Source organism: Tenrec ecaudatus, chromosome 9 (assembly GCF_050624435.1).
Source record: "Tenrec ecaudatus isolate mTenEca1 chromosome 9, mTenEca1.hap1, whole genome shotgun sequence".
In the NCBI taxonomy this organism is placed as follows: Eukaryota; Metazoa; Chordata; class Mammalia; order Afrosoricida; family Tenrecidae; genus Tenrec; species Tenrec ecaudatus.
The window spans coordinates 110,526,476-110,598,564 of NC_134538.1; the positions used below are offsets into that span (position 1 = coordinate 110,526,476).

The 72,089-nt window shown below is 40.6% G+C and overlaps 1 pseudogene; it reads left to right on the plus strand.

Annotated features, from left to right (window-relative positions):
* Positions 1 to 27,156: 27,156 nt before the first annotated feature.
* On the plus strand, positions 27,157 to 54,680 carry LOC142456085 (uncharacterized; annotated as a pseudogene).
* Positions 54,681 to 72,089: the final 17,409 nt, after the last annotated feature.

Genomic DNA, 72,089 nt, shown 5'->3' on the forward strand with positions numbered 1-72,089 from the left:
ATTTAGTGTTAAGGCAGCAGATGGACATTGGCCCTCCACTCAAGCACTTACTCAATGCAAGAACACATTGTTCTATTAAATTGGCATTCCAGGATGCACACCTTCCCAACACGATTGCTGAAGAAAAATGTGTGCATAAGCAAATGTGGTGAAGAAAGCTGACAGTGCCTGGCTATCAAAAGATATAGCGTCTAGAGTCTTAAAGGCTTGAAGATAAACAAGAGGCCATCTAGCTGAGAAGCATCAAAGCCCACATGGAAGAAGTACACCAGCCTGTCTGACCACAAGGTGTAGAAGGGACTAGTTATAAGACATCAGAGAACTAAAAATCATATCAGTGGGTGCCCATCTTCCTGATACAATCAATGAAGATAAACGTGTATATAAGCAAATGTGGTGAAGAAAGCTGATGGTGCCCAGCTATCAAAAGATATAGCGTCTGGGGTCTTAAAGGCTCAAAGATAAACAAGTGGCCATCTAGTTCAGAAGCAACAAAGCTCACATGGAAGAAACACACCAGCCTGTGTGACCACGAGCTGTTGAAGGGATCAGGTATCAAGCATCAAGGAACAAAAAAATCATATCATTGTAAATGTGGGTGAGTGCATACTCAAAGCCTATTGGTAGCCAACCAGACACCCCTTACTAAAGGGTTATGGGGAGGAGATGAGCCAGTCAGGGTGCAGGGTAGCAATGATGAAACATATAACTTTCCTCTGGTTCTTAAATGCTTCCTCCCCCCCTCCCACTATCATAACCCCAATTCTACCTTACAAATATGACTAGATCAGAGGATATACATAGGTACAGATAGCAACTGGAAACACAGGGAATCCAGGACGGATTACTCCGTCAAGACCAGTGGTGAGAGTGGAGATGCCTGGAGAGTGGAGAGAATGTGGGGTAGAAAGGGGGAACTCATTATAAGAATCTTTGTATAGCCTCCTCCCTTGGGGATGTACAGGAGGATGGACAGCAGAGAAGAGATCAGGGGGAGACGTCGAACAGTATAACATATGACAAAATAATAATAATTTATGAATGAGGTGGGGAAGTGGGGAGGGAGGGGGGAAATGAGCCTCAGATATCAAGGGCTCAAGTAGAAAACAAATGTTTTGAGAATGATGATGGCAACAAATGTACATATGTTCTTGACACAGTGGATGGATGTATGGATTGTGAGAAGAATTGTATGAACCCCCAATAAAATGATTTTTTTAAGTGTGAACATATTAAAAAAAACAGAACATTGTCAGAAAGTGACAAAAGATGAGCCCTCAGGTTAGAAGGCACGCAAAACATGACTGAGGAAGAGCTGTCTTCTCAAAGTACGGACACCATAAAGACGTGGACGGAGGAAAACCTGTGGAAGCCAACCTTCGGGACCTTTATCAGCCTGTGGGCTGATGGTGCGTGACTCGCAATGCAAAGAGACAGCTACAATTATTAATTAATAATAGCAATGGGAATATATGGTGTATGACTATAGAAAAATTGGAAATCATTAAAAATTAAAAGGAATGCATAAAGACATTCTAGTCATTAGTGAGCTGAAAGGAGCTCATATTGGCCATTTGGGATGAGAAATTATATGATTTACTATGTCAGGAATAAGAGCGTCATGAAGGCTGGTGTTGTATTCATCTTCAAAAAAGGCATTTCAAACTCTGCCGTGATGTACCACGCTGTGAGAGGATTACATTTATCAGTATTCAAGGAAATACAATCATTACAACTATCATTCACATTTATGAACAAATCACCAGAACTAGTGATGGGGAAGTTTAAGAATTATGCCAATATCTTCAGTCTGAAGTAGATTAAACAAGCAGTCGAGATGCATTGATGTTTATTGGCAATTGGAATGCCAAAGTTGGAAACAAAACGGAAGAAACACTAGTTTGAAATCATGGTCTCAATGGAGAAAATAAGCAGGAACTATATGATGAATTTTGCAAGACCGATAATTTGTTCATTACAAATATCTTTCTGCCTACAGCACAAAGGGCAACTATACAAGTAGACTTCTCCAGAGAGCACAGACAGAAATCAAACTGACTATCTCTGTCCAAAGAGACGATAGAGAAGCTCAGTGTTAGCAGATAAAACCAGGCCAGGGCCTGACTGGAACACACTGCCAATTGCTCATACATCAGCTCAGGTTGATGCTGAAGAAAATTAAAACAAGCCCACTAGAGTTAAAATATAACCTTAAATCTATCCCACCTGAATTTCAGGTACAACTCAAGAACATGTTTGCCGCATTGAACACTAATGACAGAAAACCTGATGGGCAGTGGAAGACATCAAGACCAGCTTTCATGAAGAAAGCCAGGGGTCATTAAAAGACAGGAAAGAAAGCAAAGAGCTAAATGGATGTTAGAAAAGACTCTGAAAGTAGCTCTTAATTACAGCATAGCCATGGCACATACAAGAGATGAAGAAGTCAAAGAGCCAAACGGAAAATTTCAAAGGACAGGTTGAGAAGACAGAAAATAATTAAGCCTTGAGTTGCAATATTGAAAGATGCTGTGGGGAAAATATTGACTGATGGAGGAGGTATCCAAAGAAGGTGGAAAGGATACACAGAGTCCCTGTACCCAAAAAAGCAAGTCCACAGTCCACCATTTCAGGAGGTCACAGACAAGCAAGAACCAATGGTGCTGAAGAAGTCAAAGCCTTTGCCCTCAAAACCAGACCCCAAGAATTGATGGAATGCCAACTAACATGCTTCCCCGAGCTCATGAGCACTAGAAGCACTCACTCTGTGCCAGGAGACTTGAAAGGACACACACTGTACTCAGCCCCTGACTGGAAGAGAGCAACATTTGTATTCCAAAGAAAAGTGGCCCGACAAAGTGCTCACATTATCGAACAATCTCATTGATGTCGCCTGCAAATAAAACTTGGCTTACAATCACTCAACAACAGTTGCACGTGTCCATCGACAGGGAGATGCAGAGGTTTGGTCACGTTCCCAAGAGGACCTGGGCCAGGAATGCGGGCGCTGTCTCGTTCTGCTGTGACGCTGAGCCAATGGGACTCGACAGCGCCATCAAATGGAGTTACTGTTTGGGGGCTATTAGCTCACCTTATACTTAGCAGTCTCCGGTTTGGGTTTCCATGCTGTTTGTTCATCATAAGTCCATTGCCGTGGAGGCAGTTCTGCTAGGACCACCCCACAGGGTGTCCACCTCTACACAGTTTTATAAAAGCAGATGGTTAGATGTTTTCTCTCTTCTGGGGAACACTGAGACATATACATGCATAGCATCCATCTATAAGAGTAAGTAAAAAACATTGCTACAAAATCATAGGAACATTTATTAAATAAAATATCCTGCTGCTTCTCAGCATGCCTTCCATCTAGGTCTATGTACTCCCAAAGGTGGTGTTTCCATCTCGCTCACCTTTCCTGGAATAGTTGTGTGATCTTTCATTTGCACTACATCAAAATGGCAGTTTCTGCATCCTGAGGGACTTATTGTGCCCCTTTTAAATTTACTTTGTGTTTTGGGAACAAAAACAAATGTGAAGGGGCAAGTTCAGGGCGAAAGGGTCAATGAAGTAGTTTCCCAATGGAATTCCCAGAGGACAGGCTTTGCTACCCTCAAAGAATGTGCAGGTACATTGACATGAGGGAAAAGAATTCCTTGGCACAACCTTCCTGATCTGTTTCTCACCAATGCAGTTTTCAATTTTCCATTTCCTTTAAAGTTCCCCATGATGAACACCCATAATTGTCCTGCTCCTTTGAATAAACTCTATCATGATCATTCCTTTGGAATCCCTTCGAAAAACAGCCATCATAACCTGAAGAACTGGCTTCTCTGCTCTGAATTTAACTGGCCAAGCAGATCCTCTTGGTAGGCACTGCTTTTGGGGGATCTTTTTGGAAGACACTCTAATAAGAAAGACGGAGGCAAGTGCATTACTGAGAGAACTTATCTGCAGCCATCTGCGGCTCACAAAGATGTTTTGTTTACAATAAGTCATACATATATGAACTGGAAACCTAGTAGCCATACTTTTTGACTTGCCCCTGTTTCATTACTCCTTTAGGGCTAGAATGATCCATATTTACTTTTATAAAACCAGGTGTCTCAGATGGACATAAGGTCTCTACACAAGTCCTCCCTCAATGCAAGGACACATTGTTCTAATAACTTCGCGTTCTGATACCTTCCCAACACAATTGCTGAAGACAAAATGGATGCATAAGCAAATGGTACCAGGCTCTTAAAAGATACACCTTCTGGAAAATAATAATAATTTATAAATTATCAAGGGTTCATGAGGAAGGGAAGGTGGGAGAGGGAGGGGGAAAATGAGGAGCTGATACCAAGGGCTCAAGTAGAAAGAAAATGTTTTGAAAAGGTTGATGGCAGTCTATGTGCAAATGTACATGATGTGTGGATTGTAATAAGAGCTGTATGAGCCCCCAATAAATGATTAAAAATAAATAAATATTTTAAATGATATAGCATCTGGGGTTTTAAAGGCTTGAAGTTAAATAAATGGCTATCTAGCAAGGAAGCAATAAAGCCCATGGAAGAAGCATACCAGTCTGTGTGATCACAAGATGTTTATGGGATCAGATATCAGGAATCAGAAGACCCAAACAAACAAATATATCGATGCAAACAATTGGGATTCAGAGTGGAGACTCAAAGCCCATCTGTAGACAATTGGACATGCCCTCACAGAAGGGTCCAAGGAAGGAATGAGTCAGCCAAGGTGCAGCACAGCACCGACAGAACACACAACATTCCTCTAGTTCTTTAATGCTTCCTCCCCCACTATCATGACCTCAGTTCTACCTTACAAATCCGGCTAGACCAGAGCATGTACATGAGTAAGGATAAGAGCTGGAAACACAGAGAATTCAGGACAACTACACCCCTCGGGACCAATAATGAGAGTAGCAATCCTAGGAGGGGATAGGGAAAGTGCGGGTAGAAGGGGGAGGAGCAATAAACTGACTGCAGTGATCAACATATAACACCCTCCTCCCCCCCACCAAGGGGGACGAACAACAGAAACTCAGGTGAAGGGAGAACAGCGGACAGTGTTATATTAAAAAAAATAACTTGTAATTTATCAGGGGTACACGAGAGTGGGCGGGGAGAAAACAGGAGCTGATACCAAACTCAAACAGAAAGAAAATGATGATGGCAAATGATGATGATGTACAAATGTGTTTGATACAATTAATGTAAGAGCTATAAGACCCCCAATAAAATGATACATTAAAAATACAGGTGCCTAACAGTGGTTAGGGTCTCAATGCAGGTTACCTCAATTTGAGCCTAAGTGAAAAGAATGCTGTATCATTCATTCCAATTTGCCATAACAAAGATTTTTTCAGATCACTGAGCAGATGCCGTTGGAGGAGGAAAACATTTTTTTTCATTTGTCTAGCCTTCGTCTCAAAGAAAGAGAAAATGTGTTGTACCATATATTGCTATGCTTCCATATAATTAGCAATACATAGAGTCTATGCACAACCCACTGCTTTTAAAAACCGCTTAAGGAGTCCTCCTTTACCAATGAGATGAAGCGCACAGTTTTAACTAAAAGTCACAGTGAGATCTGAGGTAAGAGACAGTGTTTAGTAGAACAAATACTGTAGCAGGCAGCAGCTTCCTAGTTTAAGGCTACAGATCCAAATAAAGGAATATAGTTCCATATTCCCTCAGAAAACACCAGTCAAGTCAAGGCTATTAATAGTCTTTTGATCCTGGAACATTTAGCAATGCACCACTTCCCTTTAGACAGCAATGAGTATTTGGCTAGTCCTCATGGCTCTGTGGGTCAGGTACCCGCTGCTATCTGAAAGATAGGAAACCGTTTAGCTGAGGAAGGTGCTATTGTATTGAGGGAGTGCACGCGAGGAGGCCCACTGTCCACCTGCTACCCTACTATTGAACCTATAAATATATGCACATAGGTCTATTTCCTTCATAATCATAAATATATTTACATATGTACATGTCTGTATTTAGGCTTCTATGTATGCCCTTTGCCTCCTACTCCTTTCCTCTATTTCCTTACGCTTTCCTCCTGTCCTACTACCATGTTCAGCCTTCATTCTGGTTTCAGTAATTCCTCTGTTACCTTACCCACCTTCCCGACATGATCACTGAAGACAGACGTGTGCATAAGCAAATGTGGTGAAGTAAGTTGATGGTGCCTGGCTATCAAAAGATATAGCATCTGGGGTCTTAAAGGCTTGAAGGCAAACAAGTAGCCATCTAGCTCGGAAGCAACAAAGCCAACAAAGAAGCACACAAGCCTAAGTGAACACGAGGTGTTGAAGGGATCAGGTAGCAGACACCAAAGAACAAAAACCATCATTGTGTGATCACCTTACCCTCATAAACACTGAAGACAAATGTGTGCATAAATAAGTGTGGTGAAAAGGCTGATGGTGCCCAGCTATTGAGAGATATAGTGTCTGGGGACTTAAAGGCTTGAAAGTAAACAGGCAGCCATCTAGCCCAGAAGCAACAAAGCCCACATGGAAGCAGCACACCAACATGTGTAATCATGAAGGGCCAAGGGAACCAGGTTTCAAGCAACAAAGACCAGGGGGAAAAAATCATATCATCATGAATGAGGGGAGTGCATGATGGGGACCCAATGCCCATCTGTAGACAACTGGACATCCCTTGCAGAAGGAGTAGTCGGGAGGAGATGGGTCACTCGGGATTCAGTGTAGCAATAATGAAACTCACAACCTTCCTCTAGTTCTTGAACGCATCCTCTGCTCCATCTATCATGATCCCAATTCTACCTTGCAAACGTGGTTAGAGCAGAGGATGCACAGTGGTACAGTTGGGATCTGGAAACACAGGGAATCTGGGACAGATGAACCCCTCAGGACCAATGGTGAGAGTGGTGACACTGGGAGGGGAGGGGGGTAAAAAAAGGGGAACAGATCTCGGGGATCTACATATAACCTCCTCTCTGGGGGATGGGCAACAAGAAAGTGGGTGAAGGGAAATGCCGGGCAGTTTAAGATAAGATAAAATAATTTATAAATTATTAAGAGTTCATGAGGGAGGGAGAGTGGGGAGGGGGGAGGGAAAGTGAGCTGAATCCAAGTGGAAGGTGAATTTTGAGAATGACGAGGGCAATGAATGTATAAGGGTGCTTTACTCAATTGATGTATGTATGGATTGTGATAAGAGTTGTATGAGCCCCAATAAAATGATTTGAAAAATAAATAAATATTTTTTAAAGCTAGGAAACCATCACAGAGACTATCACAGCCCTGTCAATGGGCAGACTCACCCATGAAATCCCCCATTGCCTCTTCTGAATTTCTTTACCAATCCTTGATTATTTTAATTTGCACACTCCCTGCCTAAAATCACAATCTCTTTAAGAAAAGCTAAAAGCACTAGGCTAAGCTCACGTCTATCAATATTCTTTAACCCTTGGACCAATGGTATGCCAACACAATTATCTTGATGCTACTCATGGGCATCACCACTTCTCTTTCAGAGTAATCTACTGTGGTGGCTTGTGTGCTGTTGTGAGGCTGGAAGCTATGTCACTGAGAGTTCAAATGCCAGAAGGATCAGCCCAAATGAACAGGTTTCAGCAGAACTTCCACACAAACAATGAAGGAGGAGTTGGCTACCCCCTTCGGAGGAAGAAGCCACTGAAAACCTTACACATAGTTTTGAACATTGTCGGATACTGAAGGCCTAAGAAAGGGGAGGAGAATATTGTCAGACATCATGACAGAGGATGGACCCTCTGGGTCAAAGGGCACTCAAAATGTAACTGAGGAGGAGCTAATTACTTGGAATGAAGACAACCATGGTGACCTGAGTCAGGGAAAGCCTGTGGGAATGTAACCTTTGGGATCTTCCTTCAGTGATGGGGCACCACTACAGGTCAGTCAGGGGAAACAGCTGCAAAAATCTGTAGTGACTGGAACTTGGAATGTGTGAGTGTGAAGCCATCAAAGATGCAATGGAACACATAAAATTGAATATGCTAGGCGTCAGTGAACGGAAATGGACTGAATCATAAAGCCATGATTGACTGTGCTGAGAGGAGTGGCATGGCATTCATTGCCAAAAAGGACATTGCCAAACCAAGCTTGAAGTGCAATCCTGTCTGTGATAGGATTATTGGGGTCCACCTTCAAGGAAATTCAGTCAGTATAACTGTTGCTCAAATTTATGCACCAAACACAAAAGCTAGTGAGGACAAAATTAAAGAAACCTACCAATATTTTCTGTTTGAAATTCATGAAATATGCAATCATTATTGGAGATTAGAAGGCGAAAGTTAAGAACAAAGAGGAAGTAACAGTACTTGAAAATTTGGGCTTGGTGATAGAAATGAAGTTGGAGATCCCATGAGAGGATTTTGCGAAGCCAACAACTTTTCCTAGCAAATGCCTTTTTCAAGAACACACAAGGACTTCTCCAAGTAGCATATACAGAAATTAATTTGACTACATCTGTCAGAAGACTCCATTGGGAAGCTGAGTAACAGCAGCTAAAACCAGGCCATGGGCTAACTTCTGAACAGACCATCAATTGCTCATATATACATTCAGTTCAATGATGAAGAAAAGTAAAATAAATCCATGAGAGCTAAAATGCAACCTTGGCTCTATCCCACCTGAATTTTGAGAAATCTCAAAAACAGATTTGACACACTGAACAACTAATGGCAGAAAACCTGATAAGCTGTGTGAAGACATCAAGAACATCGTACATGAGGAAAACAAAAGGTCATTAAAAAGACAGGAAAGAAAAATAAGATCAATGTAGATGTCAGAAAAGATTCTGAAGCTTGCACTTACTTAATCAATGAGAAGCTAAAGCAAATGGAAGGCTGTGATGAAGCCAAAGAGCTGAATAGAAAATTTCAAAGGGAAGCTCAAGAAGACAAAGTAAAATATAATAATGATATATTCAAAAATCTAGAAATAGAAAACCAAAAAGGAAGAATACACTCATGGTATCTTAAACTGAAATAACTCGGAAAACAATTCAAGCCTGGTGTTCCAATATGGAAACTTTCTATGGGAAAATATTGAATGATGCAGGAAGCATCAAAAGAAGTTGGAAAGAATAAACATTGTCACCGTACTAAAAGGATGAATCAACCGCCACCACGTCAGGAAGCAGCATATGAGCAAGAACCAATGGTGCCGAAGGAAAAAAGTTAAGTTGCACAGAAAGATTTAGCCAATAACAAGTCTCCAGGAATTGATAGAATGCCAACTGAAACGGTTTTCTTTGTTTTGTTTTTTAAATCATTTTATTAGGGGCTCGTACAACTCTTTTTACAACCCGTACATACATCATTTGTGTCCAGCATATTCATAAATATGTTGCCATCATCATTCTCAAAACACCTGCTTTCTACTTGAGCCCTTGGTATCTACTCCTCATTTTCCCCTCCCTCCCCACTCCCCTCTCCCCCTGAACCCTTGATAATTTATAAATAATTTTTATTTTATCCTATATATTACACCATCCAATATCTTCCTCACCCAGTTCTCCACTGTCTGTCCTCCAGGGAGGAGGATACATATAGACCTTGTCATCTGTTTCCCCTTCACTCTCACCCTCACCCTCCCTCCACCTTCCCGATATCACCACTCTCACCACTGTTCCTGAGGGGCTCATCTGTCCTGGATTCCCCATATTTCCACTTCCCATCCGTGCCAGTGTACATCTTCCTGTCCAGCCGGTTATGTAAGGTAGAATTGGGATCATGATAGTGGGGGGGGGGGAAGCATTCAAGAACTTGAGGAAAACTGTATGTTTCATCATTGCTACACTGCACTCTGACTGGTTCGTCACCTCACCACAGTCCTTCTGCAAGGGGATGTCCAATTTCCCCCAGATGGGCCCTGGGTCCCCACTCTGTTTGAACAAGAGTATGAAGCACTGGAAGCCCTTACCCATCTATGCCAGGACATTTGGAGGACAGATGCTTGGCCAACTAACTGGAAGAGAGCCATATTTGTACCTATTCAATAGAAAAGCGTCCCAACAGAATGTCCAAATTATAGAAAAATACCAGTGATGTCACTGGCAAATACAATTTTGCTGAAGACCATCCAACAACATTGCAGTACATTGATAGGGAGCTGCCAGAGGACCAATCCTTATTTATAAGAGAACTTGGAACAAAACATATTATTCCTGATGTCAGATAGATCTTTGGTGTAAAGTAGAGAATATCAGAAAGAGGTTTACTTATGTTTCATTGATCATGCAAAGCATTCAGCTGTGTGGATAATAACAAACTATAGACAGCCTTGAGAAAATGGGAATTCCAGAACACTGCATTGTGCTCGTGCAGAACCTGTGCATGGATTAAGAGGCAATTGTGCAAACAGAGCAGGGGGATACCGCATGGTTTAAAATCAGGGAAAATATGCGCCAGGGCAATATCTTCTCACCATGCTAGTCAGTCTGTACACGGAGAAACTGGCTTTTATGGAGAAGAACGTTGCATCAGGATTGGAGGAAGGTTTCTTTAAAACCTATAATATGCAGATGACACAACCCTGCTTTCTGAAAGTGGGAAGTTGTAGCACTTGCTGTTAAAAAATAAGGATTGTCCATGGACAGCTCCTCCTCCCCCCAGAAGAATTCACTTCAGAGGACAGCACTGAAGCTGCAGCTCAGAAAGAGGGACATGTCTGATCAGAGCACACGGGAGCAAATGAAGGGGGAGGAAGACAGAGTGGCGCACATCCTGGTCCAACAAGCCTTGAGGATGATATCCCTGCTCAAAGCAGGCAATGCACAGAAAGGACCATAGGGCTCTCCCCACTAAGAAACATAACATCCCTCATTGACCCATAGCACGGCAGGGGGACAACACTGGAGACAGCGTGGGAATTGCGCCTGATGTGACCCCACCACACTGAAGCAAAACACTAAGGGCATGCAACAGAACAGCAAGGGGAAAAGAGCAAGGAAGTCCCAAGGGAGTACCAAAAATTGATTTGGGGGCCAGGGCATGGCACCCCATCAAATTTGACCAGAAAACACTCCTAACTGTTAAAAAACAGACCTTGAACTATTTAGAGGCTATTCTTGTCATTGATTTGTTGTTGTTGTTTTGTTTTCTTTCATTTTGTTGCTTTGTTTTGCTCTGTCTTGTTTCTTGGGAATATTATAATCCCTGCAGGTTTATCTAGATAAGATAAGCAGGATAAACAATCTGGAAGAAAAAACAACAGGACCGAGGAGACGTGGGAGAGGGTTGACAGGGGAAAGGAAGCGGGTGTTAACAAACCCAGGGACAAGGGAACAACAAGTGACCCAAAATCGATGGTGGGGTGGGTGTCAGAGGTCTGATAGGGCTTGATAGAAGGCAATGTAATTGAGAGGAATTACTGAAACCCAAATGAAAGCTGAGCATGATAGTGGGACAAGAAGAAAGTAAAAGGAAATAGAGGCAAAGGGCATTTATAGAGGTCTAAATACAGGCATGTGCATATGCAAATATATTTATATATCATGATGGGGAAATAGATCTATGTGTATATATTTATAGGTTTAGTATTAAGGTAGGAGATGGACATTGGGCTCCACTAAGGTACTCCCTCAACACAAGAACACTTTGTTCAATTAAACTGGCATTTCATAATACTCACCTTCCCAACACAATCACTGAAGACAAAGCAGGTGCATAAGCAAATGGGGTGCCTGACTATCAAAAGATAGAGCATCTGGGGTCTTAAAGACTTGAAGACAAACAAGTGACCATCTAGCTGAGAAGCAACAAACTCCACATGGAAGAAGCACACCAGCCTGTGTGATCATGAGGTATCAATGGGATCAGGTATCAGGCATCAAAGAACAAAAAAATCAAACCATTGTGAGGGAGGGGGAATGCAGAGTGTAGACCCAAATCCCATGTGTAGGCAACTGGACATCCCCTTACAGAAGGGTGGTGGGGAGGAGACAAGCCAGTCAGGGTGCAGTGTAGCAATGATGAAACATACAACTTTCCTCTAGTTCTTTAATGGTTCCTTCCCGCCCGCGCCCTTCCTGCCCCCCTCCCCCACTATCCACTATCATGATCCCAATTCTACCATACAAATCTGGCTAGACCAGAGGATGCACACTGGTATAGATAAGAACTGTAAACACAGGGAATCCAGGACAGATAAACACCTCAGGACCAATAATGAGAGTAGTGATACCAGGAGATTAAGGGGACGGTAGGGTAGAAAGGAGGAACTGATCACAAGGATCTATATATAAGTACCTCCCTGGGGGACAGACAACAGAAAAATTGATGAAGGGAGATGTTGGACAGTGTAAGACATGGCAAAATAATAATTTATAAAATATCAAGAGTTCATGACGGGGGAAGGTGAGGGGGAGGGAGGGGGAAATGAGAAGCTGATAGTAAGGGCTCAAGTAGAAAGAAAATGTTTTGAGAATGATGATAGCAACAGATGTACAAATGAGCTTGACCAGTAGATGTATGTATGGACTGTGATAAGAGTTTTACAAGCCCCCAATAAAATGATTTTAAAATGAATAAGGATTGTATCAATATGGATTACAACTAAATTTAAAGAAGACCAAAATCCTTACAACTGAACCAATTGTCAACATCATGATAAATGGAGAAAAGGACTGAGTTGTCAATGATTTATCTTGCTTGCATCCACAATCAATACACGGAAGCAGTAGTTAAGAGATCAAAAGACATGTTGCGTTAGATTAATTTGTTGCACAAAATCTCTTTAGAACACTGAAAAATGAATATGTTACTTTGAGGACTAAGGTGCTCCTGACTCAAGCCACGGTGTTTTCATTTGCCACATCTGCCTGTGAAAGTTGGACATTGAATAAGGAATACAGGTGAAGAATGGATGTATTTGAATTGTGGTGCTCGTGAAGAATATTGGAAGTACTATGGCTACTAACAAGACAAACCGATCTGTCTTATAAGAAGTAAGGCCAATGTGCTCCTTTGAGGCAAGGATGGGGAGACTTGTCTTGCATACTTTGGACCTGCTGTCAGCAGAGAGCAGTCCCAGGAGAAAGACATCATGTTTGGAAAAGTAGAAGGGCAGTGAAAGGCAGAGAGCCCTCAAGGAGATGGGTTGACACAGTGCCTGTAACAGTGAGCTCAAGCAGAGGAACGATTGAGAGGATGGTGCAGGACTGGGAAGTGATTCGTTCCATTGTGTTAAGATCGCTATGGGTCAGAATGCACTTGGTGGTACTCAACAGCAACTATGACTCGGGCCCAGGGTCCTGGTCAACTCAGGGGCCTGCCTTACTTGGAGACCGAGTACGTTTTCTTATTTCCTAAGGACTCTTGGTTCAATTGTCAGTAAAGCTTTTGTACCCGCTTAAGAAATCAAAGTCTAGCTTCCACAGTTTTACCTAGTAATCTTATTCAGATTTATAATATCAACTAAGATAATTGGCTAGACTTTTAAAGAGCTCAATTCCCGGCCACTTTCTAGTCGATTCTGACTTGCACAGACACTACAGAACACACCAGAACTGCTCCGCAAGGTTTCCAAGACCATAAATATTTTCTTCTTTTCTTAGATAGAGGGTTGCAATTTTCCCCTTACCCTCATCCTCTCTGGTTCCATTCCCTCTACTCCCCACCTGTAGCCTTCCAAATCTGCTTCTTTGGCGTGTAATCCATTCTCCTTGCTTTTTATTCTTTGTATTTGTGTTTATGAGATTGAGCACCTTTGGTGAGCATAATGTCCCCCAAATTTGTTGCTTCTTAGAGATGCATAATACTCCATTGTTTGTATATATCAGAGCTGATTTATGCATTTCTCCATAAAGGGGCACTTGGTTATTTCCATCTTTTGACTATTGTGGCTAGTCTTGTGATGAACATGGGTGAGCTTCTATCTATTTATGTTTCATTTTTTATTCCTTTGGGGTATCGACTGATTAGAAATAATACTGGATCATATGGTGTTTCTATTCATGCTTGTCTGTGGGAGTAATATGTTGCTTTCCAAAGTAGCTGCACAATTTTGCAATCCAACCAGCAGTGTATCAGTGTTCCAACCCTCTGCATCCTTGCTACCATTAGCTATTTCCTGGCTGTTGCTGTTGTCTCCGTTTTAGACCAGTGCTAGCGTGAGGGGGCATCTCACTGGACTTTTGATTTTAGTTTCTCTTGCAGCTGGATGTCATCTTCGGTGCGTTGTCTGTTCATTTCTTCTGTCCCGTTTTCATTGGACGATTTGTGCTTTTCCTTTTGAGGCAGCGAATATAACCGGTCTTCAGACAGCACCACCATCCTTCTGCAGGAGACAGCTGGTTTAAACTCTGGCCTCAGAGTCAGCAGCCCAAGGAGAGAACCCTGCACTATCACTGCAAGCTCCTTTCTGAAAGTGCTAGCAGCAGCAAAGAAATCCAAAATACATCATCTAGTGCAATTAAATTAACACTTTCAGTTATCTGTAAATTTGCTCAGTGTCATTAACATTTGAGAAAGGCATTCATTTGTTTTGACATTTTTAAATATTTAAATCCAAGGAGCAATAAATGGCCCAGGTGCCCATATGTCAGATTAAATAAAGTAAACTGCCCCATCCGTTATCCATTTCATTCTAGACAATGTCACAAGTGAGAATTCATTACTGCATTACAACCAGAGCCAACACTGAATTTCTTTCTTCTGCTCAATTATTTTAATTATCTCAATTGATTGTCATTTTCTTTTTCCAACCATTCCATTTCTACAAATTGATATCAGAGCAAGGTGAAAGAAAGGCCTAGATAGAATGAGAGGTTGAAATTCATATTATTTCTCAAATATCTTTTTGTACTTTTCCAGTTACTCTGACCTCAGCTAGGAATTCAACCATCCAAAAAATTCAGAAAAAGGAAATTATTTTTCATGCAATTAATCCCTATATATGTTTCAAAACAATGTACTAAAAATTACTATGGAAGACTTAATTTCTATTAGAAATTGATTGAATGGAGAAAGAAGAAAAAACATACCTAGAAATGCATGTGGATTTTAAGTAAAGGCCACTGCAGAATAATCAGAAGTTAAATATGCGTCTAATAAAACCACTCCCAAAGGAGCCATCTTAGTTTATAGTTTGAAATATTCGGTCAAACAATACTTAATTTAACAAGCTAAAAGTAATATTTAACCATTTGAAATGCCTCACATATTGAATAAAAACAAGCTAACATTCTTCTCGTTTCCATGTAGAGAGACTGTTGATAGAGGCCAGATAACTTGTGAAAGGTCATGTGGGAGAGCTGATTCTCACGAGGTCAGAGTATCCAACTATAGATCTTCGAATTCCTGCCAAACAGCACAGGCTCACAAATCCACTCCTTTATCTCAGTGCCTACATCCCAGAGAGTAGTCAAGTCGGTACTAAGAACAGCACCTACCAGAGTAAGGGGAAACATTATTGAGCCTGAAATGAGGTGAACCAAGAAAAACTAATACAGTTCATTTGTTTTCTATTCTACTCTAAAATTTGCTGTCTCTGGATTTTTCTGAAGGCCAGTATTTTATGTAGTTTAATGGTTTGTGCCAAAGGACCCCATTATGTGCAAGAAATAGTTGATTCCAAAAATGATTTGATTCACTTATCCAAATCTGTCTATGAGCAACCTGACAAAAGTCCCCGTGTGTGGGGAAATCCAAGCCTCAAATTGATGACAAGGAGAAGCCTTTGGTTGTTTGGCTTCTCTCTCTCTCTCTCTCTCTCTCTCTCTCTCTCCTTCTCCATCGTCTTCTTCTTCTTCGTGATAAATGAGACTAGAAAGGAGGAGGGTATTTCTAAAATTACCCAAGCCAGGATGATGAGGAACAAGAAAACCCCAGATTTATGCTACTTGAGGTTCAAATGGCCAGACCTGCATTCACAGGAGGTTGTGTTGTGCTGCTGCAGTCTGGCAGCAGACAAGTGAGAAAGAGAGCGGAGAACAGAGCATATAAGTGGGCTCAACACTCCTAAAGCTGCATCAAGTGTTTCATTCAATCTCCTGCTAAAAATGTCTGCATCTCATTCAATAGACAAAAGGGTAAGAGAAGATGGTATTTTTAAAGCAGGGAGGAGAAAAATCGTCAGATCATTTCCTGGCTTCAACACTGTTGACTGTTGCTAAATTAACAGAACATTTCGTACGTGAACACATTATGAAATCTTTAAATACAATCATAGTACATTTTAAAATATCACTTCTAATTATATTTTCTTTTGACAATGTAATTATACTTCAAGAGACTGTGATCAGGACAATTTTTCGCTGCCAAATTTGAGAACATAAGGTGGAAAAGGTGCATTTAGATTATCTTACGAAAAAGGTGACTAAACTTTATGTAACCTTCTTTCCTCATATTATAAAGGGCTTAAAAATAGACTAACAAACACAAATTTTAATCTTCTTTCAAGTCATTCATTGATTTCTAATTTCATGTTCTTTAGTACAATGGTGGTCACATACTAGAGCCTGCTTTTCCCCCCATGGATTCATTTTCTTCATATTTAAAAGCACAGGGTTAGACCAAGAGCTTCTGCTGTGATTAGTCCAAAAGAAATAACTTGAACCCTGAGGCCTCTGTCCCCTGAGGGAAGCTACACAATGCCCTTGCTGGTACTCAGGCCTCAAAATGCCCAACAACAGAGCTTCCCAGGAGCCTGCACTAGTTCTTTCCTTCTGAGGTCTTAGCCTTTCCCGCTTCCTCTTTGCACCAACTAAATCTTAATACATGGGTTTTGTTGTCGTTGCTGCTGTTTTGTTCCTTTCTTTTCTTTTCTTTTCACCTAAATGGGATTTATTTTGCTTCTCTCGGCCCTGAAATTGTTCTCTCCGGATCCTAACTGGCTTTGCCTGAAAAATCCTTCCTATAAAGGCTTAGGCCCGGCCTACAGCTTCAAGTCCTGATAGTACTCATTTGTATCCTTTTACAGTGGTTTGGTTTGGGTTTTGTATGTTTTCTCCTACTAGTTAAAATGTCTGTAAAATTCAAATATGTAATGAATATGCTAAAGAGAACAGGCTCGGAAATGTATGATCATAAATTTTCTCTGCGTAGTTAGTGAAATTTTGGACTAAATTCATCAAGAATTGAGCAGCAAATATTTAAAAATAGCCACATCCTTTGAATTGGGAGTGTGGGGGAGATGGAGAAGGGTGAGAGAGAGTTAAATAAAGAAAAACACAGCTTCTTGGATATATTTACACGCACTTATACATGCCATTTTTGAGGAAGACAGAAAAGAACATTTTAAAGTGCCAGCATATGCCAGGCATTAGCTTTTGTAGGTGGGTCTAGACATTTGAATACGTGCCCCTAACCTGTCAAACGCTTCATGGCAGAGAGTGTTCTTTGCTGAAGATGGAAGAATTGAGGTTGACACAAACCTGAAAGTCGAAATCGAGGAAGGGTGATACACAGTTTTCAATTCCACACACTTTCATCCCCAGATGAGAGCAAATCATTGGTCAGCATAGCCATGAATTACAAGTGACACAGAGCTCCTGGATTAAGTGGTTTCCATTTCTGCCTCAGCTGGAGACCATAAATGAGAATGCATTTTGTTGAAGGACGAAGTGTAACCATCTGACAGCTGCTATGGTATGGAAACTCAGCAAAACCAGGAAGTGTTACCACCTCATTTGGCAACTTCTAATCATCTTGGCAATTACATCAGTTTGCCTTTTACAGACCTCTAGGCACTTTTATATCTTTTCTTCTTTCTATAAATAGCTAGAAGTGCTTTGTGCATCACAAAACAACAGCAGAATCTCAAATGTTTGCAACTAGCAGCTAAGTTATTTGGTCTGTCCGATCTTAGCATGTCATACACTTTAAAAGACAACGCTAGATTTGAATGACATACTTTTTACAAATATTATGACATTTGTGTATAATTTGTATTCATGGAAAACTAAGGAAGTATTCATGTTTTAAATGTCTAAGGAAGGATCACCCTACTAAATCCTATTTATATTCACTACTCACTGCAAGGCATATCTCTAAAAACTCTTTTTGATTTATTACATTATTTTATTATGTTCAGAGAGTGGGTCTTTTATCCAATAGTTAAATGACTATGTCATATAATTTCTCTACTGGATAGATGAGACTGGGGGAAAAGTACATCTTTTTGGTAGGAATCATGAATATTCATGGTGTCAAGAAAATTGTAGCCATTCCACAACTAGATTTCAATCATTTTTGTGTATGTGTATGCTTTTTCCTAAACTGATAAATACAATGAATTTTTTCTTTCTCTTTTCTACTCTTGTAAAGAGTTACAGTCTCAGGAACTCATGGATCTATCCTGTCCTATAGGGTCGCTAGGAGTTGTCATCAACTGAAGGGCAGTGAATTACATTTTTTCAAAAGAAAGTTACTGACTGGAAATTTAGATGGCAACATATGTACAAGTGTGCTTAATAATACTGAATGATGGTTTTTTAAAGATTAGTAAAAGCCCCCCCAAGAAAATGATTACTATTGAACATCACTATAAACTCATTAAAATATAATTCAAGTTTTAAAAAAAGAAACTTACTGAGTATAAAATAAATCCATTGTGTAATCAAAAAGAATTTAATGAGGCAGGTTTTTAAGATATCTAATTTTCGCTTAAGGAGGCCTGGTGTTATGTATTGGGCTGCTAACCACAAAGTCAGCAGTTCAAAGCCACCAGCCTCTACATGAGAGAAAAATGAGGCTCTCTACTCCCATAAAGACTTGTAGTCTAAGAAACCTACAGAGGCAGACCTATCCAGTCCTATAGAGTTGCTATGAATTGAAGTCAACTCAATAGGAATGAGTTTGGTTGCTGTTGTTGCTTCGAGTGAGCCTTTCCTTAAGTGATCTGTCAGTCATTTGGGAAGTCCCATGAAACTGGTTGTCTCTCAGATAAACCCCTTGCCCCCATGTGTAGTCAGTCCAGCGCTAAGAGACAAGGAAATCTTTATGGAAACAAAATCCCATCTCTCTTCCAAGGAGCAGCTAGTGGGTTTGCACTTACTGACCTTGCATTAGCAGTACAATGCTTACTCAGTGCTCCTTCTTGAAAAAGAGGAAAACTCAGTAAGACACTGTGTAATGAATGAAGCCCCCAATGTACTGTCTAAAGGACATCAATAAAGGGATGCCTAGATACACTATGCTTCTACTCGACTTTCTACATGTGCTTATCACTTGACTATAATGCCTGGCACAGCTTCCCTGCCTAAAAACTCTTCCTCCCCTGCCTTTCCCAAGCCCTGACCACCCAAACCTGCGGTGACCTTTATCTTGCTCTGACTTCCTACCACATCGAGGTACACACTCCATTAACAGACGCCTGTCTTGAAGTCACCAAGTTCTAGAGGTGGAGTGGGCTACTCACTGGGCAGCTGACCACAGCCAGGCATTTAAACCCACTCAAGAGTCAAAATTGACTCGTCGAAAGTGCCTTTGAGTGAGTCTTGGAACCCTTCTCAAAATATGGATTTCTGATATATATAGGAGGATGGGGAAATAGATCTATGTGTCTATATTTATAGGTCAAGTATTAAGGTGGCGGAAGGACCTTGGGCCTCTACTCAAACACTCCCTCAATGCATGAATACCTTCTTTTATTAAATTGGAACTCTATGATGCTCACTCTCCCAACACAACGGCTGGAGCCAAAGTGGGTGAACAAGTAAATGTGGTGAAGAAAGCGGATGGTGCCCGGCTATCAACAGAGATAGTGACTGGGGTCTTAAAGGCTTGAAGATAAACAGGCAGCCATCTAGCTCAGAAGCAACAAAGTCCACATGGAAGAACACACCAGCCTGTGTGATCGAGTGGTCCCAAAGGGATCAGTTACCAGGCATCAAAGAACAAAAAATCATATCATTGACTGCACACCTCCATGATAGGATCGCTGAAGACAAATGGGTGCATAAGCAAATGTGGTGAAGAAAGCTGATGGTGCCCGGCTATCAAAAGAGATAGTGTCTGGGGTCTTAAAGGCTTGAAGGTGAACAAGTGGCCATCTAGCTCAGAAGCAAATAAGCCCACATGGAAGAAGCACACCAGCCAGTGCGATCACGAGGTGCCCAAGGGTCCAGGTATAAGGCATCATGCAAAAAAAACAAAAAAGATATAAGTGTGTGTATGTATGTGTATATGTATATATGTATGTGTATATATATATCATATTAAATGAAGGGGGAAGTGCAGAGTGGAGACCCAAGGCCCAAGTGTCGGCCAATGGAGATCCCCTCATAGAGGGTTTTAGGAGAGGAGATGGGTTAATTAGGGTGTGAGGTAGTATCGATGAAGAACACAGCTTTCCCCCAGATCCTGGATGCTTCCTTCCCCCAACTACCATGATCTGAATTCTACCTTGCAGGGCTGGATAGGACAGAGGCTGTACACTGGTACATATGAGGGTTGGAGGTACAGGGAATCCAGGGTGGATGATACCTTCAGGACCAAGGGTGTGAGGGACGATGCTGGGAGAGTGGAGGGTGAGTGGGTTGGAAAGGGGGAACTGATTACAAGGATCCACATGTGACCTCTTCCCTGGGAGAGGGACAGCAGAGAAGGGGGGAAGGGAGACTCCGGATAGGGCAAGATATGACAAAACAACGATGTATAAATTACCAAGGGCATATGAGGGAGGGGGGAAGGGGGAGGGAGGAGGGGAAAAAAAAGAGGACCTGATGCAAGGGGCTTAAGTGGAGAGCAAATGCCTTGAGAATGATTGGGGCAGGGAATGTATGGATGTGCTTTATACAATTGATGTATGTATATGTATGGATTGTGGTAAGAGTTGTATGAGTCCCTAATAAAATGTAAAAGAAGAAAAGAGAAAAAAATGATTAGGGCAAAGACTGTATAGATGTGCTTTATACAATTGATGTATGTATATATATGAACTGTGAAAAGAATTGTATCAGCCCCAATAAATTGTTAAAATAAAAAAAAAGAAATACCCAAAAAATATATATATGGATTTCTGTCCTTTGCTAATAGATTTCCAATCAACCCAAAATTGAGTTGGAGTCAATTCCTGATCATTGAGATCTTAGAACAGAGCACAACTTCCCCACGGGGTTTCCAAGACTGTGAGTGCTACAGACGCAGATTGTCACATTTGTTTCCCACTAAGCATCTGATGGGTTTGAACTGCTGGCTTTACTGAGAGACTCTAAATGACTAGGCCCCCATGTCTCCCTGGGGCTGCGCAGAAAGAGATGAAATGGTGTGTCTTTGCTATTCCTCGTAGCTCCTATCAGAATGTGAGCCCAGCAGTTATCCCTCAATCAAGCCCTCTGAAATAATGAATGCGTGAACAGAAAAAGAATCCATTCTTCATTCTGAAATCTCAGAGCCCTCAAAATCTCCAGTTCTGTCCCCTCGTTACAACTGAAAAAAACAAGCCTGCTTTATATCATTTTCTGATTTGTCCGACTTTTTATGTGTTTGCAGAGGTGTTAGTTCTGCTTGACTCTATCACCTTGATTTCCTCGTTGGCATGCCCATATTTATAAGGTGACACATTGAAGGGAGATCCACAGTTGACTTCTGTTTTTGGTTAAATGGTGATCAAGATCTGTAGCTTTGGCTGGTCAATTTAAGCATTTCTTTCATAAGACTTGGTCCAGTTCCGGCCCATCGTGTCAACTGTGATGTGTGTGTGCTTTGGGACACCTAGAGGAGAGGGATTGAACAAGCAAAACCGCACTCACTGCCACCCAGCCAATGCTGACTCAGCGATCCCACAGGGCAGGCAAGAACTGCTCCCACGATTTCTGAGACAGCAACTCTTGGCTGGGGTAGAAAGCCTCTTCTTTCTCCATGAAGCGGCTAGTGGTTTCATTCCTTGAAAATGTAAGTCAAGGCCTAATGGAAAGGAATTCCTGAAGGTGGAGGCCTACAACCCAGCAGTAAGATGGGAGGTCTTTGGAACTGAATGTAAGAAACACACTGACCCACACAGCAAGAGCAGGGGAGACCTGCGCCAACGGGCAAGCTGTCTCTGCTGATTCAAAAACTTAAAGTTACTTGGTGGCTGTGTAGCTCAGTAGGCTATGTGTTGGACTACTATCTGCAAGTTTAGCAGTTTGAAACCACCAGACGTTCCACAGGAGGAAGAGGAGGCTTTTGGCTCCCATGAAGATTTAGTCACAGAAACCCCTGGGGCCAGTTGTTCTGCTTTGTCTGATAAGGTCTTTATGAGTCAAAAGCAGCTCAATGGCACTGAGTTTGGTTTGGGTTTTTTACCTGAGCACAGGAATTGTGACATTGTTGTTGATGGGCCAGGAAACCTATTTAGTTATCACCAGAATAAGAGGTTCTTAAACTCAAAATAGCTCTACAGACAGCTTAAAAAGAGGCAAATGCGTCCTTTTAGTGATGATCTTGTAAAGATTATTTTTGCTTTGAGATTGTTAAGTAAATAAACATTTAATTTAGCTTTATTTCCTAAAGGACTCATTAATTATCTTATTATGCTATTTTCTTCTAGCTACATTTGTTCTAAGCTACATTATAGCTTTATGGATAAACAAAATTATGATTTGATCTCATGAGGTTTTTTAATCATTTAAGCCAACCACATTATGATTATTTTTATGATCTTTAAATTCATTCTGTGCTCTATTCCAAGAAGAGTATTCTACAGTGTCTGATTACTACCTACTGAAAACTCAAAATATTATTCAGTGAAAATGCATAAAAATTGAAATTTCTGTTTTTGAAATAAAAGAGGAAAAACTTGCTGATAGTCCTAGTAAAATAAAATATGGGCAAAAGTGAAGTAGATTGATGACTTTTTAAAGAAATGCCCATTTTCACTTATAAGTAAACAAATAAAAGTCAACACAGTTTTAAGCTGCTATTATAAAGATGTGACCTACCAAGAAGGAAATAAGATCATAAAACCAACCTTGATAAGATTGCTGGGAATGAGTAGGGTTGGGTATTATAAACTGCTAGATTTTTTTAGACATTTGAATTGTGTGAAAAGAACTATTAAAATATCAGATGCAGCAATCTTGGTTTTTTATATTCAATCATCCCTAGTCCCAGTAATTTGTATGTTTTTATAAATAGAAAAATAATTATATATTTAATTAAGAATGAGAGAATGAAATAGTTCTTAGTCATTGATTTGTTCATTCTACTTTGGAGGAAATGGACAAAAGAATTAACCTGAAAGAAAAAATAGGATTTTTTTAACAGCTATTTATAAATAGCTATTTATAGCAATGAAAATTTAGAGACAGTCTATGTGTTCAACATAGGGAATGCAAAGACATAATAAAATATTAGATATAGCATGATGTGCAGACCATGTTTAAACAATAAAATATGTGCATTAGTTAATAATGAGTTTTTCTATGGGGTGAAAAAGTGGAAGTACTTAAATGAACAGAGCAAAGTGGGAGGCCAGGTGTGCTTTGCTTCGGTGTCAAGATAAGAACTGGCAATTGTGCACTGTAAAAATTTGAAACTACAAAAATAGTTCTGGAAAATCAAGGTTAGACAGAAAAATCGACATATGACATAGCAATGTCCTGATCAATGAGGACAGAATAGAAAGAAGCCCAGTATCCCCACAACTTACATTATCCTGCAGATTACAAAGAGAGTCTTTGATTACATGCTTGTCTTTGATTACATGCTTCCATGGACAAAACAATCATAGAGATTTGAAAAGAAGAGAAAACTTAAAGACTGAAATAGAACTACTTCCAAGCTATGATTCATAATCAATTCATTATTAAATATATTTAAGGTAACAACAAGACTTTGTGTGTGAAATGATGTCTTACTTGGTAGAAGGCATTTTTGAATAAGACACAAAGAGATTGCAAATGCTCATTGCTAAAGGTCAACAGTGACATCTTGAAAAGTGGGGTTGATGTTTCCTCATAAATTGATGGGTTAAAATATAATACTGGACCTAGCGGTCATACTTGCATCTTCACTGATTTAAATAGATTCAGATATTTTAACTGTTATTATTTTTGGCACTAAGATCATCAAAATGTTTCATTCAAATAACACAGACATACCTCATCTTATTGGACTCCTACACTTTAAAGATACTGTATTTTTTTTATAAATTGAAGGTAGTCGCCATGCTATGTCTAATAAATCTAACAGCATCAATTTTCCAACAGCATGTGCACAGTTTGTATCTCTGTCACATTTAAGTAATTCTCACAATATTTTCAAATGTTTTCATAATAGTATTGCACCTTAAATACAGTGCACAAAAACAACTCACTGGCATGGAAAGATTTCCAAATCATAGAGACCCTGTCAGACAGAGTAGAGATCCTTCCGTGGGTTTCAAAGGCTGTCAATCTTTACAGAAGCAGCAGCTGGTCTATTAGAATGGCTGATCTTGAGGTTAGCTGTCCAACGCATAACCCACTGTGCCACCAGGGATTCCTGAACGCAAAAGAGCCTGCCACAAAAACCAAACACACTGCCAGCATATCAGCTCCAAGTCATAACGACCCTGCATAGGGTTCCCAGGGCTAAAAATCTTTACATGAGCAGATAGTATCGTCTTTCTAGCAAAGAACAGCTGGCAAGTTTGAACAGCCAACCTTAGAGTTAGCAGTTCAACACTTACTGTGCAGCACCAAGACTCCTTTAACAGACTACAGTATAGTATAAACATAACTTTTATATGCACCGAGAAACCAAAAGCTCATGTGTTATAAACTCAGTGTCAGCTGTTATAACTCTTGACCCAAAGATTAGCTCTTCTAAGAGAATCTCAGTGATTTCTCCAACTGTAGGATATACATGTTGATTTCTAAAATCTAGAATTATGTTTAAAGTTAATCATCAATAAGCTAGGAGAACTCTAAATAGGATAGACCACAGAAGAAAAACATTGAGACATATCTTATTCAAATCACCCAACTTTAAGAAAAAGGAGAGAATCCTGAGAGCAGCTAGGGAAAAAGAACAGTCAGTACAAAAGAAAAGTGATAAGGATAAGGTTGGCCTTCTCCACAGAAACTATGCAGGAAAGAAAATCATGGAATGAGATAAACCAAATTTTGAAGAAAAAACCCTGCCAACTAAGAATCCTATTTCAAGTAAAATTATCCCTCAAATATGAAGGAGAAACAAAGGCATTTCCAAATAAGGAAAAACTAAAGTAATTCATATAAGTAAGACTAGCATTGCAAAATATATTAATCAAATCACTGTGGTCAGAGAATCCACAGGAACAGCACACACATCTGAGAGCATCACACAGGACCTCCGCCACCCAAAAGACAAGTAGCAGGCTGGATTCAAAAACAAGACCCATTAAGATGCTGCCTTCAAGAGACACAGAAACAGTCTAAAAATCAAAGAGGGGTAAAAAAAAAAAACACCCTCCCAAGCCAATGGCAACCATGAAAAAGGCAGAAGTGGCATTATCAATCTCCAATAAAATAGACTCCAAAGCAAATAGCATAATTGGAGACAAGAATTCACTCTACGTGACGACCAAAGGATCAACAGACCAGGAACATATAGCCATAATTAACATATATGCACTCACTAAAAGACATCATCTAAATACATCAACCAAATCCACACACAGTTGAAGAGAGAATAAACCATTGGAGGAGTAGAGGACGTCAATACATCGTTCTCAAAGGCGACAGATCATCAGGAAAAAACTCAGTAAAGAAACTGGAGAGTTGAACACAATCAACCAGCTTGGCCTCCGAGATATACACAGAGCAGGACAACAGACAAGTACCATATATACTCATGTATAAGCTGTTTTCCAGCACATTTTTATGCAGTCTTTGTGGTAAAATTAGGTGCCTTGGCTGATATTCGGGTTGGCTTTAACTCTAGTATATATGGTACATATCATTCTCCAGCACGCACAGTAAAATAGACCACATGCTAAGCCACAAAACAACCCTTAACAAACTCATACACCTTGAGATTCTGTAAGCTATTTTCTCAGGTCATGATACTGTAAAACTGTAAATCAACAATAAAAAGAACAGGAACACAGAGACTGAATGATACACTACATTATAAAGACTGGGTAATAGAGAAAATAAGGAGGAAATTAATAAAATCCTTAAAACAAACAAAAATAATAAAACAGCATACCTAAACCTTTGTGACACAGCAAAAGCAGTTACCAGATTTATAGCAATCGATGCATACATGGAAAAAAGAAGAAAAAACAAAATGAACACCTTAACATAACATCTACAACAAATAGAACAAGGGCAACACAGCATAAGCCCTCCACCAAGAGACAAAAAGAAATCATAAAAATTAGAATAAGAGTTGTATGAGCCCCTAATAAAATGACTTTTTTAATTACAGCAGAATAAAAGAACCAGAAAACAAACAAAAAGGGGGAAAAACAACAAGAAGCTGATTCTTTGAAAAGATCAACCAACTTTGCAAGCTGCTCGCAAACTGAAAAATGAAAAGAAATAGAAGATAGCTAGAACCAATGAAACACACACTATTCCTCTGGTTCCTTGAGGCTTCCTCACCCTCCACTGTCAGGACCCCAGTCCTGCCTTTTACTTTGAGCTAGACTGGAACATATACACTGGTGCAGATAGAGCTCACTACACATGGAATCCAGAACAGATGACCCCCTCAGGAACAGAAATGGGAGTCGTGTGACCATAGGGTAGGGTAGGAGAGGAGAGGAAGGGGAAACCAATAGCACATAACCAATCTCCATATAACCACACCCCCACCCATCCCCCAGGGGGGTGAAACAGAAACCATGGGAGAAGGGAGACAGCAGTCAGTGGTAAGATATGAAAATAATAATAATTTATAGGGTGAGGGGGGGAAGGGAGGGGAAAAAAGAGGAGCTGATACCAAGGGCTCAAATAGAAAGTAAATGTTTAAAATAAATGACAGCAATATATATACAATAGGCAAATATTGTAAATATATGTAAATAAAATGAAAGCAATATATGTACAAATATGCTCGATACAATTGATGTATGGATTGTTATAAGAGCTGTAAGAGCCCCCAATAAAATGATCTTTAAAAAGAGAGATAAGAGATGATAGCTAGAATAAGAGATAGCTAGAACAACAGGTCAAAAGGAAATAAAAAAGAGTAATACCCTTCTACAAAAATCTGTACTACAATAAGTTCAATAACCTAGACGAAATGGACAAGCCTAGAAATACACCATCTATTCAAACGAATGCAAATAGATGTAGAAGACCTCAGCAGATCCATAACAAAGAACAAGTAGGGGAGATCATCACAAAACTCCCAACCAAGAAAAGCCAAGGAACAGATGGCTTCACCAGGGAATTCTACCAAGCTTTCCATGAAGAACTGTCGCCAATTCTGCACAAACTAACCCAGAATATAGAACGTGACAACGAACTCCCAATGTGCTATGAAGCGAGCCTATCCCAGATACCAAAAGCAAGCAAAGACCCCACAAAGATGGAAAACTACAGACTCACGCCACTCATGAACACAGACTCAAAATACTCAATGCATTCTGGCCAATGTAATCCAAATATATTTCCCAAAAAATATACCACCATCAGGTGGAATTCATATCAAGCATATAAAGAGGTTCAACATTAGAAAACAATTCATATAATCTACCACCTAAACTAGACAAAGACTACATATCACATGTTCATATCAATAGACACAGGAAAAATATCTGATAATTGAGAGGTCAACACTGAGACTGAATGGAGACAGGATTGAGACAAAGAATGTGAGGTTAGGAGCGACTTTATTAGGGTAGGGAAAAAGCTACCGGAGGGAAGAGAGAGCAGAGAGAGGGACAGGAGCAGGAGCATCTTGGGCCCCTGGACCATTCTGAGACCCAACGAGTTAGGTCAGGGAAATCGCAGCTGGTCGGTGAAGGTGAAGCGGTGGGAGACATATAGGGCTCGAGCGAGGGAAGTAGACGTTGACAACAAGAATGGAGATTTTTTGGTTGCTGCTGCAGGACCTTGAGTCAGGATGCGATCCATGGGAAGTGCCTTTGTTGTTTGCCAACCTACTCCCTGGAGTGCTGGGACAGGGGCTACACAACCTTGGTCTGGAGAGATAAGCTCCTTGGAATGTTGGGGCAGAGGAGGCATACTTCAGAAGGTCATTCATCTTCTGGAGAGGCTGGAAATGGGGGCCTTGAAGTTCTATCCTCCTGAGGAGCCAGAGAGGAGATGGGGGCTGCCTAGTCTGGACCCAGCCCAACAATAATATCCAACACCCACTGCTGATGAAAACACTACTAAATACTAGTCGAAAATAAGCTCCTCAGCATGCTGGTGCTATTGTTAGCGGCAATCAAGTTGCCTCCCACCCATACCAACCCCGTGCCATTCTCACAATTGCCCCTATGCCTGAGCCCATGGATGCAGCCACTGTGCCAGTCCATCTCGTGGAAAGCCTTCCTCTTTTTCACCGCCTTTCCACTTTACCAAACATGATGTCCTTCTCCGGGGACTTGTCTTTCTGACAGTAAGTCCACAGTAGGTAAGACGAAGTCTTGCCATCCTTGCCTCTAAGGAGCACGAGGTCCTCGCTTCTTCCTCCACGGAGCAGTTTGTCCGTTTAATGCTCTTTTCATTGTCCTTTCAATGCTCTTCTCCAGCACCACTCAAATGCATCAATTTTTCTAAAGTTTTCATATTCAATATCCAACGTTCACATGCATGTGAAGCAATAGAGAATACCATGGCTTGGGTCAAGGACACTTTATTCCTCAAAGTAACATTCTTGCTCTTCAATACTCCAAAGAGGTCTTGTGCAGCAGATTTGCCAACTGTAATACAGCTTTGGACTACGGACTTCTGCTTTGGTTGTGGTTGTTGGTTGTGGATACAAGCAAGACTAAATCCTTGACAACTTCAACTTCTTCTCCATTTATCACGATGTCACCTATTGGTCCAGCTGTGAGGATTGTGTTCTTCTTTACATTGAGTTAGAATCCAAGATCTTATAATACAAGATCAAGGCTACAATCCTTGATATTCATCAGCAAGTGCCTCAGGTTCACCTCAATTTCACCAAGCAAAGTTTTGTCATCTGCATATTGCAAGTTGTTAATATGCCTTCCTCCGGTCCTGATACCATATTCTTCTTCATATAATCTAGATTTTCTGATGATTTGCTCAAAGAGCTTGAACAAGTATGATGAAAGGATACAACACTGACACACACCTTTCTTGATTTTAAACCAAATGATATTCCCTTGTTCTGTTTGCACAACTGCCTCTTGATCCATGTACAAGTTCCTCATGAGGTCATGCATTAAACCAAGAGTCTACATCGTACTCAATGGGGAAAACTGGAAACATTTCCCCTGAGAAGAGGAAATATATAATGATGCCCACTATGACCACTCTTATTCAACACAGTGCTGGAAGTCTTATACAGACCCATCAGACAACAGGAAGAAACCAAGGAAATACGAATGGGCAAAGAAAAAGTGAAATTCTCACTGTTTGCAGAGGACATGATTTTATATTCTGAGAATCCCAAGGACTCCACAAAAAGATTACTGGAAATAATCAGAGAATATGATAAAGTGTCAGGGTGCAAGATTAGCAAACACAAATCATTCAGATTACTGTACGTCAACAAAAAGAACTCTGAAAAAAGACATAAAAAATGCTATTGACAACCACATAAAGGATTAAAAATTTAGAAAGAAAACTCGCAAAAGAAATAAAAGGCCTATACAAAGAAAACTACAGAACACTATAACCCAAAAAAAGCTGTGTGAGCCAAGGATTACAAATAATAAGATCCAAACCTGTAGGAGGGAATAGTACCAGTGCCTCAATTTTAAACATCTGGATTGCATAAACTATAGATGATATGGATCCCTGGTGGAGTAATGGTTTAGGATTTGGACTAATAACTACAAGGTCAGCAGTTTGAAACCACCAGCTGCTTCACAGGAGAAAGATGGGGCTTTCTACTCCCATAAACAGTTACAGGCTCATAAACCCACAGTGGCAGTTCTATCCTGTCCTATAGGATCACTCTGAGTCAGCAGTGAGTTTGGTTTGGGGTTTTGTGGATGATAGTAGTAACCCAAAATCCATTTACAGGTTCCTTGCCTGAACTGAGTCCCTGGTGAATCCCCTGCGCACACAGGTTAGGAATGTTAACAGCCCTTATCTCAGGCAAAAAGCACTGTAAAGTTGATTTGAGCCACTGTGCTCAGGCTGAAATGTAACACCTTGCCATTGGATCTCCCTCAGGAGCCAATGTAAATTTTTTAATACTCTCTTCTTTCTCTTAGATTAAGGTTTTATATGGAGATTGTTGCTAAGCACTTGTTGTTTGCCTTTCTTTTCTATAATCAATTGTATAGGGAAACGAATTGGTGGAATTTTGAAGACAACAGCTGGATTGATGATTGCCTTGGGTACAGAAAAGGAGGTTGGAGGCAATGGGAAGTTAGCATCAATGGGTGCGAAAAAGGCGAGAGGTGGAGAGAGCCAATATCAATGGACACAGGAAGGAAGAAAAAGCTGCAGAGTTGATTGTGTCGATGGTTGTGCAACCCCCTTGGTAAGATTGAAGCATTGAATTGTTTGATATGGCAACCATAGATCAATAAAATGTATACAAAGATTAATAATAGTACAACTTGAATTTTTCCATGCAGAGGATTATCACTGGTACTTAAAAGTATTCATCCTTTTGTCACTTCAATTCAGTGATTTTTTATGTGGTTTTACAGCCACTATTGTATCAATCATGGAATTTTATAATAATCTTAACTATATTGTTGCCTCTTAAAGTGCTTTCAAAAATATGACCCTAGAATAATGCTTTGGGAGAAAAAATTGCCATGTGTCAAAGTTATTTTAAAATGAGGATTTGATGGTCTGTCTAGTTTATATGTGGTGAAGGGCTGTCACAAAGCATCGGACATCTATTTAGCAAAAGCTTCAGCTCACTCTCAAGGGACATTTAATATCCAAAGATACATAGCTCCATGAAGGAAAAAAAACGACACCGTAAGGTAACGAAATGACAATACTAAAAATCCATGCTATGGATTTTGCTGTGCTGCATGGCAACCCAAGGGGTGTGTGGTGAAGGATCATAGTGCCAAACACCCCGATCAGAAAACAATAGTTCACGAGGGTGCAGAGTGATTACAGCTACCCAAAGGTGAACATATATGCATCTATGTATCACATTATAATGTTGTTATATAATAGTATGCATTGCTAAATGTTCACAAGTTCAATTATTGATAATATCTTTAGCTTATAATAGCTGTTCTGGTTTTAATATGCAACAAATAATATGCTTATGTATTGCTCTTTCCTTTTTTTCATTTGCTTTTACTTGGGAGTTATCGTGTGGGAAGTAAGCAGTTGCTAGTGATAAATCCATTCTGGCATTCTATCGCCCCGAGTCTGGATTACTTTCTCTACAATCTGCCAGGGGATTTCTGACCATCAGCTTCATTCAGTGTAGGCCACAGATTTCAATCAATCAAATAGCAAACAAGTTAGACCACTCGCAGATGCTAAAGAAAATACATTTAATTTAAAGCAACAAATTATGCTCTATTTAAATCGCGTTATCTCTTTCCATTTCAGACTAGGCCCTCAGAACGTCCACATATTCTCAAGTCATTGCTGATATGAATTTACGAATTTTGAAAAGGGCGTTTTAGTTATCTTGTGTTGTTGATAGGCGTCCTCAGCTTGGTTCTGACTAGCTAGCTATCCACAAGAGAACAGATCACTGCCCTGACCCGGGCCGCACTCCCAATAGCTACATTGGAGCCGATGGTTGCAGCCACTGTGTCACACCGTTTCATCCAGGGTCTGCCTCTTTCTTGCTAAAGCTCTGCTGCAGCAAATCTGATCTCCTTTTCCAGGAACGGTTCTCGACTGATCACAGGTCCAAAGTATGTGAGATCAAGTCTCATCATCCGTGCTTCCAAAGAGCATTCAGGCTGTACCTCTTCCGAAACGGATTTGTTTGTCCTTTTGACTGTCCGAGGTTTTCTTTCTTTCTATTAAAAGATCACTTTACTGGGGGCTCTTATAGCTCTTAAAACAATCTGTGCATCAATTGTATCAAGCATATTAGTACATATGTTGCCATCCTTACTTTCTAAACAATTACTTTCTACTTGAGTCCTTGGTATCAACTCCTCTTTTTTCTCTCCTTGCCCCCTCCTACCATCATGACCCCTTGATAAATTATAAATTATTATTTTCATATTTTACACCAACCATTGTCTCTCTTCCCCACAGTTTCTGTTGTTCATCCCCCTGGAAGTGGGGGTGGAGGTGGTGGTGGTTATATGTCGAACATTGTTATCAGTTCCCCTTCCTCCCTTCCCCTCCCCTCCCCATCTTTCCACTACCCTCCTGGTATCACTACTCCCATTTCTGTTCCTGGATTCTGTGTGTGTGTGTGTGTATGTGTGTGTGTGTGTCATGAGCTCATTTCTATACCTGTGTACATGCTCCGGGCTAGCCCACAGTGAAAGGCAGGATTTGGGTCAAGATAGAGGGTGGTGAGGAAGCCTCCAGGAACCAGAGGAATATTGTTTCATTGATATTGTTTCGTGCCCTGGTTGACTCATCTCTTCCTATGACACTTCTGTGAGTGAATGTCCCATTGTCTACAGATAAGTATTGAGTCTCTGCTAAGACCCCTCTCATTCTCAACAATATGGTTTCTCTTGTCTGTTTGTTTGTTTGGGGTCTTCTGATGCCTGTTATATGATTCCGTCAACACCTCATAATCACACAGGCTGGTGTGCTTCTTCTATGTGGGCTTGTTGCTTCTCTGCTAGATGACTGCTTTTTTAACTTTAAGCCTTTAAGACCCCAGACACTTTATCTTTTGATAGCTGGACACCATCAGCTTTCTTTACCACATTTGCTTATACACTCATTTTGTCTTCAATGATTGTGCCAGGAGGGTAACTATCACAGAATTCCATGTTGTTCAAACAAAAGTGTTCTTGCATTGAGGCAGAGCTTAAGCAGAGGCTCCACATCCATCCACTACCTAAGTGTATTGTCATATAAATATATGTACATGGGCCAATATGTCCATTTCTGTGAATTAATGTATTTACATATGTGCACATCTATGTTTATACCCTCTATCCATAGCTTTGCTTCTTAGATCTTTCCTCTGTTTCCTTTACCTAAGATACATTCAATATTTTCACCAGCACCACAATTCAAATGAACTGAATCTTCTTCAGTTTTTCTATTCAATGTCCAACTTTCACATGCTTATGAGGCCATTGAAAATACCGTGGCTTGGGTCAGCTGCACTTAGTCCTCAAAGTAACATCCTTGCCCTTAACCATGTTAATGAAGTTTTTACAGATTTTCCTGATACAATAGGTCATTTTATATTGTGACTGCTCCTTCCATGAGCCTTGGTTGTGGAATCAAGCAAGATGTAATTCTTGGCCACTTCAAACTTATCTCCATTTATCATTACGTTATCTATTAGTCCAGTTGTGAGGATTCTGGTCTTTTTTAATTGATTTACAGTTCAAGTTGAAGGCTGCTGTCTTTGATCTTCCTCAGCAAGTGCTTCAAGTCCTCCTCACTTTTAACAAGCAAGGTTGTATCATGTGCAAAATGAAGATTGTTTATATGCCTTCCTCTTCTCCTGCTGCTTTGTTCTTATTCATTTAGTCCAGCTGTTGTCTTATAATGAAGGCAGTTATACAAGTAAAAGTACTGGTTTCTACCAATATTCCAAAAGGAAAAACAACTGGACCAAGATCACACCGAGTTAATGGCAAACCCAAGAAGTAAGGCATGGTGGAAGCACCTTTAATATTGCAGAGCTGCAGGTTGTTCTCCAGCTCACACTGAAGTGCACTGAAGTTTCGCCTCCTGTTCTCTAATTTCTATGTAAAAGGAGACTGCTCCTTTAACTTTTCCAACTTTCTTTTTATAGTGTCGGATATTTTCCCTTTTAAGGTCACTCAATATCAATTTATGACTGAGTCAATAAAAATTATTTTCAAAATAGTGTCTTGAGCAACCCACCAAGGTGAGTGTTACTACGGTAAGAAGGAAAGGAAAGCAGGGCCAGCGTTGGGTTTTCTTAACCATAACAGGATTTATTGGCACTGACGGCCTGCAGGGTGTTCAGTTGGAAGGAGAGTAAAGGGTGAGGGGAGACTGGAAGACAGCGAAGAGAGAAGATCCGAGACTGAGAAAGGGAGAGTGAGAGAGAAGAAGAGACAATGAAAGGTGTGGCCACCCACGAAGGTGAAGAACATGAGAGAACAAAGGAATCCCATGTTAATAAACTTTGGGGACAGAAATAAATCAGTATGTCTAAAAGGAGCCTGCGTTTCCCCCCATTGGCTGTGGCACCAGCAGAACTGGAAAGAAAGCCGGGAAAGTCTCTGTGCGACTACTTGGGAAGGCGAGGTGTCAGGTTATGCTCTGCAGACCGAGAAGGGGTTAGAGACCTGGCTCTCAAGGGCTGAGAACCTTAGCGTAACTACTGGGGCCTTACGTTCGAACCCGCGCTTGGTAGGGATGGACGATAACGAGGCAAATAATACATCATTGCCTATTGTCACAATCCAGTTACAGTGTTTTGTTCCCTAAACCTCAAAGTCCTTAAGGTTTATTTTGTATTCAATTGCTATCATTTTCTTTTTTCTAAGTTTAGAAGGAAACAAACACCATTGTTGAATGTTACTATGATTTTCATTTTTCATACCACGGCATTTACTTAGTCCTAATCTTTTGAATAGAGAACAATGCTTTCTGGTGTACATTACAAGGAATCATTTAATCAACAAATATCGGACAAACTTAAAAATGAAAAAATGTACCATAGATTAAAGTAGCCTAGAGCCCCAACTAATTTTTCTTAAGGCATTACAAAACCAACTTGTAGTTAATAGATATTTACAAATCAATCAAGAACGCATACTGATAATAAATGAAAGTTGTTTTTAATACACAATTACTGGAAATCCATGTTCTTTTCTATTGGCCTCGCATACAGTAACAATCAATAAACAATTGTTGAATAGAGTTGGAAAATGTTTTTACTTTGTCTACAGAAGATGAAGCTAATTCACAAGGTTAGTGAGCTTAAAACAAACAATAAGATCTCATTTTTCACCTTGCCCCCAAATTTTCAGTTCAAACCAGGAGAAATAGTAGAGCTAAATATTACCTTTATACTGTCTATGAGAAAAGAGTTGTCTGATTTGCTTAAGGCTAAACATCCTGTGGTGCAGAATCATGTCGTGGAAGAAAATGATGTTTTAAAACTTTTTTTTAAAAATGATGGCGTGTATTCCTGAAACAACAGCTTACAATTGAGGATCAGAAATGGTTAAGGCACACATTCCTGTCACAGCAGCCTCTTCTCAGGCTTGCTTGCAGGCAGGCCTCTCTGCGGCAGTCTAACTCCCCCATGCAGCCCCGAGACCTCTGTGCAGTGTTACGGAGCTTGATTAACTCTGCTCCACAAGCCCTCGCATTCTTGCTCATTGGCTGGAAAGACCAGCCCTGTTGCTTGTTCTCTTGTTCTGCGCTGTCTACTTTTCAGCCCTTTCTCTGGGTTCATAGCCTTTATCTGTTGAACTGAAGAGCTTCAGCACACGGAGATGTGGAGGTCCACACGTGAATATTATTTCTTAATGACAGTGAGATGCTCCCTTTCTATTTCTGAGATTTCTCATTTTCAACCCAGCAGAATGACTAAACTGACCAATTCCCATGTCAGACTTCTATGTACCTCATTTGCATGATTCTAGCCCACCAGGGTACCATGCACCTTATTTATATTATTAGCAAACTAACTGTGTTAGTCTGGGTTGACTAGAGAAACAAATTCAGAGACACTCAGATGTGTGTAAGAAAGAGATCTATGTAAGAATAATTTTACATTAAGAAACTATCCCAGCCCAGTCCAGATCAAGTCCATAAGTCCAATATTAGCCCATATGTCCAATACTAGTCCATGAATTCCTCTTTAGACTCATGCAGCCATGCAATGATGCCAAATGCAGGAAGATCAGAGGCCAGTGGGTAGAAAGTCTTGTGGATCCAGTGATGGTAGAAGCATCTCAGCACTGGCATGGGTCTCCACGTGGCTCCTTCAGCTCCAGGGCTCTCGCATAGCTCCACGAATCTTCTCAGTAAATGTCTGTCCTGCACCAAGCAAGCTATTTCTCTCCTTAGCACCTCCAAATGAGGGCATCCACCTGAAACCTGATTGACAGGCTAAACTCCGCTCCTTCACTCTTAAGTGTCAAATTGACAACAATTATGTACTTCCACACTAACCAATCACCTTGATGGCATAGAAACATATCATATTTGCAGAGCCTTACCCTGGCACTAAGAAGACCTAGTGCCATAATGGGTTATGTGTTGGACATAATATTCTTTCAGAAAAAACTCTCCAAGGCCTATAAGATTTAGACTGGCAACTAAATCTTAGGTTGATAGAATAAAATTATAAGTTGGTAGGATCTCAGAGTCTCCTTTGCAGTCACCAGGTGATTCCTTTGACCTCTCCTCTTTTTTCATGTCTCTACCTTGGTTTTGTCTGATACATGGGATGTTTCCTTTTGTTTAACAATTTTATTGATATATAATTCACATACCACACAATTCAGCGGTTTTGATTAAAAAAGACTTGTGCAATCATCACCACAGCCCATTTTAGAACACTTTCTTATTTTGGTATTCATTGTTATTGGCTCTCCATTTTCCTGCCATCTCCCCGGCCATAACTCTCAAAACTATTATTCTAGTTACTGTGTCTACATATTTACCGATCCTGGATTTTATATAAAGAAAATCATACCCACCCCTACCCCCACCACCTGACATAAAAAGACCCCCAAACTCTAAAAAACAACAAAATTAAGCACAGAAAGACCTCATTCCAAAAGAAAACAGGAAATAATAAAAACTAGAACAAATTTAAAGTGGGTCAATATGGAAACAAAATTATAAGATGTTAAATTTTAACCTAGCTATAACTGCATTAATTCACTTTCTGCTTCCCTCTGTCTGGGAACAAGGTTATTTCATCTCTGATCAAGGGTCCAAGGGAATTCAATGGAGGCTTCATCCCACTGGGGACATTACAAATGAATGTTGAGCTTTCGCTGCCATCCAGAGTCTCCTGAAAACCAGGTGCTCAGAATTTTAGCTCTACTACAATGTCTTTCTTAATCTTGGATTTTGTCATTGACAATCCTCAAACTATAGAGACTGGCGTGCTCCTTCTGTGTGGACGTAGCTGGCATCTCACTTAGACGACTCCTTGTTTTAAGACAGGCTTTTAGAGCCTCAGACACTAGTCCTTCTGAGAGTTGGGCCCCATCCACTTTCTTTACCACACCTGGCCAAAACATGTTTTACATACTATTTGCATAAATAAGGCATCCTGGTAGCCCTGTCAGGTATGGGCTGGACTGTTAACCTGAAGGTCATAGGTTTAAACCCAGCAGTTGCTCAATGGGAGAAAGATGAGGCTGTCTGATCTTGTAAAGATTATCAGCCTCGGAATGCCTATATAAGGTTGCTATGATCAACTCATGACAAGAAGTTTGGTTTATGTCTACAATATAGGTATTCAATTAATCCTCATAAAGTTTCTAATGGGAAATTTTTTCTAAGTTATTCTTATTTTACATGACTTTTCTGTGTGAACCCTGAAACAATTGTAAGCCATTTTTTTTAATCATGATTTAAACTTTTTGCTAATTTAGATGCATTCACTAAGTTTCGACCTAGGAAATGAAGCATGGTTGTCTCTTTGCTCTGCCTTTTTACTATCCTGTGGTTTACCCACACTAGTGAGGCCACTGTTTAATTGGTTGTACGTTCCCATGATGAGTCTCCATCCTCTCACAAGAGAGTCTGCATCTGTGTCTATAGGACCCCTTTGAAGCAAAATTTAGAATGATCTTTTCTCTTTTGTTTCTCCTCCTTCTTTTCATATTTGAACTTAAGTTTAAATGTGTGCAGTTCTTTCCAAAATTCTACATACACTTTTATCTAAGAAACAAAACCAGAAAACTACAAATCTCAAATTCTGTAACCTATGTTGTCTAGGCGATTCATTCATTCTAAAAAAAACTTCCTCTTATTAAGCACATACTTAGTGCCAGAAGAAGAATCCAGAAACGTAGGTGGGATTCTTGCTTTCATTTAATAGGTGCGACAAATGAAGCTGGCTTGCAGAGGTTAAGGAATTTGCCCCGCAGAAATAGCAAAAGGAACTGCCACAGGTTGCCGACACCACTAAATTAGCCATCGTGCTAGTGTGCCTCTGACAAACCGGACACGGCAGTAAAGGGAGGACCAAGCTGATCGCGGACCTTCATTAGCATTCCTCCCGCTAAAAGGAACATCGTGGTTTCATCTCTCTTCAACATATTACTTACAAGGTTGTTTAAGCCCTTTAAAATATTAAATATTTAATTAGTCCTATTATGGCATCTCCCTGAGGCAAATAGTTAGTCTGTATAATTGTTATGTTGGTTAAAAGGAGAACAAAAGGAAGCTTGAGCATAAATTAACAATAATGAAACAGATCATTACATTTCTTGCGTGGAGATTAACATGGATAACTCCCTCCAAGTAAAACTGTAAAGTGATTATTAAAATCAGTCTTTATAGATGACCTTAGTCATTACTTTATACCTTGTTCTCCAAACAGCCAAAATGGCCAGTCAAGTCATTCAATATGAGGCGACCGTCCTCACGCATTAACGTCTCAGAATGTCCGCCAAAGACTCCTGCATCTACATGACTCGGGGTTTTGTTTCGAATGGAGACCTTAGCATTCCACTGAATTATTTCCTTCATTTTGGGCAATCATTTTCCAACGATTCTACTGCAAACGATGCATGGATTTCTTACATTGGTTCCTTATTTATAACATAAATATTGAAACCATTATTTTTACCTCAAATACAATAGTGCTGTAATTAGGTGAAGGAGCCCTGTGGCAAGTGATTACACGATGGGCTGCTAACTGCAAGGTCAGCAGTTCAAAACCACCATCCGCTCCATGGGAGAAAGTTGAAGCTCCCTACTCCCATGAAGATTCACAACCTCGGAAACCCACAGGGGCAGGTCTTCCTTGTCCTATAGGCTCCCTGTGAGTTGGATCTACATGATGGCAGTGAGTTTGGTTTGGGTTTGGTTATTAGGTGGGACAGAAATCTTTGGAAAATGTAATTAAAAGATAATGGAATTTTCCCATTAAAATTTGTGAATCTACCTCATATTATTTTCATCCTTCTAAAAAAGATCACTTCCTAAAATGTAAATTTGCTTGTTTGCTTGAAACAAACATGTGGGACACTAAAGAATCCAAGTCTGTTTCAGTTTGACGGTTCCTCTTTTTGTTCAGCCCCTCAGACCAATGTTTAGATCTGGTGGTAAGGAATCCAGGGAGTTTTTAAGGCTGTGACCTATATCAATCTATCTCTCTCTTTCTCTCTCAAATTTTAACTTATTTATTTTGGTTGTTTGGGTTTTTTCACTTGTGGATTTTAATGCACACACAACAAAAACATTTTATTTATTTGCACAGCCATCTCATCCAATCAAATCAGAACAGCACCCCAGCAAATGCCCCATATATGTGGTTGTTTTCCTTTCCTAGTTTCTTGGCCCCTCCATAGTTTCTTGTCCCTTCCCTCTCTACCCACTCATGGCTGGTCTTGTGAAAAACATTATTTTTTAAAAGATGCATAATATTCTGTTGCAAGAATGTATCAGTTTGTCTCTCCTTAACTCTACAGTTAGAGGTCTTCATGGCTTCCATCTGTTATAGAGAATCTGCTGCAACAGGCACAGGTGGGCATGTGTCTGCTCATGGCTTCCTCTTTATTTCTTTAGGGTATAGACCAAGTAGAGAGATTGCAAGATCATAAGACATTTGGATTTGCATTTGTTTAAAAAGGTGCCAGGCTGGTTTGCATACTGGTCATATAATTCGACTGCCCCACCAGCAATGTGTGAGCATTCCGTTTTCTCCACATCTTCTCCAGAATTTATTTTCTTATTTGCTTAATTTGTAAGAATGTCAGTATGTCATTGTTTTGATTTTGTATTATTTCTTCTTTCTAATGAACGTGAACATTATATCATGTGATCATTGGTCACCTGAATGCCATCTTTACTAAAAGGTCTTTTTATGTCTTGTGCCCATTTTGGGATTAGGTTATTTGTATTTTTCTTATTAAAGTATGGTAGTTTTCCATAGATATTTTAAAGTAGCCCATTATCTGATATATCACTGCTAAATTCTTTTCCAAATCTCTGAGTTGCCTTTAAATCCTTTTGATGAAGTCTTCAATGTGCATAAAAGTATTTTTAGATGGTCCCAGTCCTCAGTTTTGTCTTCTATAGTATGAGTACTTTTCATTGTGTTTGGTGGTGTGTATATATACCTTGTGTGAGGGCCCATAAGTTTGTCCATAATTTTTCATTGATGGTCTTTATAGTCATAGGGTTTATATTTAGGCTTTTAATCAATTGTTTTTGTACATGGCGTGAGCTATGAATCTTGTTTCATTCTTTTGTAAGTAAAGATTCTTTTTTTCTTTATATATATTATTTTTATATATTATTACACTAATTGGGTGTATTTTCCTATTATAAAATTTAAGACTATCTCTTCACCACTTAATGTGGTCTCGTCCTTTATCAAACATGAAGTGCATATTAATGCACCAGTCTTCATTATGCCAGTACCACGCTGTTTTGATTACGGTGGCTATATGGCAGGTTTTAAAATCTGGGAGTGAAAGTCTTCCTACTTTGTTTGTGCTTCCTAACAGAGTTTTGTTTATCCTGGTTTCTTTCCTTTCCATTTAAAGCTAATGATTAGTTTTCCATATCTTTGAACAATCTTGCTGTGATTTGGATCAGAACTGCATTGAACTTAGCACGTAAATACAAATAGACGACCTTAGCAATTCCTGAGGCCTAATGTAAGAAAGGTATCTTAAAATTACTTCTCACTTTTATTTGAAAAATGTGGCATTATTATTGCTGTTCCTTGATGAACTTTTACAGTAAGGCTTAGCTACTGTTTTCCTCCCAGTGTTCAGTTGCAGGAAAGTGTGTTACTCTCCAGCTAAATCTACTCATTCTTCTTTGATATTTCAGCAGCCTCTTACATTTCCCTTTTTGGCTTTCTTGTCAAAAAACGATAATTACATTTAGCAAGGAATTCATGTCTGATATACTATGTTTCATCTTCTTAATCTTATTTCTTTCATTTCTCTCTTTATCTTGCCTGCTTTAAGTGGATTTTATCACTGGAAGTCATTTCTGATATCTTAAAGGAACAAGGAAAAGCTAAATTTTTTTAGTGAATTCAACAAGTAAAGGTCAATCTGGTGGGTAATGTAACAAGAAGATTGTCTGGATATATAAAGACAGCAAGGAGTTAAGACAGAAATCATTTTTCCTTCTTTATAGGCACGTTCATTAATAATATCACGAACACAAATTACTGAAACATGTCAGAGAACCCAACAGGACTCATGACCCTTGACAGACAAGCTTCAAACAAAATACACAATGGAGACTAGCTGCAGGATGGAGAAAAGGAAATCTTAACTTGTAATGAAATTTAAAATATAAGGATCCTGACACTGAAAAGCAGCACAAATAGAATGTTTTCAGTACCCTCTCGCTACGCTCTTGAAAGTGGTTTTAAGAGCCCTAGTATCCTGTATTTTAAACAAAAGTACAGTGGAATAAAGCATGGTCCTCGGGTAATGTACACAGAAACCACCTGGGGAATCTTCTTAATTCTGGGACTCTGACTTCTTGTCCAAAGCCAACTGGGATTCTAAAATGTCCCAGGTGATGTTGAGGTAGCTAGTCATAGGGCTACATTGTAGAAACTATCTGTGGAGCTACACATGGCTGAATCAGATCTTAACTTTGCCCCTTAAAATAGTGTTAACATTGGTCAAATCCCTCAGAAGCTCAGGCTCACTGTTCCCTTATCAGTAACATAAGATCTACAAAAAAAAAATCCAAAAGCCATTGTTGTCAGTCAAGTCCAACTGATGTTGACCCTGTGGTCACATTACTATTGGTGACAGGTGTCACCGAGTCATTTTCAATCACTGCTACCCCATGTGACAAACGAGAGTTACCCCGTGGAGTTTTCTGAGCTGTGATCTGTATAGGTGCAAATCTTTTCTTTTTCTCCTATGGATTGAGTGGCTGGATTTGAATTTCCAACCAAAGAGTTAGCGGCTGAGCATTCAGGCATCATGCCACCAGGGTTCCTTCACGATAACATTTCTCCCTAAAAGATAGTCTTTTAACAATAAGACTGGTCTTGACCTTAGAAGTCAAATATTATCATTTAGATTTAAGTACAAAAAAACTCACAAAATGAAAACCCTGATTTTGTCCAATAAATTTTACATGGTAAAGACAAGTATGTGTGCAAATATGCATGTGAAAGCATGTATAAGAGGGCTAAAGAGTTTTTAAATGCTTCTTCCCCCCACTATCATGATCCCAATTCTACCTTACAAATCCGGCTGGACTGGAGAATGTACATTGGTTCAGACAGGAACTGGAAACACAGGGAATCCAAGACAGGTGATCCCTTCAGGACCAGTGGTGAGAGTGGCGACACCGGGAGGATGGAGGGAAGGTGGGGTAGCAAGGAGGAACCAACTACAAGGATCTACATATAACCCCATCCCTGGGGGACGGACAACAGAAAAGTGGGTGAAGGAGACTCAGACAGTGTAAGACATGACAAAAAATTATAAATTATTAAGGGCTCATGAGAGAGGGAGGGTTGGGGAGGGAGGGAAAAGAAATGAGGAGCTGGTACCAAGGGCTCAAGTAGAAAGCAAATATTTTGAGATGATGAGGGCAATAAATGTACAAATGTGCTTGACACAATGGATGTGTGTATGGATTGTGATAAGAGTTGTATGAACTCCCAATAAAATGATTTTTTTTAAGTTTATGGGAGGGAAGAATGCACTATAGAAGATAGCACCGAAGATACAGCTCAGGGAGAGGGGCAGGTCTGCTCAGAACACACAGGAGCAGACTAATGGAAGGAGAGAGAGAGAGAGAGAAAAGAGAGAGGGAGGGAGAGAGAGAGAATCTGGCCACCAAGCACTGAGGATAATATGCCTGCTTGGAGGAGTCTATGCACAGAGGGCTGGCCCCACCACGAGACACAGTATCACCTCACTGATCCATAGTGCAATGGGGGACAACACAGGAGACACAGTGCAGGAATTGTGTCCAGTCTGACCGCACCACACCAGGCCAAACATGAAGGGAGTGCAACAGAGCAGAAAGAGGGCAAAGCAAGGAAGTCCCTGAGAAGTCTCCAAAATAGACTTCAGGGGCAGGGCTTGGCACCTCATCAGAATTGATTTGAAAACATCATAAGGGTCCAGAGACAAACCTGGAACTATTTACATGCTTTTCTTTCTCTCTTCCTTTTTTTTCATGTCTATCTATATAAGATAGGCAGGATAATCAATCCCAAGGAGAAAACAATGGGACTGACAGTTCTGGGGGGCCATGGGAGAGGTGGAGATGGGGGAAAGGAAGGGAGGAGCCAACAAACCCAGAGACAAGGAAACAAGTGATGGCAAGGAGGGCGTGCATTGTCTAGTGGGGCTTCATCAAGTGCAACGTAGCTGAGAGGAATTACAGAAAGCTGAATGAAGGTCGAACAAGATAGTGGAGCAAGAGGAAAGCAAAAGGAAACAGAGGAAAGAGCTAAGAAGCAAAGGACATTTATAGAGGTACAAAGTCTGCCATGTACATATTTATATATAACAATAGGGACATCGATATATGTATATATATGTTAAATATTAAGGCAGCAGATGGACATCAGTGCTCTATTCAAGTACTCCCTCAATGCAAGAATACTTTGTTCTAATAACCTGGCATTCTGTGATACTCACCTCCCCTACACAATCTCTGATGACAAAGTGGGTACATAAGCAAATGTGGTGCAGAAAACTGATGGTTTTCTTCAAAAGATATGGCAGTCTGGGAAGTTAAACAAGTGGCCATCTAGCTGAGAAGCAACAAAGTTCACATGGAAGAAGCACCCAGCCTTTGCGATGACAAGGTGTCAACAGGATCGGGTATCTGGCATTCAAAGACCCAGACCAAACAGTCATATAGATACGAAGGATGAAGTGGGGGGGGGGCTGTGGGGGAGCAGAATAGAGACCCAAAGCCCATCTGTAGACAATTGGACTTCCCCTCACAGATGGTTCACAAAAAAAGGGCAAGCGAGCCAAACTACAGTATAGCACCAAGAAAATATACATTTGTCTAGTTCCTAAAATCTTCCTCCTCCCCATTATCATGACCCCAGTTCTACCTTACAAATTTGGTTAAGCCAGAGCATGTACAAACACTGGTACAGATAAGAACTCTCAGCACAAGGAATCCAGGACAGATAAAGCCCTCAGGAACAATAATGGGTGTAGCAATACCATGGGGGAAGAGGGGATGTGGGGGGAGGAAGAGGTAACTGATTACAATGATCGACGTATAACCACCCCCATCCCAGGGGGATGAACAACAGAAAAGTGGGTGAAAGGAAACAGTGGTTGGTGTAAGATATGAAAATAATAATAATTTATAAATTATCAAGTGTTCATGAGAGTGGGAAGGTAGGGGAAGAAGGGGGTAAAAGAAGAGCTGATACCAAGGGCTCAAAGAGAAAATGTTTTGAAAAGAATGATGGAAACATATGTACAAATGTGCTTGACACAATGGATATACAGATTGTTATACAAGCTGTAAGAGGCCTCAATTAAATGATTGTTTTTAAAGTTGGGGGTTGGGATGGTACCCAGAGTTAAGAAATAGTGAGTGTGAAACTTGATTTTTTTTTTTTTATGTAACCTTCATTCATACTTGGAGCCCTGGTGGCATAGTGGTTACTCATTGGGCTGTTAACTGCAAGTTCAGCAGTTCTAAACCATCAGCCCCTCAACAGAAGAAAGGCAGAGCTTTGCACCCCTGTAAAGAGCTGCAGTGTTGGAAATCCATAAAGTTCTACCCTGTCTTACAAGGTCTCTGTGAGTCTGAATCAACTCAATGGCAGTGGGTGGGCTTCAAAAAATTTATGTAAGTTATGAAAGTTAAGTTTCACAGTCACTATATTGGTTACCAAGGAGCTCTGCTGGGTTATCTGTTGAGCTGCTAACTGTACGAACCCACCAGCTGGGAGAAAGATAAGGCTTTCTGCCCTCGCAGTTAGGGTCTCAAAAACACAGAGATGGATTTCTATTCTGTTCTATAGGATCACTAAAGTAGACAGTAATTTGATGGCAGAGATTTGGGTCCTGATTTAGATGCTGATTACTGGTCTCCCTGGGTGGTGCAAATTATTAATCACTTTGATCAACGGGGTGAAATAGCATGCTGTTAAAATGCAAGACATGTAACATAGTTAAAGATATAGTCTGTTAAGACTCAGTGTGCTTTTAAAAAAAATGTAACAGCCCTCTCCCTTGCAACAAGAATTCTTTTAAAATTTAATCAGTAAGAATGTACTAACTCTGAAAGGAAGAAAGCAAGCAATTCAGATAAGCAATGGAGCCTGAGACCTAGGTGGTGCTGGTCTGAGGAATTCGCCCCTCAGGAGGTTCCAGGCTGCCTTCATTCTAGGAATAATGGAGATGTCAGTTGATGGTCTGATAATCCCCTAGGAAAATATAAATTATTTTCTTGTGAGCCGTACTTCCTTTATCAAATTGTTTTCATATCCTCTGATCATTTCAAAACCCACTAATTACTTCTCCAAAGCCTGCCACATAGTTTAAGATATATAGATTATCTGATTTTCACTAAACCTTTGAAGTTGTTTGGAGGTAGCAAATCCCATGGTTTCCCTCTGTCTATATCTCCTAGAAATTAATTTAGCATTTCCTGAATCAGCCTGGTCTCTGTCTTGGGCTGAAACAGTGGCAAGCATCCCATACCTTTTCATAGAGTCAGCAACTTGACCACTAATCTAAAGTTTGGCTCGTGGGGCCCCTCACAGGTGCCTAGGAATATCGACTGTCAATCCATTTCTGGGAGGTCACAACATGAAGAGCTGTATGGAGCACAGTCATAATGCACAGAACATGGAATGTCCATGGGTTGGAATCAACTCAAGGGCAACTGGATTTGTGAGTCAATTCTCAGATATATATATATATATTTCCCTAAGTGCATGGCATCCACAAAAAATATTCTTTATGGATTGAGGGAAGGTACAAGGAGGTACCCCCCAAAAATAGAATTGCACTGGGCAGAGCAGAGATTCATAGTATGCATTTTTCACACTAGTCAAGCATCGAGCAATTCACTCTGTATTAGTGCACCCAGTGGCATCACCTGGGAAGGTTCTCTCTGGTCACAGTTGATTATTTCATAAAAGTAGTTTTGCTGAAACCTCAGTTTTTATGATGGCTAATTTAAGAGAACAGCATGCAGCTGTGAAATTTTGTTTCCTGCTCAGGAAAAATGCCACAAAAACTTTTGTGATGTTGAACATTGCTTACAAGGACAGCGCTATGGGAAAAATTCAAGTGTATGTGTGGTTTTCTCATTTCAAAAAAGATAAAATGTTGATGGATGACAAACCTCATTGTGGATGTCTGTCAGCTTCCCGAACGGACAAAAGTGTCAACTCATAGTGCATTTGGAGTTCATTCCACCAGGTCAGACTGTTAATCAAGCTTTCTATTTAGAGGTTCTGAAAAGATTCTGTAACAGAGTGTGACAAAAACACCTGACTTGTGGCAGATGGGGGCCTGGTTTGCCACCAAGACAATGCACCTGCTCAAGCAGCCATCTCAGCGAGCCAGTTTTTGACCAAAAACACAGCATGCCTCTCTTGCTCTATACACCTTACTCACCGGACTGCACGTCTTGAGATTTCTTTTTGTTTCTGTGAGTGAAGAGGGACATGAAAGGACAGCAATTTGCCAACATACAAGAGGTGATGAAACAAATGAGGGAGGTGTTATCAGCCATCCAAACAGCTGAGTTTTTTTTTTAAGTTCCAAAGAATAGAATTGCAGATTTGACATAAAATGTAATAGAGAGCATTTTATATATAATATATAAGATTATGAAGTTGTTTTGTTAAAAAAAATTAAATACATATATTTGAAAAAAATTCTGATTTTTTTGGAGGGGTATTCCCCTGTATAAATTAATAAATAAATTGAATTTGAAAAGCTGACTGAACCATATTAAGAACCTAGAAAGCTTAATACATTTTTTGATAATACACACTGTTTTATCAAATGTATTATTGGCATTTTGGCCCTGGTTTTCAGGTGATTTTGATATTAGATTTTATTCAGGGTCCCAGAAATCATCTTTTTCTCCAGAACAAGCTCAAACTGTGGCCTGAAGTATGCAGAAAACTTGGGAAGGTTTTTTGACTAAGCAGCAATGGTGGTTCTTTGCTCCGCCTAGACTAAGATGAAAGTTCTCAAAGCGCAGAGACAGAAGCACGCCCACAGGAGGCTGATAACACTTTACCAGGCCGGGCTCCTACGTGGGTGTTAACTCCACTCTCTGAAGAGAACTGCTAAAGTGGCATTCATTAAGACTGAAGCCAGATTACTATAGAAACGCCAAATCTACATGCATGCTTCCTATAAAATGCAAATGTTACCAAAGAATGGGTCTCCACTGAGTTTCCCCTGCACCTATTCCTTCTCAAAGTTAAATCACACAGGCAAGCACTTTCACAAAGGCAGTCTAGAATTCTTAAGTAGCAGGGATTTGTGGCTCTGCTGCAGAGGTGCCCCACAGGTTGTTGACAACTCTGCAGCCCTGATGAATGCCCGCTCAGGAAGCATGCACAATGGAACAAGTACTGAAGGCAGACAGGAGACATTTCAGAGCCTGGAAAGTGGAGGAGGCTCCTCCTGTACAATGTAACTTCTCATTGGGGCTGTCTTGCCCTGAGATCCAATGTTCTCCCTGGTTAAGTCCCTTGGAAAGTGTGATTTCCAATGACTGCCTTATAAATTTTTTTAAGTTACATTTTAAAAATAACAATAACCAGCACAAAAGTTATAGAACTTTATCTTTTCAAAGGCAATATTTTTCTGCAGGTTACTAATAAAATACAGTATGAATTAATAATAAATCACTGGTGACTGCTAGAGCTAAGGGAATAGAAAGAAGCAATGGGAAAGAAAGCTTGAAGAGGGAGGAAAAATATTTTTTTAAAGAAAGAGAAAAATAATAGTAGGAGTGGACATTTACAGAATGCCTCATATAGACTAGCCCATTTGATCTACATACAAATCCCATAATGTGAGCACAATGTGCATTATCCAATTTCATGCATGTAAAAACTGACACACAGGGAGTTAACGCATTTCTAGGAGTCTCGCAATGCAATGGTAAAAGAGTCCAGTCTATCCCAACAGAAGAATTTATTTCAAAGGACGGCATTGAATCTGCAGCTCTGGGAGAGAGACATATCTGATCAGAGCACACGGGAGCAGATGAAGGGGGAGGAGGAGAGAGTGGAGCACACCCTGGCCCACCAGGCCTTGAGGATGATGTTTCCGATTAGAGGAGCGAGTCCACAGAGAGGACCATATGGCCGGCCCCATTATGAGACACAATGTCCCTCACTAACCCATAGCCCTACAGGGGACAACACCCGAGACACAGTGTAATTGTGCCTGATCTGATCCTGCCACACCGAGGCAAAACACTAAAGGGGTGTAACAGAACAGCAAGGGAATGGAACAATGAACTCCCCAGGGAATACCGAAAATAGACTTTGGGGCCAGGGCTTAGCACCTCATCAGACTCGACCGAAAAACACTCCCAAAGGCCAACAAACAGTCCTTGAACTAACTACAAGCTTTTCTTTCTTGTTGTGTTTTGTTTTGTTTTTTTGTCATTGGTTTGTTGTTTTTTCTTTTGTTGCTTAGTTTTGCTCTGTCTTATTTTTTTACACGTTATTATCTCCACAGGTCTGTCAAAATAAGATAGGATGGATGAACAATCTAGAGGAGAAAACAATGGGACCCACAGTTCTGGGGGGACATGGGAGAGGGGGAGGTGGGGGGAAACGTAATGGTGTTAACAAACCCACGACAAGGGAACAACAAGTGATGTTAACAAACCTAGGGAAAAAGGATCCGCTTCGGTGGTGAGGAGGGTGTGGGAGGCCTGGTAGGGCATCATCAAGGGTAATGTAACCAAGAGGAATTACTGAAACCCAAATGAAGGCTGAACATGATAGTGGAAAGTCATGGAAATAGAAGGAACTAGCTAGGAGGCAAAGGGTATTTTTAGAAGTTTACATACATGCATGAACATACGCAAATATATTTATATATGGGGATGGGAAAATAGATCTATGTGCATATATTTATAGATTTAGTATTAAGGTAGCAAAAGGACATTGGGCCTCCACTCAAGTACTCCCTCAATGCAAGAATATTTTCTTCTATTAAATTGGCATTCTATGATGCTCACCTTCCCAACACAACTGCTGAAGACAAAGCAGGTGAATAAGCAAATGTGGTGAAGAAAACTGATGGTGTCCGGCTATCAAAAGATATAGTGTCTTGGGTCTTAAAGGCTTGAAGGTAAACAAGTGGCCATCTAGCTCAGAAGCAAGAAAGTCCACATGGAAGAAGCACACCAGCCAGTGTGATCATGAGGTGTCGAAGGGATCAGGTATCAGACATCATCAGAACAAAAAATCATATCATAGCGAATGAGAGGGAGAGTGTAGAGTGGAGACCCAAAGCCCATTTGTAGGCCACTGGACATCCCCTTACAGAAGGGTCTCGGGGAGGAGACGAGGCAGTCAGGGTGCGATGTAGCAATGATGAAACATAAAACTTTCCTCTAGCTCCTAAATGCTTCCTCCTACCCCACTATCATGATCCCAATTCTACCTTACAAATATGGCTAGACCAGAGGATGTACACTGGTACAGATAGGAACTGGAAACACAGGGAATCCAGGACAGATGATCCCTTCAGGGCCAGTGGTGTGAGTGGCGATACTGGGAGGGTAGAAGAAGGGTGGGTTTTAAAGGGGGATCTGAATTCAAGGATCTACATGTGACCTCCTCCCTGGGCGACAGACAACAGAAAAGTGGGTGAAGGGAGACGTGGGACAGGGCAAGATATGACAAAATAATAATTTATAAATTATCAAGGCTTCATGAGGGAGGGGGGAGCAGGAAGGGAGGGGAAAAATGATGACCTGATGCCTGGGGCTTAAGTGGAGAGCAAATGTTTTGAGAATGATGAGGGCAATGACTGTACAAATGTGCTTTACACAATTGATGTATGTATGCATTGTGATAAGAGTTGTATAAGTCCCTAATAAAATGATTTTTTTAAAAGATTCTAGTCTACCTGCTGAAAGACCCCCTGCTGTTAAGAACCACACTCAGTGGACTTCCCCATGTCCACTGTAGTTAATTTCTGAGTGTCTGTCACATATCAGTTCTCAATCAATTTAAATGAATGAAATGAGAGCTCTCACAACTTCTAAGGCCATTTACGAGATATAAGGGGGGGGAAGCTCCTTATTCACCTTGTCCTAATTTCTAGCCTCTAACCCAACTTCAGTTACATATCGGAGATGCTTGATAATACTTTGATGAGTGGATGACTACAAGTTCAAATATCTATAGATAATCTGAACCATATGCAGGCACAGCTCACAGTAAATTAGGAGGAGCGGATGTGTTTTCTGTCTCCGTGTAGTTCTACAGAGTGCTCTAGCACAATGAACACAATGGTCAATGGCATTACCCAACTTCTCTTGTCCACTTGCTGATAGAAGACAAAGTTGACATTCTTATTCATTTTTTGTTCAAAGAAACTATCATTTTATGCTGTATATAATAATGGGTCCCTTAAGCACATTTTTTTAATTTAAGGGTTTATAGTTATATCATTTAATGATAATATCATTTTCTTAAGCATGAAAGACAACTAATGAATAGTCAAAGCAGAGTTGAATTTAAAATTAGGTACATTAAACAGTGCTTCTCAACACTCTCCAGTAAATAAGCTCAATAGCAGAAAAGACAGAATGTTGGAACCTAGCTAGAGGCAACCAAAGTTCATCGTTCATTTTTAAAATTTGCTAAGTTGTAATCATTTTTGTTTTACTATAAAAATATTTTGATTACTTAACATTGTATTTTTTAAAAAGGCTACCTCATTAACCTTTGGCATTCAGAACCCTGTGGGAAATGTTATAATCCATAGGGGAAACCAGGAACCCTGCATCTTGTTCAGACTCTCATTTAGATCCCCACATATCTAGAAGCAAATTACATATATTAAAAGGCATACAAACACAGATTCAAAATTAATTTGATTATTCAAGTACAACTGAGTGTGAGATTTGGTGCCTGCACACTTGGCACATATATTTCTCTAAAAGCACAAACTTAATAACTACATATAAAGGCAAATAAATACTTCCCATATGAAACATGAGAGGATTAAAATTCTCCAAGTCTCTGACTCTGGGCATATCCAGCCAGGAGAGTCACCAAACCAATGAAATTCACTGAAAGTAGGTAGGGCCAAAACATTACAAAATAAGAATTTCCTGTGTGCTTTTCCCCCTGCCCCACCCTCACATTAGTCCTAGTGGTATATAGTGGTTATGAATTGGGGTGCTAATCTCAAGGTCAGCCATTCTAAACCACCAGCTGCTCTGAGAGAGAAGATAGAGCATTCCACTCTTGTCGAGTTACAGTGAAGGAAACCCACAGGGGCAATTCTACCCTGTCTTCTACTATCTCAATGAGGCAGAATCCATGGGATGGCAATTAAAAAACAAACAAACAAACAACCCTCTAATTAGATAATACGTGTCACATAGTGCAGCACCATCCTCAGTCTGGATTGCTGAGTTGACACACAAAGACTGAGAGAGTCAATGGAAAGCACAGTGGACATTTTGTAGCCACTGAGATATCGCTGTTACAGTGCAGCCGACCTAGCCCTCCTGACTGGTGCTCCCTTTTAGGTTACACTCCAAGCACACCAAGCTTCCTAAACATGAAGCGTGGTTGTTCTCAGGTGCTGTTGAGTTTGGCTCCAACTGATAACGACTGTACAACAGAGCAGAGCACTGGTGAATTCTACCCATCCTCACAGTAAGTCCGTTCTTGCAGCCACTGTGTCCTTTCCTCTGGTCTTTGCGCTCCCCTCCAGGAACCCCGGTGACATGGAGATTGGGAATTGGGCTACTAACTGAAAGGTCAACAGTTTGAAACCACCAACCTCTCTGAAGGGGAAAGACAAGGCTTTCTACTCCAATAAATGACTCGGGCAATGAGTTCTTACCTTTTTTTTTTTTTTATTTTGTTGGGGGCTCTTACAGCTCTTACCACAATCCATCCATCCATCCATCCATTGTACCAAGCACCTTTGTACATATGTTGCCATCATCATTTTCAAAACATTTTGTTTCTACTTGAGCCCTTTGGTATCAGCTCATTTCCCCCTCCCCCACCTTTCCTCCCTCATGAACCCTTGATAATGAGTCTCTATTTTATCAAGCAAGATGTCTTTTTTCAAAGGACTAGTCTCTCTCCCGATAAGATGACCAAAGTGAGATAAAGCCTTGCTATCCTGGAGTCTAAGGAGGATTCCAGCCGCTCTTCTTCCAAAAGCTGATGTCAAATAGCCTTCTTATTTCTGCCCTGGGAGTCCAGAGCTGCAGATCAATAATCTATGCATTATTGGCATCTTCTCCCCAACAATTTTGACTATATTGACTCAAACTTGTTCCTTTAAAAAATTCTTTCAAGTTGGTTATTTAGAAGTGTTGGACAAGCAGTTAACACTTCTTTTAAACACACTTCCCCTGGACGTAAATAAAGACCCAACAGCACATTGCCAAGATCTCTACTAGATTAGGCAATATTGGTGACTATGTTGTAATAGATCTCCATTTCCCCTTACCCATTAAGAAGTCATATGACAAAACAAACACAAACTTCCTAAAAAGTCACAATAGATTAATTATTCATTCATTTCCATAAATCTGATACCCTATTATTTAGCATCTCAACCAATTTTAGGAGTTACATGAACTTAGACTTTTGTTTTTTAACTAGGCTCTACCTTGGTGTTTCTCAACCTCTACATTATTGACATTTGGAAATGGATGCTTCTCTGTGGTGTGGGGAGAGCAACTCTCCTTTTTATTGGAACATGCTTAGCAACTTGGCTAGGCCTCCAGGGAAAGTCATTAGCACCCTGTCCCTAGTACAAACCAAAAGGTGTCTCCAAAGGGCCAATGTCCTTGGGAAGGCAAAGATCACCTCCAACTAGAGCCACTGAACATCAAACTTACAAGCTGGGTTTCACTCGGAGTTCCACCATAGCCTGATGGAAGTGTCTTACAATCGCAGTGAAAGGTGATAAACGAGTTTTCTTGAGTGCTCCGCTGGGACCACTAGCTGGTAGGGTTGTAGTTGCCACCTGGCCACTGCGAGCTGAGAGCGTTCTGGGAGGTACGGAGGAGTGACCAAGGTATATGTTGGTAACCTGGCAAAGGAGAGTCAGAAAGGTCTTTCAGCTATTATGGTCCCTTAAGAACTGTGTGGATTGCAAGAAACGCCCAGGATTGGCCTTTGCGGAATTCGAAGATCCCAGAGATGCAGGAGATGCAGTTAGAGGACTGGGTGGGAAGGTGATCGATCTCCGGATCCCGAGTGAGAGATGGACTGTCAGCAGACATGCCTCGCCGATTTCGTTTGACATGCCACCTGCTCGCTGTCCCTTTGATTCTAGAGAGACGTTTCGAGTGTAGAGAAATGGGGCATTATGCTTCTGATGGCCGCCAGCCGGCGAAGGAGAAGCAGGTTTCTCCATTTGAGTCGGATGCCGTGGTTCAGAACGTCATGAGTTTCAGATAGCGTGCTGAGGCGCCTTGCAAATCTGACAACTGGGATTCTCCCAGACCCTGATGAGCACGAGAGGCCAGCTCCCCTGAGTCATCTACACCTGGCTTCACCTTATTCTTTAAAGGGCAGAAAATTTGGCACGGTGATTGCCGTAACCATAAATTTGGCGGATAATTGGAGGCCCCTCCGGTTTAGAAAGAGGAACACTAGATTGACCACATTCCCAAGTAGAAAATCCTCCTGCATCCAATGAGGCTCACCCGACTCATTTGGCTGTCAGTATGAACGGGCGTTAGGCTGATGAAAACAGCTAGATGCAGCAATTGGCTAGATCTGTTAGACCATGGGCCAACGAGAGTCAACCTGCAAATTTGTGAGGTCAAGGTCTAGATTATATTCAATATCCAGGGGCAGGCGATATTCTGGCTTGACACAGGAGCAAAGGGCACAGATCCAAAGCTACATCTCCTCTGTGATCTAGATCTGACTCTCTTCATACATCAAGATCAGCTTCATTCCGAAGATCTAGATGTGGTTCTGTAAAAGGATTGAGGTATTGCCCATCTCGATCAAGGTCATGAACCAAGTCCCGGTCTTTTTCAGGACCCAGAAGCAGTCGTTCCCCAGCAGGAAGTCCGCGCACAAGTGCAAGCCCTGAGAACAGACTGAAGCTCTCAAGTTCACCTTTTGGGGAAAATTATTTTGTTTACATTATTATAAGGGATTTGTGATGTCTGTAAAGTGTAACTGAGGAATGGCATTTCAACCATCTAATCAAAATGGATCTGGATTATTATTCTGTAAATTCACAGTAATAAGAAAGATAATAAACATCTTTGTTGAATGTAGTAACATCGTATGATCTAAACATGTGGGGTTTTTTCTTTGGCACATTGAAATAAAATGTTTCTAAAAGATTCTTCTTTATTCTATTCACTTCACAAAGAAAAGTACATATGAATTGACAAAGATTAGCAAATAACAAATTTACAAACTAGCAAAATAATCACTTATAATCCTATTCCAGTTACCATATTTACAAACAACCCTCTCCAGATTAATTCACTCCATTCAAAGAATGATACTGAAAGCCAGCTGTATGCTGGACATGGTATCAGGTATTAGAATGTTGAGCCGGACAGATTTCAGCCCTGCTAGAGCTGACAGCTTTATCAGAGAAACAGATCAAACACACTTAAATAAGTATTAATGGCAAACGATGTGTTGTGAAGAAAAAAAAACCAGAGGGGGCTGTGATAATGTAACACTGGGAGCAGTTTAAGAAAATGGCTCCGTGGGAAGTCTGAGAACATGGCACCTCAGACAAGAGCAGAGAAGGCTGGAACAGTGACTGGCACCCAAGGAGTACTTATCACCTGCAGGGGGCTTATACGATTCTGTGCAGAAGAGCTCATTTAGTTCTTCTAACAACCCTATGAAATAAGGACAAGTATTATCCTCTTTTCAGATACAGAAAAGGGGCACACATAAGCATCTTGCCCAGACCAGAAAGTTAGTGGTAAATGCAGAATTTGAGCCCATTGTAACCACTGGGACAGCCAGTCCCTCAAAAGGAGCCAGAGTGAGAGGAAGATGCCCTGGTATTTCCCTAGACCTTCCAGGAGTGACCTTCCAGTCACCGAGGAAGAACAGCGAAAGCCATCGCATTATATATTTATGGTAGTCTCTTAGTTAAATGCAGCCTCCTCAAATCCTTTCTTGGGAGAAGATGGTGTATCAATTATTTATAAATTAATTAATTATGAGGGGAATTAGCAGCAGAGGAGTCTAAAACTGAAATAGAAAAGAGAGGGGGAAGTTCCAAAAGGCTAAATTCACATGAGCAAATCGCTCACATCATATTTTTGATTTGTCAGGAGGTTTGATAAATTTTGATAAAAGCTAACAAATTAATATATCTTGAGATGAAATGAAAGCTTTCATTAGGGGAACCGATCACAATGGTCAACGTGCAATACACACGCACACACCTCAAGGAGACGAACAACAGAAATGTAGATGAAGGGAGACAGTGGATGATTTAATATAAGAAAATAACAATAATTTATCAAGGGTTCACAAGCGGGGAAGGGCGCAGGAGGGAAGGAAAAAAGAGCTGATACCAAGGTCTCAAGTAGAAAGAAAATGTTTTGAAAAGGATAATGGCAACATATGCACGAATATGCTTGATACAATTGCTGTATGGATTGTTTTAAGAGCTGTAAGAGCCCCCAATAAAATGATTTATAAAAATAAAACAAAATGAAAGAAAGCTTTCATTTAGCTTCTCTGTGTGTGTGCTTGCATTAAGTTGAAGTTAGCTCCCTTAAATAAAATTATTTACAAAATTAAATTAAATAATAAAATTGTTTCTAATATCTTAAATGAGCTAAGTCACATACTGTGAGGATGACATGTTTAAGTCATTAAATAAAAAAATGATTCATTATTATAATCCTATAATAAAAAGTATGTCAAGTTTACTAAATGTCTTTTATTGTTGCTGTCTGTGGTACTATTTATTTTCATATCTGTATGACTATCTTATATATAAATTCCAAATGTAACTCAAGAGAATAATAAAATTCTTTTCCTTCATAATTTACTTCCTATGAATATGATAGCTCTTTGCAGAATTTAAAGGAAACACCAGTATAATTACCTCAAACTCACCAAAACCAAAAGCAAGTTCACTCCCATCAAAGATGATTTGACTTATAATGAACCTTCAAGGACAAGTTGAACTGTCCCAATGGGTTTCTGAGACTAAATCTTAACACGAATAGAAAACCTCATCTTTCTCCTTCAGAGAGTCTGGTGGTTTCGAATGGCTGACCTTGCCACTACACCACCAGGATTCCTGTACAGCCACCTCAGTTTGTTAGCATACTGGGGTAAGAAAGCTCTGCTTATGCACTTAATCCTGGTGGCACTTGCCTCATAGTTGTTTTAGATATTTCAACAGAATCTATCATCAGAGTTGGAAAACAACCCCAAGGCCTTAGGACCAATAATTTCATCTTCATAAATGAAGGATGGAAAGCAAAATATCAGGGAATTCGGTACTCTGAATACTTGCATTTTCTAAAAAATTGAGAATTACCTATAAAAGACTTAGCATCTATTTCCTATGGTTAAAAACATTTAAAACATTTCTCCATAAGTTGTTGTCTTAGTAAATGGTATTTTAATCAGTCCATGAGGATGGAAGACACAAAGGGTAATCATAGAGAAATGACCAATAATTGTCTAGTTTCCAAGTGGAAGTATTAGAACAGCAGGAGATTGAGTTGAATGTGTACTAACCTAAGGTGATACCTGGCAATTGTTTTCTAAAATACTGTCAATCCACATGATTATCATATTCCCCATTATCAAGAAGTGAATTGCAAAAGGAAATGTTAAAGTGTTATTGCATGATGGGAAGGACGGGTTGCTTGGCATTCTAAATGAAATAATATTTCATCATTTATCACAAGAAAATATACTCTTTTTCCTATTACTATTGCTGTAACATAATTATCAACTAATTAGTTTCAAAACCATACCACTTTTTAAAGTTTTGAAAACATCTAGATGTATTATTGTGCATTATCAACTAATTCAGAAGCACTACGTTGGGTTAAAAAGTGGTATATGTGTGTACATGTATTTTTAACATTTTGTTGTTTCAGTGAACATTTACAGAGTAAACTGGCTTCCAATTCAATAATCTGCACATTTTTTATTCGTGATACTGGTTGAAAACCCCTTCTTCTCTGGATCCCCATTTGTGTTTGTCCTTTTTCCCTGCCCGTCCTGCCTCCTGCCTCTGTGTTTGGGGAAAGATTGTCCTTCCCTGTTGTTGTATGACCTTGGCATGCTCCTGTATGCGTGGGAGCACATTCCGCCTTGGTGCTATTAGCTGCTTTCTGGGCCTGTCTGTGTTTGGCTGAAAGGGGATCTCTGGGAACAAACTGTGTTCCATGTTTAAAGGGCCTCTGTAGGGTCCCTAGAAGTCAGCATTGACGCCAGTGAATTTGGTTTTTGGAAGGGTCATAGGCCTGATGCAAGTCGTGATATTTTCATTTGCTTCCTATGATCTTGAAAATTGGACATTGATTACGAAAGACTGGGGAAGAGACAATGCATTCAAATTCTGGTGCTGGCAAACAACAGTAAAAGTACCCTGGACTGCGAAAAGAACAAAAAAATTGTCTTGGAACAAGTACAACCAGAATAGAATGCTCCTTAGAAGCAAGGATGGCAAGCCTTTGTCTTACTCTGGACATGTTATCATCCAGAAAAGGGCCTCATGTCTGGTAAAGCGGAGGCGCAGCGAGAAAAAGGAAGGCCCTCAGCAAGATGGGCTGACACAGTGGCTGCAACAACGGCTCGCACGCAAGAGTGTAGAGCAGACCCGGGTGGTCTCTTGTTCTTCTGTGCCTACGGTCACTATGAGTCAGAACTGATGCCGCGGAAACTAACAGCAAGGGTCACAGTCTTGGGAAAGCCACAAGTCTCTGTCAGAGCAGGAAGTCTGGTCATTTTTTATTGTTTTGAATTTTGTTCTACATCTTTCTCCACCTTCTGTTGAAATTCTTGTCAGAATTGCCAGTAGTGGTAGCCAGGCACCACCTAGTTATTCCTGAGTCAGACTAGGGAAAAGGAATTCAACAATGAAACAGAAACCTAAATAGCACAACTAACCTATTTGATCTCATAGACACGTAAATAAAACCTCACCCAAAAAAAGCACAGTCTACAGTCCTTCCCAGCACACAGGAGACATTTGCCATCAGAGACAACAAAGCAAGGCTTAATAACTTTTGAAAAATCAAAATAGAGCAAAGCATCTTCTCTAATCACAATTCTATAAGTTAGAAAGCAATCACAAGGAGAACAAAGGAAATTTACATATATGGAAATATCCTCCCTAAAACCACATGGATAATAAAATAAATCATAGACATATATTTTAAATCACAGTAGAATGAAAATACCAACATACTAAAACCTTTAGGACACAGTGAAGCAATCCTTTTAGTCAATTTATAGCCAAAAAATATAATCAAAAAGAACAAAAATCAACACTTTAATGCTACAACTTCAAAAAATACAAAAAGGGAAGCAAAAACTTTTAAAAATATATAATACTTAAATATTCTTAAACTATTTCACTTGTGCTGGCTAAACTCAAGCTTTTGTAATTTTTGACACAACTTTATATTTCCGTTTCCTTTCTATTTGAGAAAACAATGTTAAGTAATTTTGCTGTTCCTAGCAAAACATGTTAGTTCTCTTTTTATATAGTATTTCATAACTATTTCCTACCTACACATTACAGAAGCAATTTCCTACTCAAAAGACATGTTTATAAATACACCTTTAATTCGTGAAGTAGAATGTGGGTGTTGGTATGGTTTTTAGTCTAGAGATTCTCAAAGTTTGGCTCTAGACCAGTGGCATCAGCACCATCAGGTAACTTGTTAGAAATGCAAATTTTCAGACCATAGCCCAAGCTTTATTTCTGAAGGTCAGGGCCGGGGACCCAGCAGTGCTTCTTCTCACCCTCCAGTTGATTTGGATGCACATTCAAGTCTGTGGAAACTGCTTTGTATTGAAGAAACAATTGATGTTTTTTCCTGGGTTAGGAGCCACGTCAAGGCAGTCTTTCCATTTGCAACATTCCATTCATAAGAGACTTTCAGATAGACAGATATAGATAGATAGATAGATAGATAGATAGATAGATAGATAGATAGATAGATAGATAGATAGATAGATAGATAGAGAAAGCTTGAGAGACCAACACTAGAGTGCTTCAATTTAGTTTTCTCTAAATTAATAAGGAAAAGATATCCATTTATCATCCAGAATACATGCTCTTGTGATCTGAATTTCTCCTGATGATCCTGAGATGATTTTATCACCACTCTCAAGAGTTTTATTCCCCCTCATTAATTCACCGTGGCTGCTTCTGCTAAATACCATCAGATGAAGATTAATGATACTTCTAGACCTTGGCCTGTGCAGAGTGGTTATGCATTGGGCTGCAATCCTCAAGGTCAGCAGTTCAAAACCAGTAGCTGCTCCTTGGAAGAACAGTGGAGCTGTCCACTCCTGTGCAGAGTTACAATTTCAGAAACCCACAGGGGCAGTTCTATCCTCTCCTGTAGGGTTGCTAGCAGTCAACATCAACTCAATGGCAGTGAGTATAGTTTTTTAATATCTTTTCCTAAGCTCATTCCATTTTATATGTATTTTTAATCACACATTTTTTCAAAAAGGTATATTGCTATTTTCTATCGCTTTGTGAAAACAATGTCATTAGTAGAAAAATAACATTTTGTCAATCAATCTCAGTGTACTTTAACAAACAGAACCGATTTCTCTAACAGAACTGAGAAAGAGCAGAATGTTGTCTGCATAAACTGATCAGGGCAGTGAGTCCGAAAGGGTGAGTTCTGGTGGGTTGCTATTTCAATAAAGGACAAGCAACTAAATGGTTTTCTCTCTTTTTTAAAACATTGTATTAGGGACTCATAAAACTCTTAACACAATCCATACATACATTAATTGTGTAAAGCACATCTGTACATTCTTTGCCCTCATCATTTTCAAAGCATTTGCTCTCCACTTAAGCCTTTTCCATCAAGTCCTCTTTTTTCCCCTCCATTCCTGCTCCCCCTTCCCTCATGAGCCCTTGATAATTTATAAATTATTATTTTGTCATATCTTGCCCTATCCGGCATCTCCCTCCACCCCTTTTCTGTTGTCCGTCCCCCAGGGAGGAGATCACATGTAGATCCTTGTAATCAGTTTCCACTTTCCAACCCACTCTCCCTCTACCTTCCCAGTATCGCCACTCACACTCCTGGTCCTGAAGGTATCATCCACCCTGGATTCCCTGTGCCTCCAGCTCATATCTGCACCAGTGTACATCCTCTGCTCTATCCAGACTTGCAAGGTAGAATTCGGGTCATAATAGTTGGCGGGGAGGAAGCATTTAGGAACTAGGGGAAAATTGTATTTTTCATCGGTGCTACATCACACCCTGACTGACTCATCTCCTCCCTTAGACCCCTCTGTAAGGGAATCTCCAGTGGCCAACAAATGGGCTTTGGGTCTCCACTCTACATTCCCCCTTCCATTCACTATGGTAAGATTTTTTTTTTCTGATAATGCCTTATACCTGATCCCTTCTACACCTCATGATAACACAGGCTGGTGTGCTTCTTCCATGTGGGCTTTGTTGCTTCTGAGCTAGATGGCCGCTTGTTTGCCTGCAAGCCCTTAAGACCCCAGACACTATATCTTTTGATAGCCGGACATCATCAGCTTTCTTCGCCACATTTGCTTATGCACCCGTTTGTCCTCAGCAATTGTATCCTGGAGGTGTGCACCCAATGGTATGATTTTTTTTGTTCTTTGATGCCTGATAACTGATCCCTTCAGAACCACGTGATCACACAGACTGGTGTGTTCTTCCATGTGGGCTTTGTTGCTTCTGAGCTAGATGACCACTTGTTTATCTTCAAGCCTTTAAGACCCCAGATGCTATATCTTTTGATAGCTGGACATCATCAGCTTTCTTCACCACATTTGCTTGTTCATCCACTTTGTCTTCAGTGGTTGTGTCAGAAGGGTGAGCATCACAGAATGCCAACTTAATAGAAGAAAGTATTCATGCATTGAGGGAGTACTTGAGTAGAGGCCCAATGTCCTTCCACCACCTTAATACTAAACCTATAAATATAGGCACCTAGATCTATTTCCCCATCCTCATATATATATTTGCGTATGTACATGTCTTTGTCTAGACCTCTACAGATGCCCTTTGCCTCTCAGCTCTTTCCTCTATTTCCGTTGACTTTCCTTCTGTCCCACTATCATGCTCCGTCCCCACCTGGGTTTCAGCAATACCTCTTGGTTACATTACCCTTGATCATTCCCTACCAGGCCTGCCACACCCACCTCACCACCAATTTGGATCACTTGTTATTCCCTTGTCCCTGGGTTTTTTAATACCACTTCCTTACCTCCCACCTCCCCCCATCCCATGTCCCCCAGAACTGTCGATCCCATTGTTTTTCCTCCAGATAGTTCATCCAGCCTATCTTATTTAGATAGACCTGCGGAGATAATAACATGCACAAAAACAAGACAGTGCAAATCCAAACAACAGTATACAACAAAACGACTGATATCTTCCTGTTTCTACTTGAAGGAGGGGTGGAAGGAAGTAAACAAGCAGGGTCCTAAGTACAGGGCGAAGGGAAGACATGAAATCAGGTAAATTCAGGAGAAAGAAGAAAATGTGCAATAATGAAAAGAGTGAGGTGAGTTGACCAATCAAATCCTGAGGTCACAAGTAGGCAATGCAGAGCAAGGTGAGATTTGTTCCCAAATGGTCAACCACCACTGGAAGGTGTGAAGAGAGTCCGTGACATGATCTCCCTAGTATGACAGACGGATGGCTCCAGCACAGAGGGACGGAAGGAAAGCCTCTAGGAACCAGATGCTGAAAGTAACAAGACCAGCCACAAGAATGAGAACAGTGGTAAGAAACCCAAAAGGCAGTGACAGTGGGAGCAGACAATAGATTCAAAGAAAGACAAGAGATTCAAACAAAGCTCACTCACGAGCTAGAATGCACGGATCTCCTCTACTACCCCCACTGCTCTTGAATCAAGTTCAACTCGCGGGGACTCATTGCATAGAACTCTCTCCTAGTTTCCAAGGTTGCACATCTTTACAGAGTCAGACTTCCACATCTCTCCCCCATCTCTTCTACTGCAAAATTATGTTTGGGAAATTGGAACCATGTGTCCTAGAGCCTTCTCTCCAGCATCACTTAACACCTCAAAAACTTAAATCCCTCCTGAACTGTGGTTCTCAACCTGTGGGTCACGACCCCTTTGGAGGTCGAACGATCCTTTCACAGGAGTCGCCCGATTCATAACAGAGGCAAAATTATAGTTATGAAGTATCAATGAAAATAATTTTATGGTTGGGTGGGGTCACCACAACATAAGAAACTCTATTAAAGGGTCACGGCATTAATAAGGTTGAGAACCACTGCTCCTGAATCTCACCCACAGACAGTCAGTCAAACATAAGCAGACTCTACAGTCCACTTTAGAGAAGCACCCTGTGTGCATTCATGGACACACACAACATGCAAAAAGGACATGCAGTGGTATTAGAGTATGGTCTTCAAGTCCCATCAGGAGCGGCAGCAATCCAACCTCAATCCATTCTCTCTGCTCCCTCCTCCCGAAGCTGCACGGTTCTGTGGGTGCCTGAGGGAGACCGCGTTCTAACGGCCCGTGCTCGCCATGTCAAGCGTGTCTTTTCTGGCTACTGCCCGTTTAATTTTTTAAAGTCCATGATCACTTCCGGGAAAAGATGCAGCCCCACTGATACTACCCGTTCCCCTGTCTTGTCACTCTGCGCTTCCTGGCTCGGAGGGTCTACAGGTGATGGTGGAAATAAGTCCACTATGTTGGGACTGCTGTTCTACTCTTTGATTTTTGAGGACTTTGGGGCAGCACTCACAGTTGGTTGCCAAGGCATGGTTACTATGGTAACACCACCAGCCTGCATTGGAAAACAAATTAAAGCCTTCTTTCATATGAACAGTGAGTGATAGTGGCTTAGCACAGTCAAGAGCTCAAAATCTCCTCCATGAGTTCTCCTCGCTTGGTGGTGGTTTTAAGTCGTTCTCCAAATAGTGAACTGGCTTGTTTTGTCCTGTGTGTTTGGGGGAGAGATGAGGCTCTCCACTGGCATGCAGAGTTCCAGTCTCAGAACCCACAGGGGCGGCTCTACCCTGCACTCTAGGGTCGCTCTGAGATGGAATCGACTCGGTGGCACTGAGTTTGGAGTTGTATTTTTTGACAGAGAAAATTCCCATGTTTACAGAAGTTAACCTTTTGTATGGGGAGGGAAAGTTTCCTTTCCATAGTGTTGTTGCTGAGTTCTGTAAGCATTTTTGAGGTCAGAGTTGAGTTTTTCATTCCTCCGGCCTCTCAGAGTAATTTCTTCACCCTTCACCACTGTGCCTAATCACTCAATTTCTTACCTACAGAGATCCACGACAGTAAACCCTCCACACTAGAGAATAAAAATAATAAAACAGGTTAGTTCCTGACAGCTGATACTAACAGTTACGCTTATGCAAAACTAATTTAAGTTGAAATTGGCTTATTGTGTGAATGAATTATGGCATTATACATATAATGTAATATTTAGCTGTCCGGTTTCAATAAGAATTGTTTCTATTCTTGGCAATGGAAAAAGTTTTATATGAAATTATGCCATTTCTATGCTTTTCCATTCCTGGCATGCCAATATTATAGAAAGTCTGATTTGAAATATAAATATAAAAAGTAAGTACAAATCCATATTCAATGGTGATCTGATTTCTATTTTTCCCCTTTAAAGTGCCTGTCTTTTAAATGCACACATGCATTTTCATACATTCTGAATTCTGAAGTTCTGAGCAGCAATCAAAGCTGCAGGAGCTGACCTACTGCAATTTTACTGCCATGGCAAAATCAGTCCCTTTATTCTAACCTACACATTCTCAAAGACAATCTCAGCAGTATACTTTTTCTTTTTTTTTCATGACTCTAGTTTATGCAACTTTTCCTTTAGACCTTAGTGCATCCATATAGCCAGGATCCCTAAATTCAGCAAGTGATCAAGTAATAGTATTATTTTCTTTTTCATTAGTAAAGTATACATACAGAACAGACTACGAGATATAAATTGGGGCCAGAGAGGCATGCTAGGCATGTCTCCTTTATGACATCCATTCAGAAATTTTTAAATGCGGGAGCTTACATAAGTCCATTTTAAAGTAAATACATTCAAGAAGAATTGAAGTAAAGAAAGAAACAAACAAACAAAGATCACTGCTGCCCTGGGGTTCTTTGTATATGAGGGGCCTGGAACCCCAATGGACACTGCAGGCTAGACTGTCACATGGTGTCCTTCACGGCTAAAGTTCACAGTGAACCAACCAGCTCTCCAAGTGAATGATATATGTAAGGAAAGCCAATCTGCTTGTATCCCCTGCCACAGAAGTGGGATCTGGTAAATATACTGAGACATCTAATCAGGAACACAATGGAAAGCTTTCCTTTTGCAAAAATCAAAGATGGCCGATGGCCCTATGGACGTGGTCTCTTAGATGTTAGACAGCACCAACTGGAGGAAGAGAGGAAAACACTTTTCTCAGAAATCTCGTTCTTTGAGTAATTATGCATTCGCTGTGCTCTTAGGGTGCCTGAATACCAACAGAATGTCTAGATATATTTTGTGAGAATTCTATGTTCTGATCTTTGTCCTTGACTAAGAGCTCGGTTTGAAGATGCCTGTCTGAGTCGAATCCTGGGATTCTAAGCAGAATCCCATGACAAGCGGTCTGCCAAGCAGAGGGACTCGAAGGAACTTTGTTTAGCTCTTCACACTAAATAGTTCCCTGCTTCCCACATAAAGGACCCTCCTGCAAATTGTGATTCTGGGGATATCAAAGAAAGCCTCACAGAAAAAGGAGTCAGGCATAAAGCAGACGAAACAAAAATTCATCCCCACAGCACTGTGAGTCTAGTGATCCACCAGAGAAAGTAACTCGACATGTCATCATTTTCAGGGCAGCTTATAAAATCCAATTTCATCTTTCAACAAAATGTGGTTGACAATGTGCGTCACCTCCATGGCCAGAAATGTGTTTTAAAGATAAATAAAACAATGAATTTAATTTACCTCTTTCTCTGATACAACAGAGTGACTTCTAAAGCTAACCAAAAAGAAACTTATTGAAAAAGAACACTTTTTCAAATATAGATAAATGGTAATCACACTAGCAAACTGACAGAATTCTCTGTACCAGTTAAAATACATGCTTTTGTGTCACTTGTGTGGAAAACATATATTTAGCTATAACTTTTAATAGAATAATTCATATAAGTGCTTCAGCTATCCACCGCCTCTTATTATAAAATCCAGGGCACACTTTAAAAAGAATATCGCTATCTTTTAATTATTCATGGAAAAAATGTTAACAATGTGAGACTCTGTTTTACTTTAAGACATTTATGGGAATAATGAAAAAGAGAACTGAATAGAACTATTTGCCACCTACTCTTCTACTATATTTATATTTGTTTTCTCTTATCATTGTAAGCCTGACCTTGAAAGGACAGCTCAGACAGACATATGCACACCCATGTTCACCGCAACACTATTCACAAGAGCAAGGAGATGGAAGCAACCCAGTGGCCATCAGTAAACGAATGGTAAGGAAACCTTGGCACAGACCTGCCAGGAAGACTAGGTTTTGTTCAACAACAGTGAGGGGACCAGGAAGCACCTCCTGGCACAGATGGAGCTGGAGAACGTGATGCTTAGACAAGTTCATCAACCAGAAAGACAAATGTTATCTGAGACTACTGTTATAAAGAGTTGAAAAATAGGCCAGGACTTGCATACCAAAGGGGAGGTGACCAAGGTGGGTACAGAAAGGGAGGGAAGATGAACCAGCAGGCTAGAGTTGACAGGTACTAATTGGATTGAAGGGGGAGCTAGTATTCCCCCAGAGAGAAAAGAGAAATCAAAAGAGGTGGAGCAGGGTAAACATTTGGGGGGGGTGTAGTTTTAAAAACTGTTGAATGTAAAATTGATTATCTGAAATGTAAACCCCACCTCATTCCCCATTTTTTAAAAAGAGTAGACTCTGTGTCAGGTTGGTGATCGGTATTTCTCTATGAAATGGCACTATCAGATCCCATCGTGGCTTGTTAGCCAAGAAACCAGCCACATCCGTTTACAGCTTTTACGTGTATAAAGTTTTCAATTCTCCGACGTTCTGATAAAATCATTGATAAGTGAACTTCCAAACACACGTAAAAATACCATAGCAAGTACTTGTGGATAACCTTGCCCTACGAGAGGACAATCCAGACCTGACTTTAAATAACTATATATTGATGGAGCGCATAGTCTGTATGATGGTCTAATACACTAAGTGGTGAAATGTATTCCTAATTTGAAAACATTTCTGGAGGAGGTAAATCATTGGCCATTAGCCTCAATGCTTATTGTCTGCCCATGACTTTTCTTCAACAAGACCTTCCAGCACTTTAAAAGTGTATCACACTTTACCTAAATGCCGTGATTCTTCTGATAAAACATGCTGTCATACTGAAATGAAAGATTTGCAAACAATGTTATTTTTCAGTATCACCAAATGAACATTTTTATTTTATATTTATGGTAGCAGGGAGGTATGGTTCTAAGTTTGCAACCAAGAACAAAAACTGAGCTGAATAAATAAATTTCTGAATTGACAAATTAAGTGCTACATCTGTCCAGACAGAGAAACAAATTGTTGAAAACAGCATTATTACTACAAGCCTGCGTGGCTCCCTTGGCAATGCCTGCTCCCGGGGAGGGAAGGGGCAAAGGAATGGATTAATTACACGTGATGAATGACTTTGACACTAACGGGGTGTTTTGATGAAGATGAAGCTTTGAAAGGTTTTCCTGAGGGAGGGAAGGGGTGTTGTTTCATGACTCAGACAAATACGTGTTTCTTCATATTTTTACATGTTAAAGATTTTTTTAAAACCAGCAGAAATGCATTATAAATGTTGGCATATAAGAATACATACACACATGCGCGCACACATGCGTGTGCACACACATTGCTCATATTCAATTACTTTCAACATGCCCAAAAAGTCCACTCTAGGTTTCTGCAAGATGAATGGCTCCTATTTGTTCATGCACTGTGCTAACCTCATGACTCTGCTTGTTCCCGACATTCTAGATGGTAGCTTGCATGTTCTCAGTGTTTAATAGTTCATTCAAAACTGTGTCGGTACCACACTACAATAATATCAATGCATACAGTAAATTTATAATTAGCTGCAAGACAAGGGATAACCGGGGGGGGGGGGCGGGGGGGAATCAGCTCTATTTGAAAATGGTTGTATCCGGAAAGCTTACTTCTAAACAAGGGATCAATACTGACTTTTGTTATATTTTTAGCTAGTACCATTAAAAGACAGTTAACTCTTTTCATTTGTTTGCTATAGACTCAAAGTATCGATATTTTTCCCCAATAACACATCAAGTCTCCATGCCTCCTTCATTTAAACTGCATCAAGTCAATTCCAACTCATAGCAACCCTGGATGAAAGAGTAGAAGGGCCCTTGTGGTTTTCCAAGGCGATACATCTTTACAGGGAGCAGAAAGCCTCATCCTTTGCTTGCAAAGGGGCTGGTGGTTTTGAACTGCTGGCCATGCAATGTGTAGCCCACTACATCACCGGGGCTCCTTACCCCATCCTAACTAATTTTCTTCTTCGTCCTCCCAGTTAAATAGAGGAAATGGAAATTGTGTGCCTTTCTTATAGTTTTTTCTCATAAATTGTAACAATACTGATCATAAGCACCAACGTTCATTGAAAATGACACAAAACCAGGCATGACACAAAACCAGGCATGACAGAAAACCAGGTGACAGTTTGCTGTCATCTGGAGTCAACTCAATTGCAACACGCAGCAGTAACATTCAGGCAGAGAGACACTGCAAGGGGGGTAGGGGTAGGGGTAGGGGGGAGGGAGTAGTTATTTCTGAGTCATCATGGATGCTAAAAACGGACTCTGATGATCCCAGAAACGAATTGACCAATAGAATATATTCTTTAAGTTGAGAGATTGTCCTCGGGGGTGTCATGCTGACACGCTGGACAGAATGAATGTGCTAGACAGAACTTTCTTTTCCTTCCCTTGCCGCAGCACACCACCTGCACAATTAATCTGCCACCAGCCCCCACAGCGCTGAGCGTGACTTCGGTAACAGAGCAGCAGATCAAATGCCTGTGTAATGAGTGCTGTCTGGTTGCCAGCCTCCTCCAGGAGCCACCTCGCGGATTGTTTTGTGGCTCTGGGATCCAGCCCAGTGTCTAGCAGTAAGAGGCACGATATAACTTTGTTTTAATCGGACAGATTTAAGCCACTACTTAGCGTTGTCTGTGTTGAAACTTAAGGAGTCTTGGAGGCGCGGGAGGTTAGGTATTGGTATAGAGACCGACAGGTCACTGGTTCAAACCCACCAGTCTCTTGGAAGCAGAAAATTGAAGCTGACTGCTTGGAAGATCTCCACCATTTTTAAACCCAAAACCTGCAGAGATTGCCCCATGAAAGAGTTCTGGGAAGACCTCCTTGGTCTGCAGAATTGTAACTTCAGCTCCCTAGAGAATGTCTGGTTCCGGCCCATCAGAACTGCTGGTCCTTTCACCAGGAGAGGTGGGGAGGGAGTGGGCAGAGCACTGGCAAAGTGGGCAGTCTTGGAATGCAGGGAGGAACAGGCTGTGCAGCCCAGCGTGGCTGCCCCAAGGACACAGACTCTGTAAGGTTGGAAGAAAAGGCTCTTATGCAAGATGTGCCTGGGACCTCTCCTGAGATATGCCTGCTATGTCTGCCGCTCAGAGGTAGAACCGATCAGGAGTGCCCAGACTGCCCATCGCTGAGCTTGCCTGTGCCAATATAAAATGCCTGTTCCAAATACGGGAGAACCGCAGACCGCAACGCAAATCTGTGTGTCGAGATGTCATGCAGCCGAATTCCAACTCAATTTTTCCCATAAAAAATAACTGAAAATGGATTCATCTGTTCTCGACCAACAAGTTTTTACCCCAACCTTGTCTTTTTATACAAAACATTACCCAGAAATGTCAAAGTAAATAAGTTCATAGTTAAATAATATAATTTAAATAAGAAACAAAACATTTTAAAAAGTATTTAACAACTACAGTATGGCCCATACCTTGAGACGGAGGAGGATCTGGATCTGTGGACACGGATGTGGAGGGGAGGGAGGAGGGACGGATAGAGAGAGAGTTATTGTTTGGAAGGGGAACCCCCTTCCATAAAAATCAATTGGTAGCTGCATTTCAGGAGTTTCTCCCTTCTTTGCCTGGCTGGCTTTCTCTCAAAAAGAAAAATCTGTCAAATGTGATCTACTGTTGGCGTTTCCTTAACAGTTTTCTAAAAGGGTTTACTAAGTTATCACCAAAAATATCGATAACATGGTTAACCAGTTCCTTATTATGATGATTCTTTTCAAAGAACTCTTCCTGTTCTTTTATCTAAAAACAGTATTAAAAGCCACAAAAACTAAGAAAATTATAGCAAAACGCTTGGAACACAGCCGCAAAAGGTTTAAACAACGCGCACTAACAACGCCAACTACCTTCAAGTGACCAAAACACGAACTGCTTTTGTTAACCAAAATCACGTGCGTTGGGTCGGATTCCAAAGATGTTTTTTCGTTCGAGCTCCGATGCAAACTGTTCTCGACATTTCGCGTGGAAATCCTGTTCTACTGTATTCATTGAATCCAAGCAGTCCCGAGTTGTAAATGTCTGACTTAGAGAAAACTCCCGCTTGCTCGTTAATGATATTTTAATATTAAATTGCCCTTACTTTGACACTATTGAACTTAACCTTTCTCATACGCAGCTGCCTTCACTTACTGCGCGGGCTGCGTTTAAATCACTGACAAGGCTCTGAGCCTCTTCTTGCACTAAACCCAATGCTGCCAAGGCAATTCTGACTCACAGGCGCCTTGTGGGAAAGAGAACCGCTCCCTTGCACTCACGTAGGAGAAACTAGAACCATCCGCACCTGTTCTGAATCACCTACAAATTCTTCAAGGTACAGGTAGGAACACAGCTCAATCAAACCCTGGCAGCTGTCTCTGTTCATTTAGATCGCCTGTTGTTTGGGGTGTGAAAATCAGAAACAGAGATATGTCGATCCTTAAAGTTCTGCTTCTATTGCCATGTTTTCCCCAGTTAATTCGGGGTGACTGTTCACTGAGGATGAAAAACTTAGGCCAAAGTATAAAAAGCTGAAGACAGTGGGATATTAAAAAAGATTTACCTCCTACCCCTTGCTGTAATTAGAGTGGTTTAACAAACCATGTTGTTAACAAGAGACCTATATTTACATTATCATAGCACATACTTCATTTTTCAATTTATTAGAGAAAAACCAGGCAAAATATCACCTACGACTTTCCTTATGATTCCTTTGGTACCTGCTTCCACCTCGAACTAGATTCTGATAGCAGAAGGCAGTGGTCCAGGTATCAGGGAAACCAACTCCCTTTCCCTTCTCCTTTTTGAAAATACACTGTTCATAAGATTGAGTATACTGCTTTGTCCTAGGTGCCTTAGTGGCTCCATGTTTAAGACCATACCTGCTAAATGAAAGGTTGCCCGTTCAAACTCAGCCAAGCCTTCTGTAGGACACAAACCTGGCTGGCTGTTCCTGTAGAGTACAGCCTAGAAAACTCAGCTCTCTGTTCCATAGGGTCACTGTTCATCAGAATGGACACCAGAGCGCCCAACAAACAGCAGCAGGATGCTCCTAACAAGGAGCTGTGTCACAGCGGCATGAATGTGCCCCTGAGCTCCCTGCTGGCCAGAGTGTTGTGACCACCCCAACATCTCCATCATGCATGTTATCAAGGATGATTAAAGAATTAGTCAAATCAGACAGTGCAAGACATGAACTAATAATAATAATTTGTAAATTACCAAGGGTTCATGAGGGAGGGAAGAAAAGGGAAGGGAAAAAATGAGGATCTGATACCAAGGGCTCAAGTAGAAAGAAAATGCTTTGAAAACAATGATGGCAACATATGTACAAATGTGCTTGAGACGATGGATGGATGGATGGATGGATGGATGGATGGATGGATGGATGGATGGATTGTGATAAGAGTTGTACGAACCCCAATAAACTGATTTTTAAAAAAGAATTAGTCAAATCATTTTCCTACTTAAATATTATTGTTGTTGCTAGGTGCCTTCAAGTCGTTCTGGCTCACAGCAAGCCCTGCCAGTCCTGCACCATCCTGGCCATTGGTCTTCTACTCACTTCAATCGGGTGGAATCAAAAGCCGTTAGGGTGCCTGGCCACTCCTTCAGATGTGGGGGCCTCACATCCCCATGATGCATGTTGTTCAACTTCAATAACCCAAACTAACATATTCGTTTCTCACCAGGGTCGTGTGATGGTCATATTTCACCATTCATGAAACACTTTACTTAGCTATGTGCCAAGTTCTGCAGCAA